The sequence below is a fragment of the Centrocercus urophasianus genome, unplaced genomic scaffold, assembly GCF_019232065.1.
Source record: "Centrocercus urophasianus isolate 14NV4802_14NV808 unplaced genomic scaffold, USGS_Curo_1.0 seq_30, whole genome shotgun sequence".
In the NCBI taxonomy this organism is placed as follows: Eukaryota; Metazoa; Chordata; class Aves; order Galliformes; family Phasianidae; genus Centrocercus; species Centrocercus urophasianus.
The window spans coordinates 12038518-12108653 of record NW_024884867.1 but is presented as its reverse complement, the minus strand read 5'-3'; the positions used below and the strand labels follow the sequence as shown (position 1 = coordinate 12108653).

The 70136-nt window shown below is 44.1% G+C and overlaps 2 protein-coding genes and 1 long non-coding RNA gene across 4 annotated transcripts in view; all 3 read left to right on the top strand.

Annotated features, from left to right (window-relative positions):
- Window positions 1-1863, top strand: part of LOC122165662 — a 6822-nt gene extending 4959 nt beyond the window's left edge. Inside the window, exon 3 of the long non-coding RNA XR_006170572.1 lies at window positions 592-1863. This is a non-coding gene — a long non-coding RNA (uncharacterized LOC122165662). The remainder of the gene's footprint in view (window positions 1-591) is intronic.
- A 28928-nt stretch (window positions 1864-30791) lies between these two features.
- Window positions 30792-44362, top strand: TOP3B (DNA topoisomerase III beta). The gene is made up of 17 exons (XM_042829124.1): window positions 30792-31010; window positions 31895-32026; window positions 32773-32879; window positions 33554-33628; window positions 34857-35053; window positions 35486-35642; window positions 36752-36865; window positions 37773-37863; window positions 38174-38328; window positions 38533-38638; window positions 39528-39674; window positions 40432-40605; window positions 41372-41500; window positions 41745-41894; window positions 42293-42393; window positions 42641-42842; window positions 43841-44362. Exons 1-17 carry the CDS (start codon window positions 30941-30943, stop codon window positions 44320-44322), a joined length of 2589 nt encoding a protein of 862 aa, XP_042685058.1. The 5' UTR covers window positions 30792-30940; the 3' UTR covers window positions 44323-44362.
- A 790-nt stretch (window positions 44363-45152) lies between these two features.
- On the top strand, window positions 45153-63950 carry PPM1F (protein phosphatase, Mg2+/Mn2+ dependent 1F). 2 transcript variants are annotated; one of them, XR_006170576.1, is made up of 8 exons: window positions 45153-45328; window positions 51612-51745; window positions 52861-53060; window positions 53683-53871; window positions 55000-55143; window positions 55427-55520; window positions 56089-56761; window positions 62858-63950. XR_006170576.1 is itself a non-coding variant. In XM_042828924.1 (7 exons), the coding sequence occupies exons 1-7, from the start codon at window positions 45153-45155 to the stop codon at window positions 56460-56462; spliced, it is 1311 nt and encodes a 436-aa protein (XP_042684858.1). In that variant the 3' UTR covers window positions 56463-63950. The 2 variants fall into 2 exon arrangements, 1 of the variants encoding a protein (XP_042684858.1); XM_042828924.1 differs by having other exon boundaries at window positions 56089-63950.
- Window positions 63951-70136: the final 6186 nt, after the last annotated feature.

Below are 70136 nucleotides of genomic sequence, written 5' to 3'. Positions count from 1 at the left end.
AACATTCAAATGCGTTTTCCCAAACGACCTCAAAGACCTTTTAAATCAATATTTGGATGATCAGGGAGCAAATGTTTGAATTGGGAAAGGAAGGGGCGAATGCAGCCCGCGCATGGCTGCTGCGTCAAGCAGCGGGGGGGAGAGGATGGGGGTGCAACGCTGCGCCGGGCTGCGCTGGGCTGGGCGGGCGCCCCGCGGCGGTTCGGGGCTGTCAGCTCCACTGCGGACGGACGATGTGGGGGGAATCACGGCGCCGTCCGGAAAGGGCTGAGTTTTGCCCGGTTACTAATGACGCGGAGATAGAGAATAGGGTGAGAGACTTCGGGGCAGCATCATTCACCAGTTCTTCCAGGTACTTCATCTGATGTTGGCAGTGAGGTGGAAGACTTGCAATTCGTGGCAGAAACCAGAGGGAGCTCATTTTTTGTCCTAAGCTTAGAAGGAAACTCCTTTGGTGCTGTAAGCACAACAGAAATCCTTTACGTGGTCAAAAAATTAAGAGAAAAATCACTCTCTTAAGACCTGATAGAGGAAGCTTCTGGCATCCTTATGTCTCAGCTCAGCTTTTCTCTTTCTCATTTAAAAATTCAGGAGAGGAGAGATGTATGCCTAGCAGTGATTAAGAAAAATTCAACAACCCCATTGAGAACACCTGGATGACGTTTGAAACAGACTATTAGGGTTTCTTCCAAGCGTGCACGTAAGCTTTGTCCAACAGGAGCTGACTCAGACGCAGTGCGGTTCCATCACTGCTCCCAGCTGGCTCTTGGCAGACCTCGTCTTGGTTTCAGCACAACTCTCAGAAGACACTGATAATGAAAATTACTACTGGAAAGAGATGGCCAGCTTTTTTGCACTGCTCACATAGAAGATGTGTGCTCTGGACTTCTCATCCGGACTCTTGAAATATTGTGTTAAAAGAAATCATCAAAAGAAATCCCTAAAACCTTCAAACTCATAACCTGATGGCGTGTGCTTTTGTTAAGGGTGTGTTGAACTATCCTGTTATTATTCAAGGAACAATCAAGATGGCATCTCTTTAAGCTACATTGATTCAAACTCTCACAGACTGACACAGACAGAGCAGAGAGTGCAAATTAATATGGTGAGGGATGGTGCACACTTAAACCACGCTTTGAAACAACACACTGCTCCAGAAGGCGGTCTGCTGAGAACACCCTCATCTCATTTAACTGAAATTAATTGAAATTAAACGAATTCTCAATACGTCAAAAGAGATTGTAAAAAGAACAATGTGCATTGCAAACCCCTCCACCTCAGCAGCCATTATGTTTAAAGGAAATCTGTGATCTGCAACCAATTAGGAGCAAAATGGTTGTAAAATATTTAATTTGCGAGTAGCATTTTAAATTCAGTAACAGCTCTAGCAAAATGGGTAAGTAAATGACATTAATCACTCTTGATACTAAATTATCCCTATTTTGCTTCCAAGACAGGAATCAGACTGGGCGATGTTTTCTATTAGTTAAATACATCCATAATCCAATGAAAGCCTAGGAGGCCATTTAACTAATAGGAATTTCAACATCCTTGCTGTTCCTTTATTTTGCGTGCTTTTTAAAGGTCGTATAACCGTTTTAAAGACTCACCCCTTGATGTTTCAGCAGAGGTAGTAAGCGTTGTTTTCCCGATAAGAGCGATTTCAGACAGGTAGAACAACGTTTCCTGCAGTGAAGACTAAACACCAAGCTCATTTGAAATGATTTTAACAACTCCATGGCCTAGAGGAAAATACTGCTCTCTGGCCTACAACACCAGCACTTCGGTTTGGTTTTGTTGTTGTTCTTGCTTTTGTTTCAAAGAGGAAGAATTTTTGGTGGGTTACATAAGGCAATAAAATGTAAGTGGTTACTTTCCACAGCTGAGCTTTGGTTTCTTGGTATCTTGTTTGTTTGAATAAATGCATAACAAGTGCAGAGTGGTGCAAGTGCTGCGCTGCTCCCCGAGGGGCTCGGCGCGGCCACAGCCTCACGCTCACCTGCTTCCCAGGCTTTTCTATACCCTCTGGCTGCGTGTTTCCATTTCTCATTCATGAACACTGAGGTTGTATTTTTAATACATTTTAAAAGAAAATAAACATATTTTTAAAGCCCATTTTAATTCACAAACGTCTGAGGTTAGATTCAGCTTCTCAAGATGAATTATTTCCTGCTTTCTTTCTTGTAAATATCTTCCACCACCAACCACCTTCTGCAGATAAAACTTTACCAATTAGTCATTTACAGACATAAACTCACAAGGCAAAAAACAGCCTTTGCAGCTCTAGGCCTCTTTGATGATGATGATGTTTACAAATGCTTTCAGTGCTGCTCTAGTAATGTGCACTTTGCCATTAGCTCTCTGAAACTGTTCAACACACAGAATGTGCCTTTCAGTAAGTCAGATGGCAAGAAAGATTGTTCCTTTCATTACATGCAGGACACTTATAAAATAAATAGTGGCCAGGGAGAATGTACCGCAGCCTGACTTCATCAGGCTGAAGAAAGATGTCTTTTTCACAGTGATTCCACTGAATGAACAGGTCACTTGTGTGAAAAGTGTCCCGGTGCGATTGCCACCATGCCCGTGTTGCCTACCAGTAGCAGGCTGTGGTGCCAGGTGATGGCTGTGCTCACTGCTTGTCAACCCCTGCATGAGAGACACAACCAAACCCTCTTCTTCTCTTCTGTGGTTTCTCCGGTTCTTTGACAATTGTGGTTATCTCCTTTTGGTGTCAGTTTCACCATCAGGACACACTGGTTCCTGGCAGTGCTATCACACATGGCAAAAAAAAGCTCCATGTTCGATGGAGATGCAGGAGGTTAAAAGGGTTAAATCAGTCAAGAGAGACATGAGTGATCTGCACTGCCTGAACAGAAGCAGAAGTTTAGTTCCTGAACTGTGCAGCCCACAGGAAGAGTAAGTGAGACAAATGTCAGAACCCAGGGAGTGAGAGCAAGCAGAGACGTTTATACTGTTTGAACATCACAGGTGTTAGAGCCCTTTTATTGCTGCAAGCACTCTCACATGAACAGCAAAGTGTCCATTTGGAGTCAGTCTGAAGAGAGCACGAGGTATCCCAGCTCAGCTCTTCTGTGCACTCTGGTTTTCCTCCATTTGTCTGCTGGGATGGACTTTTCCCTCTCCTGGAACTGCTTCACAGCTCAGTTTATCTCAGTACAACCAGGTTTTGCTTTACGAGTGACCTGGAAGGGGCCAGTACTTGGAGAACAGGCAGCATGTTCCATTTTCATCTGAGTACCGGACACTCTGAGGAATGCACAGGTGAGGAAGACGAATCACCTGCCCTGTGCATTTGCTTCCCCACGATGCTCTCCTGTAATCCACAGGATTACCTAAACGTCGGCTGAGTTTTGAGTTTGCTGAACGTCTACCAAAATATTTTAATAGATAATTTTGCTATTTCAAGAAAGAGAAAAGTAGCTAGAATAAACTGGACCAAATCCTTGTTTGGAAGGTGGAAGGTGGGCACGCCTCTAGTAGATTAAAAGAGCGATCCCAGGTTTGTTCCAGAGCAAGGCACTGACCTAATTTAATGTGTTCAGAAAACAGAGATGGGGGAACCCCTGTTAGTCTCTCTAGTCAAACTGCAGTTATCGGTGGCAGGACCTGTGCACTGAGAGACAGCGATCTCTGGTAAGGTGGGTGAAAAGCAAGAACTGCAGAAGTCAGGATCATTTCCCGTAGTCTTTACAGATGTGGGTCAGGTCCCTGGGAGCTGACCAGGTTTAGCATTAGAACTCCGTGTAAATGAGTCTCTCCCAGAGTGTTTTACTCTCCAGGTATCAGTTCAGTGCTTTCCTGCACAGTTTTATTTATGCACTGTGCTTAGGAGTGGCTGATTATTCGTGTTTTAGGATGACAGAGTATCACTCTTTTCAACTCTCTGAACACAGATGATGCCTCACATTCAGTTTTCAGATGATGGTATGTTTTGGGGGAATGAAGAATGACTGCACATGTGCAGGGTGCTGTCAAGTACAACACAGGGTACTGGCACCCAGCTGAAAGCCAGCAGGATTTTATTTTTGTTACGTGAACACTTGTTTTTGAGTGAAAGAATTCCAACGCCATCAGCACTTGTGAGCAGCGAAAGAAAATGTTCAGGTGACGATGTGCGCTCGGTAGAAAAGCTGCTCTTCCTACAGCGGTGGGTTAAAGTCTGTTTTACTGCAGGATTTCATTGGGGTTGACTGGAATTTGGCCTGAGTAAGGTGCTCAAGGTTTTTCTTCAAGTAACTTCACAGTTATTCAGCATGGAGAACTGGGAACCACGTGATGCTCCTGGCATCGTGTGATGTTCCCACTCCTGCTGCAGGAGCACACTTATCTGAAGATTAAGCAGAACTTGCCCTTACAGAAGTGCACACTCACGCCGAAGGCAGACAAAGACCTTGGAGCTTTTGTGTAATTGGAACTCAAGTTATTTATTCAACTGTCCACCGTGGCAGGAATTTTTCTGCTAGATATATAATTCCCTACTTTTTTTCCTCAAACAAGAGAACCAGAGGGTGAAAGGGTTGAAGATTAAAATGTAAACAGCAAAATTTATTATAATTACAAGAGTGTTTCAAATTATTTCCTTAAACTGCAACATAATTTACCTCTAGTCAAGGTCTCTATTGGTGGTGAAAGAGGAAACTGCTTGACCTTGGGGTGACCTCTGGCCCCCGGGGGTCAGCGCCCGAGGAATGCGCAGATGTCACGGTTCATAAGCAAGGACAGAAACTCTCAGGTTTCCCAGGCAGAGAGGCGCCAGTTAGGGGATGGGGCCAATATGTGCACCTCCCTTTGAACCAACCACTTGTACCTGAAATTGCGTGGAAAACAAGCGTGTGCTGGACTAGGGATGAGAAGAGAGCAGGGCAGGATGGAGGCTTGCTCCAGGAACAGGCGCAAGCAGCAAGGAGCTTGTAGGAAATGCAAAGGCTCAAACAAGAAGGGCCCATGTCTGCATTGCCTTGCTGTGTGTGTGGAATGCTGCGAATGTACATGGTTTGCAGTACAGGGCCATGTGCAGCACCTGGCAGATGCTTTGACTGCAACAAACCAATGCAGCCTGTCAGTACAGCAAAAGCAATGTCCTGCACCCATAGCAGTGTGAAGAGAGGAGAGTGAAACAGAAGGATTTATTGCCCATGCTATGTCAAGAAAAACTGGGCATGGTCTGAGTTAATGCGGTGCAAATTGCTGTTAGGACTTTTGGAACATCAGCAAAGATCCTCGAGGCAACCCAGATCTGCTGTTCAGCTTGCCTGCTCTCTGCCCCACAAGAAAGCAGTTTGCTTTGCCAAACAGTTTTCTTTTGACAAACGAAAAGAAGCATTTGAGACAAAAAAATCAAGGAGTGCTTTAAGAAAATTGTTCCTAATAAATGCCAATAAATAAAGTCTGAGCTGAAACAAATTGCGTGGTGAATATTAAGCTAAGGGAGAGAAAATTATACCCACAATAGTATTCAAATAAGTAATGAGATGAGGGCAAAGCACAGACACGAGGTTCATTTTAATATTGAAATCGTAACTTATGTATCAAAATAAAATTTATATTCAAGGAAATTGTGAACCCAAGGGTTCCTTTTAACTATTTTCAGTCTACAAACCACAAGTCGTGCTAAGCATGATCAAAGTGCTGCACAATTAGTTTGGTCTTAAATCACTATAATTGTCAGCCTAGGTTGTAATCAGAGAAACATTGTTCTGAGGCAGCAGCAAACTTGTCCTGGTTGTAATCTGGGGAAAATTCGAGAAAAATGCTGGGACGTGGTTGATCCCCAGGAGCACAGCATGAGTATGTGGGGACATTGTGCTCACCACGACTAGCACCAGAGAGACTGCACCAAATTTGAGACTGCCAGGCTGCCTCTCCACCAGGGCCAGGACCTCTTTACTGCTTCTGATCAGATCCATGCCTCAGTTTCCTTTGTGGGAATAGTGGGGATGATACCAGAGAGACTTTATGAAGAGTAACTCGTGAATGCTACAGAGCACGTGAGCTTCAGGTGGTGCTGCAAAGTGCCTGCATGTGCCAGTTGCAGGTTGATAGGAAGAGGAGGCTGGAAGCGCAGCACAGAGTGCTTGGATGGAGAATGCAGGAGTGCCAAGAATGACTGCAATGCAAGCAGGAGCCTGCTGGCACACTGCTCCTTTAATGATGCTGGCAGCACGTTATCTTGAAGCTGCAATGGTTTTCTGAATAGATTGCTTGGAAGTTTCAGGTTGGAGAGCTCTTCTAGGGGCTTTGCCAACAGCACAACAGAATAGGGGAAAAGAAAGATCAAATGCTTTCGTAATTATTAACAGTGGTTTTTTTTGTTTTTTTGTTTTTTTTCAATTACAGAGATCTTCCAGGAATACAGGAAATAAAGCTGGTCTTTGAAGGAATCGTGCTTTCTAGGCATTAAAAGAGAAGAGGTAGCTTTAATCTGGACTTTGCTATGGAGAAACTGAAGGGCATTTCCCCTCTGGAAGCCTTGAAAGGAGAACTTGCTCAGCAGTGCAAATGAAGAAAACAACAGGGCTTTGTGCTGGAGGATCTCAAAGCGTTTTCTGATCTGGACCAGGAAATGTAATACCTCCTGGGAGCTGCACTAAATTGGAAACAGGGACACTGAAAGCTCACTCAACTCTGCTCCGGCTGCGTGCAGCCACGTTTCCACCCATGCTGGTGGACCAAAAAAGCAATGTTTTGACAACTTGAGTCTTCAGCCTTGACTTCTCTATAGGGATGTGGGAGATCAGTGGGCAGTGTAGGGTTAGTGAAGAAGTGGTTAAGAGAAGGGAATTAACTTTGCCACCTTGCATCCAGCCAACCCTGAGGCTTTCCTTGGCCTTGGAAGAACGGCCACATTCTCACCTTGACTGTTTTTGACTAGTGAACATCTGTGCTCCCAAAAATGTGGATAACAGCATGGTGGCAATGGGGGGGGTAGGGGGACATTGGCTGAGCAGGGTTTACATTGCACAGCAAAGCTTCCCTCGCTCAGTTTCGGAAGGAACTGAAGGAAGCACAAACACCATTTACCCCTTCAGTCATCTTCTAGCCACGGAAATGTAGTGAAGAGTAGACAAGAGGACTGTGAATGTGGAGGGTGATGGTTAGTGTGAGAGGTGGAGTCAGGGGCTTGGTCTCTTCTCCCGTGCAACTATCGGTAGGATGAGAGGGAACGGCCACAAGTTGTGCCAGGGGAGATTCAAATTGGATATTAGGAAAAATTTCTTCACTGAAAGAGAGGTCAGGTGCTGGAATGGGCTGCCCAGGGAGGTGGTGTGTTGTCCATCCCTGTAAGTGTTGAAGAAACATTTAGATTTGGTACAAAGGACATGGTTTAGTGGGGCAGTACTTGTGGTAGGTGAACAGTTGGACTGGATGATCCTGAAGTTCTTTTCCAACTTCAGTGATTCTACGATACTAAGATTCTATGACTGAGTAAATCTTTTGGCTCCATTATCAATTTGTGTGTTTGGTGGTACATCACATCTCAGTTCTTCGTCACGAAAGCTTTATGAGTGTGGCCCTGTGTCTAGTCGGCACACTTTTGTGTATCTTAATGTGAAGCAATAGTCGGTTTTGCTCTTGTGCGGATTTGAGTATCCAATGCACTTGAGAACAAACAAATTCCAGCACTGTTGCACCAACATGTGTTTGATCCCAGCTTCTGATTGCATATGAGCTGGATGCGCCCTGGAAAGTCTGTCGTCACGTGAGTCAGCCCAGGCCAGGTAGCAGGATGCAGTCCATAAAGTTGGTGAGGGGGAGAGCAGTAATAAAGCAAAGGAGAAGAGGTGAACCAAGACTGCTTCTGGTATTTTTTTCCCCCATTTCATGAGGGGATGGAGGGACAGCTTCTGGGAGGTGGTGATGGGAGGGCTCCTCCTTTGAGTGCCTCCTCTCAGGAAACAAAACTCTTCCCCATGAGAAGCTGAGGAAAGCAGAGGAGACAGAGGGAAAGAAGTGAGATGGCGGTGCTGCACCCAGCCCTCTGGCAGCGCTGAAAGCTGGTGATGGAGGCTGTTTCCCAAGCAGACAAAACCTGGAGCTGCTTCTTCAGCTCTCCTTTGGCTAGTCTAAGTTTTTCATGCTGATGGGAATTGCTGAGGTGGGAATGGTGGGGAGCGGTTTTGTGTGATTCTTCCACTTGAGTGTAGAGAACAAGGAGCGGAAGGTGCAGACTTTCAAAGAGGTCACAGAAGTGGGAGGTCTGATTCTGTTTTCCAAGCCGTGTCTGTTAGACATGAGTGCAGGGGGGTCGCTGAGCTCTGCTGCCCGGCGGGGCTCAGGAGGCAGCGGGCGGGCAGCGGCACTGCGCGGCCAGCAGCTCCCGCGGCGCGGTGGGAGGGAGGAGGCCGGGTTTTGCTTTGCTCTGCTAATGGCATCTCGCCGCGGCCAGGCACTTGTGTTTAAAATCACACCGCTTGTTTGTGGTTGTGCAAAGGGTTACGCTGGAGGTGAGTACAGCCTACTGGTGCGCCTTTAAGCACAGCAGCCACTTTTTCAGTGATCACCTAACATGCTGTAATTTGCTGGATCTAAAAACTAGGCATTTTCCCACAGCAGAAAACCCATTCTAGACTGAATGGCAGGTATTAGCAGCTGCTCTCCTGGAGAAGGGCAGCCCTGCTGCAATCTGTTTCCTCCCCAGCCCTTCCCAATTCGCTGATACATTTTGGGGAGAGGGTACCAGGGTCTCCTCATGCAGGTTTTGATTCAAAGTAAGATTTATTTCTGAGGAAGAGGCAGATTTACCTGTTTAGGTGGTATTATCTTGACTCTATTGGCATCAATATCCTCTTGGACAAAAGGAAAAAAAAGGTCAGAAAGTCACCCTGTATGGACACTGCTTTGCCAATAATGGTACTACTCACTGATACTACTCACTAATATTAGGATTCTTGTTGCATCTGAACCAATCCATGGCATGTCTATAATAGGCCACAAGTAAAGACAAAAAGGGACAGATATGAAAGGGAAGATGCGATAGGGTCTCAGTTTAAGGCTGGCCATGGACTGTATATGACATTCTTGTAAGTAAACTGACAGTGTCCAGGTTTATAATAGCTAAACTCCTCAGTTTCCTTTATGTAAACATTTCACTCTAATGGAACATTATACCCAGGACTGTGCTTCAGCAGACACGCATGTATATGAATTGCATAAAGATAGACCAATAGATAAATAGATATCTGGATTTAATAAACACTCACATTCTAACACTAGTAGGCTGGTGAAATCTTACAGAGAGGGAGTGGGAGACTGAAGGAAAATACAAAATACTGCTGAGAGTTTACAGACTGGAACAACTGGAAGCACTCAGCATCAAAAGAATGAGGGGAGAGAAAGGCCAAGATGGAACAGGCAAATTCAACATTAATAACATTTTCCCATCTCGCTGCAACGGACGCCTGCTTTTTCTTCAGAGGCAAAATCACCATTCATTTCAGTTTCACTTATAAACTATGGAAGTAGAAGGATTCAGATGTGTTTTTGCCAAAGTCAGAGGATCTCTAGGGATGTATTTTCCTTGAAAGTCGGGTAGGTGCTTTTGAAGATTTTATCTTAGATGTTTCTCGGAAGCAAGAATGCTTTTCCACTGGGGATAGACTCTCTTCTGGATGATCATTTTCCTGTACACTTTTCTTGACGTTCTCCCTGCTGTCATTCATCTTAACATAAAGAATTATTAGTAGCTGACTAAAGTCCTCCATTCCCTATCACAAGCATTTATCTCCTCCAATACTTACTCTGCAAACCCAAATCCTCTAACACTTGTTGCTTTCTACTGAACTTGTTGAAACTGTGCCACTTGATAGAACGTGGTCCTGGCAGCTGGCAAGGAAGGCAGGAGGACTGCATGTCCAAAAAGCCTGTGTGGGAGGGCTCAGATAATCCCCTTCAATTATTTCACAGAATCACAGGCGTTGGAAGGGATCTCAAGAGATCATGGAGTCCAACCCCCCTGCTAAAGCAGGTTCCCCAGAATAGGTCATACACATCCAGCCAGATCTTGGATATCTCCATAGAAGGAGGTTCCACAGCCTCTCTGGGCAACCTGTTCAGTGCCCCATCACCCTTACCATAAAGAAGTACTTCTGTGTGTTAATATGGAACTTCCTATGTTCAAGTTTTAGGCCACTGCTCCTTGTTCTGTCGCTATGCATCACCGAGAAGAGCCTGGTCTCATCCACTTGCCTCCAACCTTGCTTCAGATATTTATAAACGTGAATCAGATTCCCCCTCAAGTCTTCTTTTCCCCAGGCTGAACAGTGCCACGTTACTCAGCCTTCCCTCACATGGGAGATGGTCCAGGCCCTCAACCATCTTTGTGGTCCTCCGCTGGACTCCTAGGAGATCCCATCTTTTTTGAAACAGGAAGCCCAGAACTGGACACAGTATTCTAAATGCAGCCTAACCAGGGCAGAGTAGAGGGGGAGGAACACTTCCATCGACCTGCTGGCCATGCTCCTCTTAGTGACCCTAAGATCCCATTGGCCTTCTAGGGTTCAAGGGCACACTGCTGGCTTATGACCAGCCTGTTGTCCACCAGGACACCTGGGCCTCTCTCCATGGAGCTCCTCTCCAGTAGCTCATCCCTTAACCTGTACTGATGTATGTGGGTTAGGGGATACTTCCTGTGGCTTCGGGCTTCAAAGCAGCCAGGTAAGAAGGAAGAGTATTTCCTGCCAGTAGACAAACAACAAACCAAAGCCCCAGATTGGACTTAAACTGGGGAAATTAATTTCTAAGCTCCAGCCTGCCCGCTCCAGTCTGCCTTTCAGTCTAGTGTCATCTACTACCCAAGTAAGGTGCCTCAGCCCAGGCCCCTTTTTTTTCTCTGTTTTTGTAGTCCCTGAGTTTATTTTTCTTCTCTTTATTTGACTCTATTTGACATCACATAAGCTAACGTTCATGCTGGTCGCATGGGGCAGGGAGTGTCCGTTCTTCGCTACATCCGCGGCGTGTGAGATGTCCATTGTGGCAGAGCCCACAGCGCCCAGAGGGCTCTGCCTGTGGACTGTCTGCCACCATAGGGATCCTTGGAATTTTGGAGAGCCCGAGACTTCAGAAGCAGGCTCACTCCTCAGCTGTCGGTTATTGCTGCTTTGTGCTGGTCTCAAGAAAGGAGTTCTCTCCTTTACGAAGAAAAAGCAGTAAGACAGAGGGGGCTGCAGCGCGGAGCTGGGAGCACGGTGCAGGAGCAGCCCCACACGCGCTGTGTTCGCTCCCACCAGGGATCTGGCAATCTTGCATGCATGAATTGCCTTGCAATGGCCACTCGGCTGTCATTCTGTCAGGCCCATTTACAAATCGCATAACAGGTTTGATTTTGAAATCTCTCTTCCCTTCCCCCCCCTCCCTTTATTTTTGCTGAAATGGATTTACAATGAAAGTATTTGAAAAGGAATAATTATCTATAAGAGCAACAGAGGCACAATGCCTGCAGAAGGGGGGTGGGGCAGCAGGAGAAACGAGTCCTGAAGCCTGAAATCTCCGTTTGTACATGCCTACGTATTTACAGAGCTGGGTGTTTGTAAATACCTATGAAATATCTGGTGGATGTGTGCATGATGTGATTTTAAATTGTCAGACACGTGAAACCCGATCCCAGCTCTTGTTTTGAGATAAATGCCACGTTTTCAAATAGTCTCCCACCTTACGACTGTGCACTTTATATCTGAAGTCACATTAACCAAGGGATTGGTTACCCAATCCTCAGAAATGCTTTCTGCAGCCTTTATGCTTTATATTTTAAAAAGGAGAGCAGCCCATTCCCTGCTTTATGCAGCAGTGAACGTGAAGCTTGGGCTTTTTCTATAGTCTCTGTCCATTTCTCTCTGTGAATTGAATCCAGTCAAAGGTCAAACTGGCCAGAGGCACTTTTATTGTCATGGTAACCATGACTTAATCAAACAATCCTGAGATTCCAGGTTTGTGGGAACAGGCAAAGATCTGAAGAGGCTGGAATTAATCAATCAAAGGGGGCAGGGAAGAAAATCCTAAGATATATGACTTATCCTGCCAAATCTATTACTCTGCCCTTAAACACACAAGAATTATGCCTTGGACAAAGCTTCTTTTCAGACCAAATACCTCTGAATTTTATTTTCCTGTCCTTTACACCAAATTTCCTAACATACCTCTGTCCTACAGCAAATGAACCTAAGCCTAGATTGAAGCCACAAAGAAAGAGGAAAACAATTTAGAAAAGATGAAGATTATTTGGTATAAAGCTGCTTAAAGGAAGAAAAAAAAAAAAAAAAAAAAAAGAAAAACAAGAGAAAATTCTATCAGTGAAATAACCACACTTGATTTGGAAACCTATTTAAACTTGTTAGTAGCTATCTAGTGCAGATCCACAGGCAGTAAGCGTATTTTTAAGGTGGCCTTGATTTAGGGACTTCATTCCATTTGTCGCTCATGCTGCATCTTCGTGGGAAGGCAAGGCTGGGGACTTGATGTTGTCCCAGGACATTCAACAGCGCTGAGTTCATCTGACTTCTGTTTGCTCTTGAGAGCACAGCTGCTCAAAGACTGTTCTGATGCATCTGGTGAGCACCAGGGGTTAATCTAGAACTCGGCTGGGGATACTCTTTTATTTTGTGCATCTTTGTTATTTTCTGCTTGTGCCTGACCTCTTGCAGGAAGGGATGGACCTGCAACTTCTGTTCTCCTCCTCTATTAATGTCTAGTGTTTTCCTGGGAGCTGCAAGCTGCACCCATGTGCCTCAACCAAGAAACGAATTATTGACTTGGCTTCTAATAAATGCGATGCACTGCTTTGTATTCTTTCTGACCATAGAGGTGACAAATAAAGCAGCAGAATTATGTTGGTATGGCAGGAGTAGGAGGGTTTGCTGAAATGCTGGTGGCAGTAGATTTGCCATGTGAGTGCAGGTTGGGTGGAGGCGTGCCTGTTGCTTTCTGGTTTCGCAGAAGAATTATCCAGAAACCTGAGATGTGTTTGCTCTTGGAGGCCTTGCAGAAATTGGTGTCTGGCAGGTGGGATTAGTTGCCCAGTGCATCTGTGCAGGCACTTGCTCTGCAGTACAGAGTCATGTGGAAGTTGAAAAGCTATTACCTGCTAGGCCATGCCGGGAGCTTGCTTTTGTGTCTGTGCATAGAGATCTTCATCTTTCCACCCTGCTCTCAAATGCAAGGCAGGCTGAGCTGCCTGTTTCCTGATGGCTACTTAGTCCCTGGGAGATTGCTGCTGAAATTTTGCTATATTCATGTTATATGAGGAATGCTGGTAACTTCTTGTAAACCCCAAGCCTAAATATTTTAATGGCAATCAAAGCACGAAAACAGATGATTGCTTCTTGTTCTAAGGGGTGAATTGGCCTGGAAAAAGAAAAACCTCTTTTTTCACTGCTAGATGATCTGGGACTCACCTGCAGAGGCAGGTGTTGGTAGTTAAAATACACATAGAAAATTGTGTTGTAGAGCATAGCAGATGGACAGAACTTAGTGGAGGAGCAGGGTACTGGCAGAATGGAAAACAAATGAATGAAGCTTGAGAATCTGATAGGGAAAGGGAGATTTGGTAGCACAGGAGGTCTGGAAGGAAGAAACACTGACTCACACCCAAGGAAGATGTGAAAAGTAAAGATCCCCTTTTGATTCAGCTGTAAGGAGGGGCACTGGTTCCTCTGACCAGAAGGATGACTTGGAATGGAGACAGTTGAAGCCGTGTGAGGAGAATGGAGGAGACACTTGGCGTGAAGAATGGTAGAGCTTAGAAAGTTAGAAAACAACAAGAAGGGTGAGGACGAAGCTGATCGTGCTAAGCAAAAGCCTGTCAAAGATCTGCAGACATGACTGCAAACAAAAGGAACACAAAATAAAAGTGGAGGTGGGATGAGAGAGGATAGAGATCAGGAATGAGAAGCAGGTGGCTGGTTGAGCAGCTGCGTGAGCAGAGAAACGGGACTGCTGATGTTCAAGGAGGCTTACTGAGGGCACAGTGAGAAAAATGCAAGGCGAAGACAAACTGTGCAGGGCCTGCTCTACGGATAGGAAGGGGCTGCAGCAGAGAACTTGGCATTATGAGAATTCAAGAGTATTCTGATGGGTTTTGATGAATAAATCTTCATTTCTTGTCCAGTGTGTCAACGCATCTTTAAATACCAGGGCAAAGAACAATGCTGATAGAGATGAATCGCCTCCTGCAGAAGTGCTGGGCACCCTCCCTGTCACAAGTGCTGGGAGCAGCGGGCACTCAGCACTGCTGAGAAAGAAGCTTTAAATCCTCTTTGCTCCTAAATCTGTTGATCCTCTCAGGTCAAGGCTGAGGAAATTGGTGAAATGAGGGACCATGGGCAGGTTATGCATGTGGCCATGCACACACCCACCACTGCACACGACCTGTGCTGAAGTGAAATGCAATTCTGGGAGGTAAAAAGCACTGCAAAACTCCACCCCCTTTGCAGAAATACACTCTGAGTTAGCTTTAGCACTGAGTACCATGGTTCCTGAGTGCTACGTTTAAAGGTTAGCTTTTAAACTATAGGAACAGCCAGGGGCAAAAAGAGGCCCATTTCTATTTTATATGTAGAGATCCTGCAGAGAGCCAGACTGGGGGGTCTCAGAGCTCTCTGTGCTTTCCTTCCCTCCTCAACCTGAGATGGCTTTGAGGCTCACATGGAGCTGTGTGCCAGTATCCTTTCTTTTTCTTCCTGCATTGCAGTAATCAGCCATTTCCAAAGGGCTCAAGCAGGGGAGCGTTCTCCATCCCTGGCTTGCATGCCACACAGGGATGCCCTGCAGGAGGGAACTAAAAGTGGAAAGACTTTGGTGCACAGAGAGAAGAGAGATGCCTCTGCTGGGAGTTCCCAGCTTTCTTTGCTGTCTGCTCATCTCTGCACATTTGCTCCAAGGCAAGGGGACCCATGGGACAGTCAGGGTGCCTGGGACAGCTGTTTGCTTCAGATGTGAGTATCTTTAGCTGGGACCTTGCTTTGTATGTACGGGTGAGCAGTACACCTGCCTTCCCTGTCCAGCAGCTCACTATGATGAGCAGCAGAATTTTCCAATTTCCCAGTCTTTATCTTGTCCCTGCTCTTGGAGCAGGCACAGGACTGACGCTTACTGCTGAGCAGAGTCAGCCCTGCTCCCGGCCAATGTATTAGGTGTTACTGCAATACAAATAGCAGAACTTTCCTGGTGTCCAATGAATGTTTAGCTTGCAGAGATATGAGAACACTCTGCGGACTTTACCCCACACTGTAATCAAAAGGGTTTATTCCAGACTAAGCCTTTCTGCAAGCTGCTGCTTTCTACTCTATTATCTGCTCCGATAGCAACAATATTAATAGCAGGAACCTTCCTTGCAAAGCACCAATTGCAGCTACAACATGGCTCCCATTGCACTCTTTGCTGGCAATGCTATCGCTCTGTGCACGAAAACACTTCCAGGTTTACTCTGGTGGTTACAGTTAATGGAGATCTCCATTCATTTATCCTACATCAGCATAAACAGTCCTATCTGTGGGTGGTGCCTGCTGTCAGCTTCCACCCTTTAAAACAATGCTGGAACTTCCCTGCGCTCAGAAGTATGAACCAAGGTCTCCAGCACTTTCTAGACAAGAGCAAGGCTGAATGTGACCCTTGAGGAACAGAAGTGCAAAATCTTTCTGCGACCCTCTGCCAGAGAGGGCTTCCTCCATTGTGCTTTTTCTCTTTTAAAGAGGTCTCTTTGAAAACCTTTAAAAATACCTGGGGGGATTTGCAAGTATTCACTTAAGGGATCAGGAAAGCCCAACCACTTGATAAAGGTCATTATTTTTATCTTCAGTGAAAGAATGTTAATACTGGGAAGCTGCCATCTGCTGTTGCAAGGTTGTCCTTATGAAGAGATGTCGTTTTAGAACAGCATCATTCTAGGAGGAAAGATTTATCTGGCCAGAGAAGCTTTCCAAGGATCTTTCCAAAGCTTAGTTTTTACAAGAACAGATAATGCTCTGAGAACCATTTCTGTTGCCATGATAGACTTCACCTCTTCTGTGACAGCTGCAGGACCAGTCCTCTTCTGGATACTTGAGCATCCCTGACTGTGAGAAGTCTGAATGACGTTGATTGCTGAATGCTTCAGAAGGTATTTTCTGGAATTCATTTTCAGGGGGGAAATGTTACTTACACCAAGCAAAACCTCTCTATTACTTACTTGAAAAAAAAGATGTGGAAAAGTACATGAAAGTGGCCGCTTGGAATCCCTACTGGATGAGTTTCACTGTGCTCTCTAACAGATACTCAGCACCCACTGTCCTCCCCTGTGCAGCCTGGGACTGTGGCTTTGCTGAAGAAAACTGAATTCCACTGGTGTCTGTTTCCATGTTCCTTGGTCACACAAGTCAGAACAAGATCATATCAAGAGATGCAAATTCCTTTGCCAAACTTAGCCTGACCTGTAGAATAGTTCCAAATAATCTCGAATTCTCATACAACGTATCAAAACCTCTTCAAACAGTTTCTACAAAGGTTTCCAGTAGACTTTTGAGGTGTGTTAAAGCATAGAAGCAACATGTGCAGATGACTGGGAAAATCCAGCATAGGGCCATTTGCTTCAATGATAGATGCTCAGAATATTCTTTTACCAATCATGAACTCCATGAGTGAGGGCCGAGAGGATGTGCCTGAGGAGTTTTGCTGGCAGATGGCAGATGCAGGAGGAAAACTCAAGGTTAGTTCCCGAGGTTGTGTTCAAAGGTTGCAGTAGAAAGTACTGGGTTTAGTTCAATCAGAGGGAGATGCCTAAAGCTAAATCACTTCATCTAAAAAGCAATGGCCACATCTATATGAATTTGTTTAGAGAATAAAGCTAGTTCTACCCCTCAATAAAATTAACAACAACAAAATTGGTAATGAAAAAAGAATTATACTGCTAAGTGAAGCTTGGAGTCTTATTCCAGGTTCGCTTCAAAACACATGAATATGAAGGATCTCGATAGAAGTCAGTGAGTTTACATCCCTTCGTGCCCACTGGTAGGGAATGCAAGTGTTGACCCCGAGCCTGGCGGTGTTGGGCAGGCAGGCAGGCAGGCAGGCAGGCAGGCAGGCACGAAGCCACATCACACTGCTTTGGAGGAAGTCACACTTCCCAGATAAGGATCGGTCAGCAGCAAACATTTTCCTCCCTGGGTGTGTGTACTCCTCCAATGTTTAGAATAAATGTGGTGCCATGAATAGAGAATACAGCTTTCACATATTTGATTACTTCAGCATTAAAGCAGCATGATAATATTAGTGGTACCCTTTAACGTGAACTTTGTGCCATAACTTACAACTTCCAGGCTTCAAAAACTAATGAGGAGTAAAACTGAAAAAAAAGAAGAAAAAAGGTCTTCAAACAAGGTGGTCTTCAGCACCTTTATAATAGATAACGGAACTGCCATCATCACGTATCACTGGGAATGCATTACGACAAGGAGTACAGAATAACACAGTGCACTGCCTGCTGAGGCTTGGTAACTGGCATAGACCAGTGAGTTACTCTTTAATTTGATTTAGGATTAATTGATTCCACTTATACAAGAATTCAGAAAGTTCTGTCTGAGAAACTTAAACCTAGAGTCTCTCAGCACTGATTTCCAGTGCAAGAAGAGCACCACATACTTTGTTACAGAAGTTGGAAAATGATCTCTTTGCTTCTATGAAACTTGGAAAGAACAGTGCAGAAAGTTCTGAGCTTTCAGTGCTCACAGGTAAGAACGAGTTTTGGGAGAGCTTGGGATCCAGGCAGGCCACGAGATGAGTCAGGTTCTTCTCGTGCTGAGCTCCGTTCCCAGAGCGCTGGTGTGCCTGGAGCGTCTCACCTTCATTTCCAGGCTCCAGATACGAATTCTGGGTGGATGTTCCTCAGACCCTTCACACTGCTGGCTCTGGTGTCTGCCTCATTCCCAGGTCTGCCTAGCAGGGAGCACTTCAGGGGTTCTGCAGACATCACCATTGTGTCCCCTCCCATACAGGAACAGAAGGTAAGGTGTAAATCTAAGAGAAGTACAAGTCAAATGCTTGAGTAAAAGTTTGGTCAGCAGAATGATATTATTGCATGTGATGTGCATGCTTCTCTGCAGCAGGCAGAACTATTTCTCTAACCAGCTATTGTCAAGATTATCCCCTCTACTCTGCTTCTCCCCTGGCTGTGAATGTCAGACCTGGGAACATATCTTTCTTCCTTGTCACTGTTTCACATTATAACTCAAGAAAGTACAGTGCATGTTTCCAAAACGTTCCTAAAATTACTCATATAAATATAAAATAAATATAAATAAAAGTACTCATTTAGCTCTTCCAGGCAGGTCAATGGACAGCTGGAACTGGGATGACCGAGAAGCACTGAGTCATTTGCTGACTACTTTTTTCCTTCCTTGCGCCTCCAATCATTGATTTGTTTTCTGCCTTCCTTTTGATTAGCTCTATAATATACTCAGATCGTAAAGTGAACTCGATTTTCTCTCTTATTTTATCTGTAGTGCCTCATTACCCTTGGTACCATTATAATCCTTCTTTGAATCATCATTTTTCTACAAAAGTTTGACATTTAGGCTGGTTGGTTTTTTTTTGTTTGTTTGTTTGTTTCCATTTCTGTTTCTTCCGGAAGGCAATGGAGTTATTTCTGCCATCTAATCAATATAAATCAATTAAGAACACCATCATTTTTAAACACCGGCATTGCTTCACGAATGTTTTCAGATTTAGAATAGGTGGCATCAGCCACCCTGAGCTCAGCCAACTGCCTGGCACAGGGCAGGAGCCACCTCATGGTTTGCAGTGCCGCTCCGCAAGAGCTGAGGTCTGCAGGGAGTGCAGATGCTGCAGTGTGGCCTTGAGCAGGCAGGACGTGCTTCCTACCTGGGCTGGAATAAGGACAGCGAGTGAATTCGGCCTCCCCGACCCTGACAAAAATGCCTAGAAGTTTTGTAGGGGCTGGCAGAGGGAAACTCTCCTTCCCTGCTCCTCTCACATCTGCCTGTGAATCCAGCTGCTCTGTGGGAGGGCCTTAGGTGGAGAAATATTACTTTGTTAATGTCTTGAAATAGTCAAAGCACGGTTGCTTCTGCAGCTTCCTACTTGAACAAGGCTGCAGTGTTGATCAGCATTGAGCTCAGCCTCTCTCCACATCTTGTTCAGTTTCTACTGGAGCCTTTTATTCATCCGTGGGTATGCAGCACATACAGCTCTTGAGAAAACATTGAATTTCTCTCAGAGCATTTCCCCTTCCTCCACTGGCTTTGCACTGACTTTCACGATCTTGTTTCACTAAATACGATCTGCATTTTTCTAATATTTTTCTTTTCTCAGCTTCCCATTCCATGTGGTCTCACTTGAGTCTTGGTTTAGCTATGATAAGTTCTTTTGTTTTCCTATTCATCTTATCTTCACAGCCATGTTTATTTTGCTAAAGGCAGGCAAAAATTTCTTACTGCTGCAGAGCTGATGCAGAAAGCTAGAAAATTCTTCTCAGCAGTCCCAAGTCAGCTGGCTTCCACACAAGTGGAGCTGTGTGCACACAGAGCACATGCTTTGCTGAGCTGGGGCTTTTTCTTGATGGGGTTCTGTAATGTTTTTGAACTGCAGCAATGGGATGCTGAGCTCTCAGTCTGTGACATCCTGAAAAACAATACAGTTATGAACTGTCTCATAAGACTACCATTCTTTTGTCTACAAGACCAGGAATGCCATATTCCCACAGTATCTCTGCTGGGCTTCAGTTTGGCAGAATTTTGCTCTGGCTAGTAAATATATCACCAGTATTTAGGGTTCAGGGGATTACCTGAGGGGAGAAGTGCTTGGTGAGGTCGCCCTGCCTGGGGCTGTCCTGCAGGTACACCTTGGCTTGTGGTGACACCAGAAGGCTCGCTTCCCGTGCACTTGTGGCTGGTGTATTTTCGCTTTTGAAGGGGCTGAGAATGTTTCCCTCTCTTGAGCAGTCACGCTGTTATGACGGAGAAGCTGAAAGGACCAATTACCCACCCCGTGATGTTGTCTGTAGAGCAATTAGAACTGACAGTGTGATTAAAACCAAGAAGTTATTACTTCTTGTTTTGGAGTGGGAAAAGTGGCTGTTTGCAGATGAACATGCACCAGATCTGCAATGGGAATAATTTCCTCACCCACTGCATAACCTCCACTACTTCATTACTGGCTGGATGTATGTAGGTGCATAGTGGTGGTTGGCTTTTTTTTGTTTTGTTTTTGTTTTTTCACATGAATTAATGCTTGTAGCTAATAGCTGTAAACTCACAAATGGACTATTACTTTTTACAGCCTTTTAGCAGACTCAGACTAATGGAGCAAAACCGTTAACAAATTAAGACACATTTGACAGGGCTTCAAGCAGGAATCATAACCCAGGAGTCACTGTTTGGAGCTGGGATGGAAAGATCTCTGCAGAACCTCCGTTTATCTCAGCACGAGGCTGGTGGCAACAGCAAAACAGTTAAGGCAACAGTTTCTTGGTCTCTCTGAGGTTTCCAGAGCAAGGAACTGACTTCCTTTAGTATTAGCAACAAGCTTGTCACATCTGGAGCGGCACCAGATACAAAACAGTAGTAACGATAGTTAAAGAACACATGGGGGGCCTTTAGGTGGACAAATAGGACCTTGCAGCAGTGTAAATATCTCAGGCGTTGTAAGAACCTGAGGCCACAGGAACATTTGATCCGCAAGCAGTCTTGAAGCCACGATAAAACGTATCATCAGAACAGGCACAGTGCTGTGGTGTTTGGGTGCCTGAGCAAGAAAGGAGCAGGCAGTAAGGATGGCTAAAAAACTGCCAGATGTGATGTGCTCAGGACGAGGTGCCTGCTCCAGCAGGAGCCCCGCAGCAGCCTGACACTGCGTGGGCCTTCTGGGGAAAGCACACGCCTTTGGCTGCTGGCTTTTTAGTGCTGAGGTGGAGGTGGAGGTGGCTCAGCCAGGGCTGGACGTGTGCTGGAGTTAACGTGGAGCAGCTGCGCGCCTCGGAGCTTTCTTCCTTTCCACCTCCGACTTTCAACCCTGTAATTCTGCTTCTCTGGGGGGATTTCTGTAGTGTTTAATCCCATCTACCTTCGTCTTAAAGCAAATCTTCCGGTCACCTCTAGCCTTTTGCTTGTTTTGGAGCTGGCTGACGAGGCACTTGTGTATGACACTGCTTTATTCTTCACTCAAGTTTTGTACAACTCAGCACTGTTTGTGGTAGTAAGACAGAGATGTGACATATGCCTTGAAACTCAGCATAAGCTGTAGACCCCAGGGGGGTTTCTCCTGTGCATTCTTATTATGGGAGCTTGTTGACTGTAAGTGGCGTCACATCAGGCACCCACATATGCTCCTGGCAGGGAGTTCAGCCTGTGGCAGCAGCTCTCCAGTTGCTGTGCTAATTACTAACTCACAAAGCCCAGGCAGTAATGTTCAGACTTACTTTTATTCTTTTTTTTTCTTTTTTTTTTCCTATTTCAAGCCTTCTCCTCCTCCCTAGGCTTGCTAAAACTTCCTTCAGTGTCACGCGAAGGCTTGTTCTCCTAATGCTTTGTGATATTCCACTAAGAACATTCAACGTTACAATTCCAGCATAATGATATTTTCCCCATCGGTGTAAAATGTGTCTACATCAATAGCTTATTAAAAGAGTGTAATAAAAATTATGACCCCACAATTTTGCTATTAATATAATGACACAGCGCCAAGAAAAATCCCTGATTCTTCTTCCGCATCTTCTGTAGCGTGATACAAGAGCAGAACATCTTAAGTCAGTTTAATCCCTTCTTTTCATCCCCTAGCAATATATGTTGGCCCATGAGAGTAACATGAACTAAAAGTTTAATTTATTAATATGCGATAGTGATAATGTCAAAAGAACAATATATAAAAACCCACACAGAAAAGGATTATGCCGTGCAGAGGGGAAAGCCTAGAGCTAATATTTAATACTGTAAAACAGAGCCAAAAATAACTTCTCATCCAAGGAGCAAAAGCGGGAGAAGTGTGCAAAGGATGGAGACGCAGAGCCCAGCGAGCAGCCCTGAGCCAGAGCCGCTCCTGTGGAGCCTGCGGAGATCAGAGGCTGGGGGTGGTGGCTGTTGGGCAGTGACCAAAGGCCCGGCTGTCAGCTTCTCAACCTCAGGCTCTCGCAGCTCCCAGAGAACTGCACAGCAGGCTCCAAGCAGCAGGCACAAGTGGCACACGTGGAAAGCAAGCCATGTCCAGCGCGCAGCGAGCGGGGAGCCTCGTGGCTCGGCATTTCAGTAGGTGAAGCGTGAAACCAGCTGTTCACTTCAGCTAAATTGTTCACTTAAGCTTGGATGATTAAACTTTCACCAGCAGCCAATATAACCTGCAGCCTTAGGAGGCATACAGACACATTAGCGTTTCATGAGCTTCGCCTTAAAGAGCAATTTGCCCTATAGTCTTAAACCAGTAACATTCTTGGAAGTGGAAAATGTTTCAGCCTCCAAGAGGCTGGCAGGTTTCAAACACTTTCTAGTTTGCTTTCCTGCCACTTCCCTAAAAGGAAGAACAGGGGAGGAGGGAACAGATGTGGAGGAATAAATCCCAGTACTTTCCCAGCATTGCTAAGCATGCAATGTGCAGCCCCTATCCGAAGGGCAGAACTTGCTCGAGGAAATCTGGGTCTGCAAGAGGAAGGCCTGCAGAGGGCTGTGCATGTGGGGCATGGGGCAGGTTCCAGAGTGGCTGTTGCTGGCCTTTGGCCTTGGTTCAGATTCCAACCAAAGTGTGAACTCCAGACCAAAATGACTTCTGGGATTCTTTCTGAAGGATGCTAATGGTAGAGCTGAAAATATATAAATCTTGGTAAGGATTGGACTCCTAGACTGTGGCAAAGCACTGGATCTTAGACCAGAGGAAGAATGGCACATCCTCAGAGGAGCTAGTGCTGGAGACTATGCAGAAAGCATCTGTGACATGAGTATCTATGGAGTGTTATTCCATAGCCTTGTGGGCCAAAGGGACGTGAGGCTGGAGGCAGATAAGTGAGTCTCACTAGTACAGAGTTTATCTAACTTTTACATCAGTGGGTCCTCAGCTGCCTTTTGCGGTTCTGGTAAGTGAGGGAAAATAAATCAAAGAAGAATCTGGCTTGCATGGGTGTTTCTATAATTCTGTGGTTTTAAATATCTCCTTGTATTACATCAGTCAGACACAGGACTACGAGAGGAAAGAGGAAAAAGAAAAGTGAAAGAAAATGAAGAAAAATGCCATCCTCTTCAGCACAAATGGTTCTTTCCTGGACTGAAGAGGGCAGAGGGAAAGAATTACAGAAAATTTTCATCACCAGTTGAAAGGCAAGCCTGAAAGGTGCTGAGAGGAAACTGGAGGGAGTGATTCTGTAGTAAAGGGGGAAGAAAAGATTAAGATCTGACCTAGATACAAAAATCGCTCCTATCCTGCCCCTCATTTGCTAGGTCAGGAGAGGTAACAAGAAGAGCAAGATGTTCCAAGCACTGCTACGGAATACCTTCTAGGATCTGAGCCCAGCTCCATGCTAACACCGAGATCCTGCTGCCTGCCTGTGTGCCTCTGGGAAGTGCTTTGTTCAACATGTCCCCAGTGCTCCGCAGCTCTCAGCACCAGGTAAAAGCCAAGAGGTGGAGGAGGATGCATGTGGAGCGACGGGTGAGGTTAGATTGGCCCACGAGTGACATGGTTTGGCTCGATGTTTGCCTTTGTGGCAGCACCTGAGCTCCCACCGTGTGCAGGAACTGATCTTCTTTGTGTATGCTTTTCCCCTGCCCTGGGAATGGTCAGGCTCTTGCTTTGTCCACCTCAAAATAAGTGCCTGAAGCTTGGCTGCACAATCTGCCAGCAGATGGAGGATCTGGAAATACAGAGGATGAGTTAGGAAAAATGGCAGAAGAACAGAGCTATGAGTAATCAAATGAAGTCAAAAACAGAAGAGACACCTGGAAAGTGTGCTGGAAGGTCTGCTACACTGAGGCATAGCCTTTTGGGATAAATGTGAGCCTTCCTGTGAAGCCATTCATAAATTATGTGATCTGTTTGCTTTTAAAGCTTCATAGTGGAGACAACAGCCAGCTCACCCATGAGCTCTCAGTACATCCAGGATCCTTTCTTGCCTGTTATGCCAGGACCCCTATGACAAGGCTTCCTTACACTGACAAGTTAAGTCTGTTTCCCCAGACGATCTGTGCCAGCAAGGCTTGCTTTCTGTGGAGCTCATTCACCAGAAATTTGACACAGATATTTCTTGCTCGAAATGCAAGCTCTCTTACATGAACATTGATGCTGTGTGTATGTATATATGTATTCTGGGCTTGAATTAAATTTTAAAAAAGTGATTGCCAAAAGTGATGCCCAAAGTGATTGCCAAAATCTAGTTTAATTTTCAGAAGTGACCTGGGCATCTCAGCCTATGTGAATATGGGTCCATTTAAATTCTGGGCAAGGTCTGGGTCACACATTCCTCCAGCCAGGCTTGGCTCCCTGCTGGTAACTGGATCCAGAGCTTTGTGGTGAAGCTCTCCAGTGTGAGCTGAGAAGGAAGAACACCCACGTGGACTCTGCCGATAAAAACCTTTGGGTCCTTGAGTGAGATAATTAAGTAACGTGAGAAAGATTTGTGGAAAAGCATATTTGACATTTGTTTTTTATGGACCAAGAACACATAAATGATGCATGTAACATGAAAATCAAAGTTTTACCTGCTGGCTTTCCTAAGCAAGGCACACAACATTTTTTCTACTCCACAGTTTGAGAAAACATTGATTTGATCCACTGAAGTGATGAATGACCACAGAATAAAACTTTTTTTTTTTTTTTCTGGATGACCTCGCGCAGATTAGAGCAGCGAGGTAAGAAATCCAGCAAGTATTTATCAAAGGATTCTAAGACAGTGCAAACTCTATGGAGTTCAAAAGCAAGAGACTTTTCGTCTTCGTACAACTGACAGGGTTATAACGTTTCAAGAATGCCAGGAATCCATGTGGCTGTTCCATTAAACACCTCTGATTAGTGAATGTGCTGATAAACTTTGAGAGTCAGAGGTCAGAGCTGTGGAGCCGAAGGTACCCCAGGTATCTGAAAATGTCTCCAGGATTCCTGGTCCCCTTTCCCAGTTAACCCCTTCTGTCACTTCACCCACAGAGGCCTAAAGTGGAGCGTCTCTGATGCAGTACCTCCCTGATAGCTCTGCAGAGATGCTAAGAGTTATTTTGAAAACTGTAGAAAAATGACCTCAGGAGCTTCCCGTGGAAATGTTCTTGACAGCTGGCTGCTCTTTGATTTCAGCCCCAGTTCCTCGTTCATATATGTGCAGAATGCCGTGTTGCCACTGGATCATCCAGCCCCTCTCTCATCAGCTTCAGGTGATACAACGATGGCAGCAGGCTGTGCATTAAAATACCTCTGAAGCTATCAAATTGCAAAGAGGAATGCAATTTCAGAATGCTCAGACAGGAGCAGTCGCAGCGCCCTGTCACCGCGTAGAGCTCTCCGCTTTGTTCACATTTCATCCTGCAGCTACAGCTCTACTCCCACTGAGCGCCTGCAAACAGCAATTGGGAAATCCAGCAAACAGGACTCTGTGCCCGACTGCTGCTTTATCAGGAGGATCCCAGGAAGCTGAGTTACCCCAGCAGTGTCCCAGACCATTTTTCTGGCCTTTGCCCTAACATTCAAGCCCATCCCGATGCAGCATGGGTGCTGTTTTGTCTCTGTCTCCCAGATGGCAGCTCAGGGCTCCAAGTTTATCCACTCCTGCAATATACGGCTTTTCATCCCACACTCTGGTTATGAGCTGTTGGAGGTACTGAGGATTTGTCAGTGTGACCCCATCAGCTTCTTTGAAAATCAATAGGAAAATGCCGAGGAATGCAAAGGAAGCAGGGACAGTCAAAGTACAGACAAGTGATGTCCTGTAATGGCCATAATGATTCTGAAACACGCAAGGTCACAGATAATTAGGAACCTAATTCTCCTTTGAAAGAATCTGTCAAGTTACTTCCCTACCTCAAAAACAATTGCTGATTGATGTTATTTCTGGGCTAACAAACTCATTGAAGGTAGTCTGAATGGGGGATGTATGGCCCTTGCTGTCCAGGTGGGGTTAGGTAGTCACAGCTGGAGAGTAAAACTTGAGTGAAAGAGATTTTCATTGCCACAGTAATGGTCTTAATTGGGCCTGATTCACAGAGGTGCCAGCTCCTTCTTCTCTACAACGTTTCTACTCACTTGGGTTCTTTTTGATTTTATTTTATTTTTACTTCTAATTGTAAAGAGTGAGGCATATGCTGGTCTCCTGTCAGAGAGAGGGAAGGGGTTTTCTAACACCCACAGGGACTGAGCCGGCTCCTTCCCTGCCGCTGTGCCCCCCACTGCAGGGCTGCTGGAGCTCATGGCAAGGGAGCTGTGGCACGGGTCCAGAGCCGCAGCAGCATCCAAACAGTGGAGGTAAAATGTGGACTTCAGCACAAGCATGGATGTTAACTAGAAATGTATAACACTACTGACTCACAGCTCAAAGGCCAGGGCCACAAGCAGTGAAACAGCAACCCCACAGCTCCAAAGCAAAAATTTGTTATTAGAGCAGATGACAGACACAGGCAGAGCAAGGAAGAGGCTTTAAGAGCCTCTCATATAAAAAAAATGCAGTACTGATGAACCGTGTTCTGAGAGCTTTCTGTTTACAAGATGTCTTCATTTTTTTCTAAGGCTGGTTCTCCAGCTTTTTCACAGCTACTGCAACCTGGAGAAGGACTGCATGTGAGGGGAGATCGCTGATTTCTCCTGAACAAAGAGCAGTGCATCTATGGTTCTTTGGGTCATTTTAACTTCAGAGGTGTGGGGCAGAGAAAGGATGTAAGAAAGGCTAGAACATAAAAATGCAGTTATGTTTTCTGCCCCAGCTTGGATGGAGAGGGATGTAGAACTCAGGCAAAAATGAACTTCTGGTTTGCTCCAAATGAGGTCAGCAGACAGAGCTCTTGGTACTGAGGGTTCAACCCAACTCAAAGCAGAAATCCCAATTTCCAAACCCAATTATAAACAAAAACCAAAACCAAACAAACAGCTGAAGTTTCTGCAAAGTGACAGCAAAGAATTTACCTCACCCCTAATTTACACAGCTCAGACACTTGGAAAGCAGAGATGTGAGTAATTAGGTATACAGCAGACTTTACAAGACTGTCTGAACCTGCCTGTATGGTTCTGAATTATAAAACACATATTTGCTCACATCCAAATGTTGGTTCTGTCAAGGTATATTGGTATCTAAGATTGATTTGTTTGAAAAAGGTCTTTAAAATTGCAAATATATTTGACTGTAGCCAGAGCACATGTAAGTCTGTTCTGCCAGACCAGCGTTAGGTTGTTAGCAGGGCGACCTGCATGTCTCCATGCTAAGTGTTACAGCTGGGAACACAGGGAGCATATAGATGCAGGTCATGGAGCAGAGATGTGACTGCAAGCAACCTAGGGCATTTATCAGCCTGGAACTGGAGCCAGGGTATGAGAGCGTGGGCAGCCGTAGTGGGTCCTCAGGGTGGGGAAGGAGGAGCTGGTCACAGTGCAGGACAGACTGTGCAGGAGTTTGGAAGGTAGATCAGCTCTTGGAGAGCTTGCACGTCAGTGCCCTGTGACAGTGACTTCCCTGATGTGACACGCAGACAACGTTACCTCCTCTGGGGGGATAGGCTCTCCAGGGATGGGAAGCACGCTGAGCCTGCTGATGGGAGGTGATCTCAGAGCATGTCTGCACAATGCGGTAAGAGTGCAACTTGTGCAGATCTTTCTGCTCAGATAGGCTCCCACATGAACTGCACTTCCCTGATCTCAGCTCCTGGCTTGGAGATGGGGCCTTTGCGGCAACGTGGCTGTGCTGCATCAATTTGCAAATAACAGCATGAAAGCAGCTGAGGTCTGTGCTGAGGTCTGCATCTCCTACAGCTGTACCCTCAGGTCTGCAGCGCAGTTGCCCACACGCAGGGAACGTGGGGATATGGATTTCAGATGGTCACCACCATGTTGCTTTTGTTTCTTTTTGCTTTGTTTCTGTTATTGTTTTGTTTTCTTATCACAGACTGCATTTGGAGAGGGATTATCCAACCTGAACTGTGGTTTATTGTCAGTGCCCAAACTGGGCTGGAACACAGAGGCCGGTGCAAGACCAAACCTGAACACAATATGTGTATTTAGTTTCTCCTGTTTCATCCTTGTGGATCCATTCCCATTCACACAGATCCTTTCCATCAATTTCAAGAAAGCCTTAAATGAGAAGTAATGCTTCAGAAGATAAATGGGCACTTTTAGCTCTGCAGTCTCTTTAATGTGACGTGTTCCCCCACCATGTCAGTAGGTGAGCCTTTCTGCCTTGCCAGTACTGCACAAACTGGCAAACACACGTGGATACATACGGGATTGAAGTCTGAGTATTTTCTAACACAGAGCTTTGGTTATCTGTGGGCTTTTCCATTTCTCTTTGAATAAGAGACTACTACCAAAGGGGAAAATTGGGTCAAGATCCTACGAGATGTTGTGTGTGTGAGTGTGTGAGTCCAGGAAGTAAGAATATCCTATTGCAGCCAGCATCCACCTTCTTCCTTCTCCTCTTCCTTCTATTATAATTTTTTAAATTTCTTATAAGGAACAAGTAATTTTTGCTTCAACCCAAAGTACTTTGAGAACTGTTATTTCTCTGTATGCAGTTGACTCCTGCTTCCCATCTCCGAAGTATCTGGAGACCAGACCTGTGCTCGGGATTTCAGGCACATTTTTGTGGCCTCATAGTTCTTTATTAGTTCCAAAAAAGAAGAAAAACTGTTTTTTCATCGCCTGCATTTCCATCATTTCTGATGTCTATGGCATCCTCCCAGATGTGTTTCTGCCAGCCTGATCCTCTTGTCGATACTTATTAATATCATGACCATCTCTTCGAGTGTGTTTGGAAACAAATAGGGCAAAGTTACCCTAAGGTCAGGAATGAGTGAAAATAGGAGTGACCATGCTCTCCACAACAGTTGGTGCTTCTGCAGCTTTTCCTATCTTGCCCTTAAAATAAACTTTGCAATCAGATCTGTTGAACACCCCCGAATTGAGGGGAGCCACTGCCCAAGCCCGGGAGCTCCAGGCACCGAGGCGTTACGATCGAAGTCGTTCAGAGATGCGGAGCCCAAGGCTCAGGCACGGCGCAAGCTCTGCCGATGCGGAACGGATGCCAAGACGAGGGCTTTCGCCGCTGAAATAACCATCCGCCGAAACAACCCAGGAATAAACGGCGCCGAAAAACACGGGGCTGTACAGGCGGCAGCGAGGGCAGGGCACTCCCGGCCCGCAGATGTTTTCCAGGCCGCGTCCCGGCTGAGGTGGGCGCCGGCTCCGAGCGCCCCCCGGCCCGGCCCACGCCGAGCAGCCCGATCCCGCGCCGCCACCGCTCCCTGGCGGGGAAGCGCTCCGCAGCGCGCCGGCTGCAGCACGGCAGGCCGAGTCCTTCAGCGCCGTCCTTCTGCGCTCCGAACCTTTCCTGCCTGCTGGCCCGGCGTGCCGTCAGCCGCGCAACACGGGCAGCGCTTCGCGACGGTCGTGAGGAACCCGTTCAGTCTGCGCCCACCGCCCGTGGTCCTGGCACGCCGGATGTTGCTGAAGAGAACCTGCGTGTATGGACATGCAGAGGGTGGCCGGGCTGCCGGAGGATTTTTTGGCGGCGGTAAACCTTCACCTGGACCTGAGCGGCCAAAAGCAGCAGTGGGGCAGCTGCCGCCCGATCTCCGGCCGTGGTGGTGGCTGCGGAGATGGAGCGATGCAGCGGGGCGGAGGAAATGGGAACGTAGGGCAGTGCTGCACACCCTATCACTGTTCTGATCTGGGAATTGACCCTTAATCAGCAACAGTTTGTTAATGGGCGTGCAGGCCGGCTGCATCCTGCTCTGCATCTTCGGGAAGAGGCAGACCTGCACCTCGCTGAGCTGCCTGGGAAGCGCCGTTTGCTGTAACGTTCTGCGGCCAACGCCACTCGGAGACTGGGCGGCGCTCTGTGTCCCCGTGAGCGCAGCGCGGGCGAGAGAAGCCTTCAGAACGGGGACAGAGTAACTGCTGGGTGCTGAAAAAGGAAGAGATGGTGGGTTTTGTAGCAGGCTTATTGTAGAGGAAATTGAAAATATGCCTGTGACATCTCTGAAGGCTTTGTGTTAACTTGCATACTGATTGTTCCAGATGTTCCCCAGATGTCAAAGAGAACCAGGCACTGAAGAACACATTTGTTTTAGCAACTCACAGATTTGCTTTTGCCAAGAATAAAGATCCCTGGCATTGTTTCCTTCCCTAGTAACCTGTATATCTAATAATGCCACTAATCTAAGCGAAGATGAATCCGTTCCGTTCATTCCGTACGCGTGGTGCTGCCGCCCGTTCTGCTCCGCTCTGCGCGGTGACCGCCAGTCCACAGGAGCGCGCGCGGGGCAGGGCAGAGCCGCGCCGACCCTCCCATGGCGGCACGTGAGGAGCGGAGCCGCGGCTCGCCGTCACTCCTCCACACCGGCAGGGGACGCCGGCGCAGCGGACGGGACGGAAGGTGCCGCAGCGCTCCCCGACTTCCGGCGCCGTGCCCCGGAAGTGCGAGCGGGCGCTATGGCCGCTCGCTGAGGTGCGGGGCTGGGAGGTGTTTCAGCTCGGCGGGGAGCTCCGGCGGGGCTCTTCTCGGGGCCCGTCCGACCCCGGGCTCGAGCTGTTCCTCGGGGCGCCTGCTGGAGCCGTTTTCCGCCGTGAAGCTGCGGGCTGCCCCGCGGAGCGGCGGGTTCTGGCTGCGTGCTCGTGCGATGCGTGGCTGCTCGTCGCTGGGGCTGCGCAGCGCGCTCCCGCGTTCCCTCTCTCTCCAGGCTGAGAACGGGCTCTCGTCCGTGAGCTGAGTGCCGTGGGCTCCGGGAAACCGAACCGCTGCGCCGCCTGTCAGTTCGTGTCTCGGCAGCCCACGATGAGGACTGTGCTGATGGTGGCGGAGAAGCCTTCCCTGGCGCAGTCCATCGCCAAGATCCTCTCGAGGGGTAGGAATGGAAGCGGCTCGGTTTCGTCCTTTTTTGGCAGTGGCAGAATGGAGGCACTGCCCTGCTGAGGAAATGGACGTGGTCTGCACAGAGCCTCGCTGCGTGAGGCAGTGCTTGAGATCTCTGCGGGAGAAGTGAGGTCAAGAGATAGCCAGGTGGCAGACTTGATTGTCTTTGGGGTAGCAGGCACTGGAACAGTGGCTTAGAGCAGCTGCCCGTTCATGAAATTACTGAGTGGTGCTTCGTTTTGTTCATTCTGCGTATTTTGATGTGCCATTGTTTCTTCAACTTGAGAATCGTGAAATCTGTTTTTGTTACCTCTGGGCAGCCTGATCAGTGCCTGCTTTAGTGGTTGGCACCTCTGTCTGTGGCAGGGGCATTGGAACAAGATAATCTTTGAGGTCCTTTCCAACCCAACCTGTTCTGTGATTCTCTTTTGTATGTCTGTAGTGTGTGTTAGTGCATACAGATTCTGGAAAACGCCAGTCAAGTAGTAAGCTGGTGTCTGGGAATTTCTGAAGCAATGGTAAATATTCTGTAAATGATGTGGATGGCAGAAAACCAGCTGTATTTGCTTAAGGATCTCTTGGAGCTCGATGATCCCTGAGGTTCCTTGCAACGCAAGCCATTCTGTGGTTCTGGTGGGGAAAGACAAAGGAGATTCTGGATATTTCAACCGAAAATGAATTATGACAGAAAAAGTTTAAAACAATAGTTGGAGCAGAACCTTGATCAAAGAGTTAGAATTTTATGAGCAGGAAGATCCTAGTTGTCTGGCCTAGAGAAAAGGGGGTGTAATTATGAAAGAACAATGTTTCAGTAGTTGTTTTTTTTATTACTTCTTAGTTTGTATTTTGTTGTTAATTGTGTTCTTATTCCCACAGGAAGCATGTCCTCTCGCAAGGGGCTGAATGGTGCATGCTCTGTGCATGAGTACTCGGGGTCGTTTATAGGGCAGAGTGCCCGTTTCAAGATGACATCTGTGTGTGGTCATGTCATGACTTTGGATTTCATAGGTATTTGTTCGTTGAGTGCTTTAACTGATATGGCTTGTGAAATTTTCAAGGACTGGATTATTTCCGTGTATGATGTTTTCTTCAGGAAAAGCATTAAAGAGAACAAGAGCGGAAGGGAGTATGATAATATCCCTTGTGGTCTCCAGTTTTTAACTTTTGTTTCTAGCCCCCTGGCTGACTTGTGTGACTGTGCAACACATCTTCAATACCTGAATTATATTATGAGTCTTAATTTGCCAACTATTAAATTCTGAATTACAGTGCTTTGAAGGAGTACAGTGTCATATAATTGTTAAACAATTTTGTGAACAGTTATTTTTGACAAAGGGAAATGAACAAATGCTCTGATATGAGAAGATGGTGGTACTGGATGCTTCACAGCATAATAGGGCTGTGACATAGCTGGCCATGAGTAATGGTAAAAGAGTGCAGTGTGCACCTCTTGTGTGCACTGTGAAGACCAGGAAAAATTGCTCCCTGGCCTGATAACTGATTGCAGGAACAGGAGTTTTTTAATAGCTCATATTAACGTTTCTGAAAGATGTGTAGTATGTCTCTAAATTCTGTCTGCCGTGTCTCAGAATTACAGCTGCAGTTCACACAGAGTTAAGAGGTCACTTGAGATCCAGTAAAGCAAGATGCATTAGGATGGAAGCTTTCCAAGACAAAGTTTGACAGCCAAACTATTGTTCTGGGGTTTTTAATGTTTATTTACAGCTCTACTTTAATGCACTTCTGCTTTTCAGGAAAATATAACAGCTGGGACAAGGTGGATCCAGCAGAACTTTTTAGCAAAGCTCCCACAGAAAAGAAAGAAGCGAATCCCAAACTGACCATGGTGAAGTTTTTACAGGTATTCCTCTTATGAAATGTTTTTGAGATTCGTGTCAAAACAAACGATCCCTCTGTGTATTGGATACGTGTGTGGCTTCTAACAGCACATGGAAGGTCTAGCCTGCAAATGGCTCCTTCAAAATATCTCTGTTAGCCTCTTCTCACATGCACTTCTGTGGGAAGAAAGTGATAGTTTGGATCCTTTTTCAAAATTATACTCTTTCTGGAAAGAAGGTGTTTGGTGTAAGATTGATATCTGTTGGATAAGTTTAGATTTCCTGGCATCTTTATGAGCTAGAAAAGTCGTTCTTGATTTTTTTGTTGTTGTTATTGTTTGTTTGATTTAATGATGTGAGAATTCAGACAGAGGAAGGGGAAGGGACTGGGCCCAAGATCATGCATATAGTGTGGGGCAGGAGTTCAGAAGCCTTCTGCTACTGCAGAGCCATCCATGCTGATATATGTATTTTTTCAGGCAGACTTTCGGTTCTGTGAAGCACATCTTTCTTTTCTCTTAAACCATTCTATAATTACATGCTGTTTTCTTGTTCCTTTTGCTTTCTTCTCCCAATTCTTTTTGCACCAAATAAATTGTGTCAATCTTTAGAGCTTTAAAACAGAAACAAAAGCTGTACAGTTACTGAAGAGATTTTTTGTTTGAGTTGCTGGTTACTGTGCTAATTTCTTTTACAGGTGGAGGGAAGAGGCTGTGATTGCATTGTCTTGTGGTTGGATTGCGATAAGGAGGGAGAAAACATCTGTTTTGAAGTAAGATTTCTAATACCATATTGTATTAATTTGTAGCATGAGGTACTATCAGTATGTTGTTCTTTGGATACATGGTAATATTCAAACTAAGTTAAATAAAAATTTAAAAGCATGGGGAACCTTGGTGGAAAAGCTCGTGTTTTTGAATTCGTAAGATGTCAGTCAAAGAGTGTAATTGATTTCGTTGATGTTGCAGATCAGAGAGGAATAATAAGATCTCTTAAATGTTGGAATGTAGCAGTGCTTTCTGTCAGAGTCAGTGTTTCACAGCTGGTTTAGTTATTTTTGCCATCCTTACAAAATTAATTTCCATTATCCTAGCTTAGTTGAGACACTTCTGAGCATAGAGGCTGTTTGTAAATGTTGGCTTACAGCAGGAGTTTGGACTCTGCACCGTAAAGATGTAGAACTAAAACTTTGTGGTGTACAGAGACTCTTCAAAAAAATCCCGTTCCCTGAAGTCTCCATTGTATGGGAGCTGCTGGGTCACAGCCTGAGCCTCTGATTGATCACCTGAGGGAGCACTGAGCCAGGGGAGCACAGGTGAAGGCAATGCAGCTGTGCTGCCAGAAGGGGTGGAGCCAGGCTGCACCCCTCCTAGACCTATTTAAGAGCTGGCTGCCAGTGGGGAGGGATCTCTGCTGGAGATCTGCTCTGCTGGAGTTTTGTAAGTGAGCCCAGGGGTAAGCTTTCTATCTATTCTCTTCTTGTTATCGTAATCTGCTTTGCCAAACTCTCTTGTTTATTTTGTAATTATAACATCTTAATATTCATTGATTATACACTCCATGAAAACTATTTTTTTTCTCTTGTTTAAAAAACACATTTTATGAAGTATTTAAGTTCTTTAAATACCACTGTTTCATTACTGTGCCTTGGCAACCTAGGTAGAAACTGATGCACGTTCATCAGATATTCGCAGTACAACAGCTGCAGTGGTGAGACTCTTTGCTCTGAGCTAGGAATAGTGTTTCACTTCCAGCAGTTGCTGTTTGATGTACAGACCTTTCATTTTTTTGTAGTTCTTAATATGCTTTTTAGTGTACAGACAAATACTGTTCTTATCAGTTTATGTACTGACACGATATCTTACTGAATGAGGAAAACAGTTACTCATCAGCAGGTGTTTTGTGGGGAGGTTTTGGTTTGTTTTTTGCTCCTGAGAGAAAAACTGACTTAAGCCCTGAGCTTTCAGTTACTTATAAAATCTGCTTTTGATCCTCATTAGGTTCTTGATGCTGTTCTTCCTGTTATGAACAAACCTCCTAGCACTGAAAGGACAGTTTATAGAGCTAAATTCAGTTCTATTACTGACACAGACATCTGCAATGCCATGAATCATTTGGGAGAGCCCAATCGCAATGAAGCTCTTTCAGTGGATGCCCGCCAGGAGCTGGATCTCAGAATTGGCTGTGCATTTACAAGGTGAGAGCATAGATGGGATGTAGTTTTATGAAAGGTTCAGGAGCACTGTTCTGTCAGCAAAATACGCCTTAGAGCTGTAGTGGCTAATTCTACTGAGTACCAAAGCAAACAGTTCTGTGCTGTAAAGTGAAAAAATGTGTTATAGCTTTAACTAGGTTAGAGAAAATAATGTCAGCAGATAATAGATATCTTATTTAGTCTTCTCACACTTCCTTGGGAGTAAGCAGAATTCTAGGAAGCAAAGTAATTCTAACTTCTTTAGCTTTAAGACTTGTTGTTTCTGAAAATAGTTTTTTTTTTTTAATATATATATACACCTGAGTGACTTAGCAAATTATTCATACATATCTGGAAAAGTTCCTGAAAGTTGCTTCTTTGCATGGGAATGAGGATATTGATGTATTTATTGCTATATATTATCTTCCCCTTAAGATTTCAGACCAAGTATTTTCAGGGGAAATATGGAAATTTAGACAGCTCCCTCATCTCCTTCGGGCCATGTCAAACACCAACACTTGGATTCTGCGTTGAAAGGCACGACAAAATCCAGTCATTCAAGCCTGAGACTTACTGGGTGCTGCAGGCTAAAGTAAGCTTTGTGTTACTTGTTTGATTAAAACATGTTTTCCTTCTTATGTACAAAGAAATGCACTTAATATTTTCATTTTGTCCATTCATAAATTTGTAGCTGCTGACAAGGATTCACAATGCCTCCAATTTACTTGTTATTTTCTTTCAGTTTACGTGTGTGTGTGTGTCACCACTCTCTCTAGAGCAGATTTGATGATGTCAGTTCTGTGTTCAAGTGGTAATTGTATGCTGGCCATAAGAATTCCTCAGTGCTAACCATCTAAGCTTAGACTCAGCCAGAAAGACTACTTGAAATGGCTTGCTATTGTTCCCTGGGGTCCTTGGACCAACTGTGGTGTTAATTTGAATCCAAGAATAAATTTGTCTGCCAGCAAGCATTGGCATTGCTGAGTATTGGAATTCTAAAGTAAATAAAATGTTCATTGTGTTGATGCTGAGTCCTCTGAATGCTTTGGCTGCTTATGGCAGTTTTATAGCCTTGCTGCTGTCCAAGCTTGGAGAGCAAACCAACATGGTTTTACTGTTTGTGATGACATGGATTGTGTAAATAAGTAGAAGATAGATGGTAAGAAGTTGCCATTTTTAGATTTTAAAATTTAAAAAGAAAAAAAAAGGTGAAATCCAGTGTCTACTCTCATCTGTTTTTTGATACATCTCATTTATTTGTGTCGTGCTAGGAAGTATTTGGTGCCGTTTTCAGGGAGTTGCATGCACACACACTGATGAGTTCATATTTATTTTTGTAGGTGGGACTTGGAATGGGGCCTATGTACGCTTTTGTTTTTAATGCAAAGAATTAATTTTGCAAGTCAAAATGATAAACGTTGAATTTTTGCCCTTTTTGCCTTTGTTATTCCAAATATTAAAAATAAAGATAGAATTTCAGTTAACTGCAAGAGTAATTCCAGTCATTCTCCTGAACTCAAATTACGCTGTTTCTCAAAAGCCACTGGAACGTGAGTACAGCTGCGTGCTTGGAGCTCTTGAAGAACATCTGTTACTAGGGTTTACTTTCTGGATTATTGTTGGAAAAGTGCATTCTGCACTTTTAATAATAGTGTTGGTGGGAGTTTAGTTGTTGTTGTTGTTTGTTTTTTGATCAACCAGGTGAACCCTGAGAAAGAAAGTTCTCTCACTTTGGATTGGGATAGAGTGCGGGTATTTGATCGTGAGATTGCTCAGATGTTCCTGAATGTAACAAAGACGGCAAGAGAAGCAAAGGTAGGAGTGTTTACTAGGTGTTGCTAGAGCATATTTCACATAAAGGAGATGCTACTTAATATTTCATCTACTGTATATTGTTTTGTTTTCTGTTCTTTTGGTGAAGAAAGTTATGAAATATGATCTGTTTTTTTTAAATTCAATTCAACTTTGTATAAACAAGAAGCAAAAAGGTTCGTGATTGTAGTTTGTGTCGTTTGAGTCGCACTGGTATGGTCGTCTCAACAGAAGCCCATTCTGGACTTTGGAAATGGTCATCATTCATGACAGGAATTAGCAGTTTTCATTGCTGAACTTGCTGAGAAACGCAGTTCAGAACTCTGAGCAGACCTCTTGTTTCCCAAAGGACACTGTACAGATCAGAATTTGCTTACTTATGTAACAGCACTCCTGCGGTTAAATTTTTAATTGTGTATGGTGCAGTCTCTATAGCCAACTAACTTGTAATTCTGTTCTGTTCAATACTTGTTTGTCAGTGTGTTGGGATTTAAATGTTTACAGCTATCAACATTCAGAGGCTGTGTGAAGTCTTCAAAAATCTAGATCCCTATCTTTAGGGACCACTACTTGGATTGAGCACTACACCCTTGCAGCACTGACAAATGTGCTGCTGAGCTAAATGGGAAGTGAAGATAGCAATAAGCTACTTTTCTGCGTATCCAGTGGTAGGTCTGATCTAGTCCATGGTGTGAAGGGACCCTTGGGCTGTACCTTCAGCATTTGGTAAAGCTGTTTCCAGTCAGATTTCCACCAGATTTGGTGGTTACTGTTCTAAGGAAAAAAATCAAAACAGATATGACAAAAGCAGGTAATGTAGTTATACAACGTGGTTTTAATCATAATGGAAATTATGCATTTATTAATTACCAAGCTTCAAAACTTTTACTGGAAAAATGCTATTTTCTAGGTAGAATCTGTGAGTAAAAAAGAGAAGGTGAAGCAGAGACCACTGGCTCTGAACACGGTAGAAATGCTACGAGTGGCCAGTGCTGCTTTAGGTACGTGTAAAAGTTTAGATTTTCACACTGATTTAGAGCAAAATACTTTGGATTCTCAGCTGAAAAAATCAAGCCCATATAAAATATGTTTTGATGAGTCTCCTCTCCCTACAGTGTATCACTTTTGGGAAACACGTTTAGAAAGCATGTCAGAAATGCTGGGTCAGATCAAGGTGGCAAAAGCCTTACAGAAAGGACAAGCAGTAATTTATAACTAATGGAAATGTTTTGATAAGGTATGCTTTAAGACTCGGCAACCAGACCATCTACAGATTGCTGTATGATTTTCTCCTCTCCTGTGCCATCCCAGGAATGGGTCCGCAGCACGCCATGCAGATAGCAGAGCGTCTGTATACGCAGGGTTATATCAGCTACCCTCGAACAGAAACTACCCATTATCCAGAAAACTTTGACTTGAAGGGATGCTTGAGACAGCAAGCTAATAATCCTTACTGGGCAGAAACGGTGAGTACATAAAGCAACACCTCTGCTGTTCTACAGATGGTTCTCTGGTCCGTGTTGTAACACATCTCACCTGTACGCTTTGATCTGTAATTGCTTTTACATACAGATATTGTAGTTACGGGTTTGATCTCAAAAAAACTTTTAACCTGATAGTGGAGACCTGCTACCCACTTCAGCCTGTTTTCTCTCTTTTCCTTCACCCAGGTAAAAGCATTGCTATCAGAAGGCATCAATCGTCCAAGGAAAGGCCATGATGCAGGGGACCATCCTCCCATCACTCCAATGAAAGCTGCAACAGAAGCAGAATTAGGTATAGACAAATTGAATAGTGTTAGAACGCTCTGAGGAAATCTGCTCCTGAAGGTTTGGGAGCTATGTTAAAAGACTCTAGGTTTTAATGTAAAATCTGAATTGGAAGAGCTGGACAGAAGAGCAGACTTTACCTTAAGTTTCTAATAACAGCAAAGATCAGAACTCTCAGAGAGATTTGCCCTGTAATGGCTTCAAAGTGCTGAAACTTTATTAAATATTTCTGCTTGAAATTCAGACTTCAGCTGAATTTAATTTTTTTCCTGTGTTCTGTGTTCATTATGTTAAAATGTAAGATTTGACTCTATGCTGTGACCTGTGAAAGAGAGATTTAAAAATTATAAGGAAGTATAGTGAGTGTGATGTGTTTATTAGGAATAACTAAGATTGTTGTAGAAAACTGGTAAATCCTGATTTTCAGTCATCAGTGAAATCAGCTCTGATAGAGAAGTAAATTGAGTAACCATGTAGCTTACTGAATGGCTATGTAAAACTTCTTTATACACGGTAGGATGAAATCTGCAAAGCACAAGACTGATACTTAGAAGCTTAGTTTTCTGTTTATAACAGTGTAACCTCCACTATTTGATCTCCTAGCTATATATTGTGATTAAGGAAACTGCATGCAGCTCTTGTCTGTGCTGTGCTAGTTTGTCAGGCAATCTGGTTGATAACATTTAAAAAAAAACCAAAACAATGTAACAGAGGATTCTAACGTGATTTTATGGGTAGGCAATTTTAAAGGGGAAGTTGGATGGACTTCTGAATCTCATTTTCTCTTAGGTACCAGTTTTCCCTGTGGTTTCTGTGGAAATTTGATATCTTCTAGTGCAGATTTTATATGGTGCTGCAAGACTTATTTGTGGGAGTAAGATATTGTTTATCCCCAGGTGGAGATGGATGGCGACTGTATGAGTACATAACTAGGCATTTCATTGCCACTGTGAGCGCTGACTGCAAGTACCTACAAACCAACATTTCTTTCAGTATTGGCCCTGAACGTTTTAGCTGCGTCGGAAAAGTGGTAACTTCACCAGGTAAGACTAACCAGGGAGTAAGTAGTTAGCTACAATTTGAATGACCAATGCATGAATTACCAATTCATGCATTAAATAGGTATAAAAGTGAGCAAGTCGAATTTAAGACTTTTTTTCCTGGAGCTTATTAAGATCACAAGGACTGAATCTTTGTCTTTTCATTTCTGTTACCCTAGGAAAGGATGTACTTCCCACGTAGTAGTCTCAAAGTTTTTAGTGCCACACTTACCAGTGTAAAGACCGGTTGTTGTTTTTCAGACTGCAAATGCTTTTTGTGATTTATATTATACAAGGATTGATTTTTTTTTTTTTTTTTTTTTTTTTTTTTTCTTTACATTTTTTTCCTTGAGCCTCAGGAAAAAGACTGTAGTACCCTCAGTGAAATGTTCACAGCAAGTCATCTGTTACATTAATACAACTTAGTATTTGCATTTTCTTTTTAAGAGGCTCTTCCCATCCATTTGGTAAGACTTCTGGCACTATGCTTTCCTTTGAGGAAAGCCTTGGTTGGTTTTCTCTTTTTCTGCAGTTTCCTTTTTCTCTCAATATATCAGCTGGACCCAATTTTCCACAGAACAGCTTTGATGCAGTGGGAGATCCCATTTCTTGATGTAGTATTTCAAATATTGTCTGCAGGGAGGGCAAACAGCCTCTCAACTTTGATATGCATTGTGTAGCCCACGTTAAAATCAGAAATAGGAGTCTTGGCCTTTTGTAAGCTGTGAAGATAAGCTCTCATTATTTTGTTTACCTCCAGGGTTCACAGAAATTATGCCTTGGCACAGCATTCCATTAGAAGAGAGCCTTCCCTGCTGTGAGAAAGGAGATCTCTTTCCAGTTGGGGAAATAAAATTGCTGGAAATGCAAACCAGTCCTCCTGACTACCTGACAGAAGCAGAACTCATCACACTGATGGAAAAGCATGGCATTGGTAGGTACTTGCTTAACACACATTTATCCTGTAATACATCTGCTAAGAGGGCAAAGGGTCTGAATCACCCCTCTGAACTTTCCCTGTTGGTAATGACCTTTCAGTATTCATTTGAATAAGTCCAGACATGATCTCTTTCCCATCAAACCACAATGCCTGTATCACCTCTTAGTGGATGGTAGATTCTGCTTTCCCCGCGTTTCGTTCATTTTATCCTTATGCCCAGTTTCTGACCAAAGCAAAAACTGTTCTTAATCTCTCCTTGGCACTTCTGTGTCATAGAGAGCTATTGCATGGAAGAATGTGCCTCCAGTTGTTAGCAATGGTTTTCTGTCTGTACAGTTTGCCTCAGTTTTGCTGGCTCCAATAATCTTTAAGTATTTTATTATATAATTTATTACAGTGTTATTTTTCTTTCTCAATCTGACTTGCTTCCTTCAGTACATTTTCATAAACATGTCCAGTCCATACAAATACAGTATCTTTTTTCCACTTTATTTTTCCAGAATAAGTGATTGTGAGAATAGCTTCCTTCCCATCACTAATTCCTTGGAAGAGATGAAAGGATTAAGGTTAAAACATGTTTCAGCCTTCTGAGAACTGCAAAGGAACATATATGTCAACAGATAGAGATATTGTCCACTGGAAACTGGGTATTAGCAAAAAGCAGTCTCAGAAGTGCTGTAATATGACACAAAACCAGAGAAGTCAGAAGCTAGTAGTTCAGTGAAAACTTTGGATTATTTTATCTTCCTTTGTGTGGCAGGAACTGATGCAAGTATTCCAGTTCACATCAACAACATTTGCCAGCGGAACTATGTCACAGTGGAGAGCGGTCGGAGACTAAAGCCTACAAACCTTGGAATTGTTCTGGTTCATGGTTATTACAAAATAGGTCAGTTGAATGCTCTCCTCCAAATTCATCCTCTTACCTTTTGTCCCCTTCAGTAAGTCAGGGGCTTTTGTCATTGTATAAATAATCTTTGTCTGAAGAGATACCTCTAGGAAAGTATTACTAATTCTAAACTCTGTAAAAACTCAAATTTATTTTGATACTGTTTTATATATAGGCAGTTTCTTCTGTTTTTGGTCTACTGTTGCTGCTTCTCTGTTGCTACCGTCTTTGTTTTTTCTGGTAGATGCAGAATTAGTTCTTCCCACGATCCGCAGTGCTGTGGAGAAGCAACTCAACTTGATAGCTCTGGGTAAAGCAAATTACCACCAGGTCCTGGAGCATACCCTTGACATCTTCAAAAGAAAATTTCACTATTTTGTGGATTCTATTGCAGGTAAAACTTGTAGGGAATTTCACATGTACAACAACTACTTAATTGTTGTACTTTCAAATGAGGTTGCTTTTAGGGTTTTAGGCTCACTGAAAGTTGTGCCAGGACTGTTGCTTTACAAAGGAGATTCTATCTTGTCTCCAAAATTCCACTTAAAACTGGTTTTGTGACTGCGTAGTGGTGAAAAGCTTCAAACAAGCTGAAGTACTTATTCTGCTGTGTTTGTGGATGCTTATTGCAAAATAATAATTAAAGAAAAAAAGTTATCCTGAACAAGGAAGTGTAATGTGAGTAAACTACTTTAATTCCCACTACGTCTTCGCTGGTCCTGTAAATAGTACTGTGCAAAGTTTCCTCTTGGGGGAAGAATTCTAACACAGATGGAATTCCTTTTTCTCCAGGTATGGATGAGCTGATGGAAGTATCATTTTCACCCTTAGCTGCCACAGGTAAACCTCTTTCCCGCTGTGGCAAATGCCATCGTTTTATGAAATATATTCAGGTAAGTTCACATTGTGTTTGGATTTTAAATTTCACTTGCTGGGGAGCAGTGATTAGAAACCCCCTTGCCATTGTTCAGTGTGGATTCAAATGTCGTTGTCAAGAAAGCACTTCATGGGGAGGAGGGAAAAGGGTGAAGCCTGATGCAGTTTTTCTATGCAGTGCAAATCAGAGTGGTCACTGCTGGATTTCCTGCAAGTTTTGAACTGGCCATTCAGATGTTCTGAAGAGTTGCATTCTCTTTCCAGGCCAAACCAAGTCGTCTGCACTGCTCTCACTGTGATGATACCTACAGTCTTCCACAGAACGGTACAATTAAGCTCTACAAAGAGTTGCGTTGCCCCCTTGATGACTTTGAGCTGGTGTTGTGGTCGTCTGGATCCAGAGGAAAGAGCTACCCACTCTGTCCATACTGTTACAACCATCCTCCCTTCAGGGACATGAAAAAAGGTAAAATAAATAAAATGCAGGGGGTTTAGCTCAAATGTTAGTTATCTTTGTGGAAGTTCCCTGTGTATTTTCTTGAATATGAGAGGCTGCTGTTACTGCTTTTGCTACAAGACAGAAGAGAGAGGCTGGTGTGCTTTCAACTATTGTTCTTACTTCAGTGTTCCTGGAGTTTAGTGAAAGCTGCTTTTGTCGAAATAGCAGCATTTTGGGCATGAATTCAGATGTTAGGAGATTAGCCATTTTTTGAATCCATCTTTTTCTAAAAGGACGTGGAGCATCTGGAGAAACACTTTAGAGTTGGTCATGCAGCCATGTCTTACAGTTTTTAGGAAAACTCTTACTCAGAATGTTGAATAAACAACAACAGATTTTATGAAGAAAATACAATATTAACTGATCTACATGCACAGTAGGTGACCTTTCTAACGTTTGTTATATGGATGAGACTATAGATTAAGGATAGAGGGGGAGAACTGTATTTTGATACAGGGATATAGATGGTACGTTAGAAATTATTGAAGGATATAAGAAGGGGCAAAAATAGCATAGCAGTTAGTATGGTAACTGAGATCAAAAGCTATTTAAGTTAATGCTTGGAGGCTTTGAATGAGTGGCAGGAGCTTTCTGACGTCTTTTTTTTTTTTTTTTTTATTACAGTCTTGTGATTAAAAGTGTCTTATGCTATTAGCATACAGTGTAACTGTAAAGAGCAATTAGGAGTCATACATTTAATTGAAAATGTTTTTTCAACACTTCATATATCCAAACTGTGTGCTGTACAGCAGCGTTGTCTAGGAGTCGTACGATTGGGAGCAAGGGGTTATTCTGAAGAAGTGAAAAGACAGGTCTCCTTTTGGAGTTCTGTTCTGTTGTGCAGTGGTTTAGAAAACCGGTAGCGTACTAAGCTGTCTTTCAATTCTGTGTCTCACTTTCTGCAAACTGAGCAGCAGTAATATAGAGGATTCCACAGTGGTATAGTTTCACTCTTCTTCCACCAGGAATGGGCTGTAATGAATGCACCCACCCCACATGCCAGCATTCTCTTAGCATGCTTGGAATTGGGCAGTGTGTTGAATGTGAGAATGGAGTTCTGGTGCTAGACTCAACGTCAGGTCCCAAGTGGAAGATGGCCTGCAACAAATGCAATGTGATTGTGCATTTCTTTGAGAATGCCCACAAAGTCCGAGTGTCACCAGAGACCTGTGAGTTGTGTGATGCCGCTCTTGTGGACGTAGATTTCAACAAAGCCAAATCTCCTCTACCTGGTGATGAGACCCAGCATTCAGGCTGTGTATTCTGTGACCCTGTGTTTCAAGACCTGGTGGAGCTGAAACACGCAGCCATGAGGCACCCCATGCACCGTGGCGGACAAGGGAAAAGGCAAGGTCGAGGAAGGGGAAAAGGGCGGAGGCCTGGGGGAAGACCTAACCCAAAGAAACCCAAGGACAAAATGGCAGCTCTGGCTGCTTACTTTGTATAATGGTCACACAATGCAAAATAAATAAACTTCTTATAAAAAATTTGTTTCTGTTGCTGTCATTGTTTCCTGTGCTAAGGCAAGTACTGTATTGGTATGTGTTGTGTTTCTGGTTCTAAGTGGAAAAAGAAAAGTAGCAGTTCTCTGCGGGAAGTTGGTGCCGGGTGGACGTAGAGAGCATCAAAATGCGGATTTTAGATTTGATGGTTATGTCGAAAGAAGAAAAAGACATCTGCTAGGACTCGTGTCTGTCTGGGGCTGGTGATGCTCAGGTGTGACCTTGCCTTTTAACTACAGCTGCGTATCTACTTTTAACTGCATTCAACTTTTAACTACAAAGTTTAAAAGCATTGACCGCTTATTCTTTCTTTTCAGAGCTCTGCGGTGATTGAATAAGCGGGAGGCGGGCGATGTGAGCTGGCTTTGGCGATAGGGGGTGGGGGGAGCGACGGCAGCTGTCAGCGCACCGAACCGCAGCCGGTGCTTCTGCTTTGTTCCTTGCTGGAAACGTTCCGTTCTAACCGGGTACCGCCAGAAGCCTTTTCTGTGAGGGAGAGGGACCCTACGGCTGCGTCTGAAGTGAAAAGCTGCTGCAGGTTGTGCGTGCTGAAGCTCCCTCCGTTGGGTGGACGCGCCGTTACCCGCGCTGCGGAGCCGCCGGCCGGGCTCCCGTCCGCCCCGCGGGAGGAGCGCCCGCCCCGTCCGGCCACGTGCCGCCCGGCCCCGCCCCGCCCCGCTTAAAGGCGCCGTCCGGGCCCCGCCGTCCACTCCCTTCCCTTCCCCTCCCCTCCCCGCAGCCCCTCGGCGCTCGCGGCCGTCAGCGCGGCGCCGCCATGGCGCTGGAAGCGGAGGCTGCCGGGGCTCCCCTCGGCTCCTTCCTCAGGGACTTCCCGTCCGCTCTGGGCCCGGGGGAGCCGCTGCCGTGGAGCTCGGCGTGGAGCGGCGCCCTGAGCGAGGCCGAGGCGCCGGGCGCGCTGGCCGAGTTGGCGGGGAACCTCCTGGGCGGCAGGTGAGCGCCGGGCGGGGCGGGGCGGGGCGGGCGGTGCCTCTCCTCAAAAGCCCTGAGGGAGCGCAGCCGCCTCCGGGCCTCGGCCGGACCCCGCGGGGCGCTGCGGCGCCGGGACTCGGCCGGGCGAGGCCTCGCGGTGCGGTTCCCGGCCCTGGAGGGGCGGCGCGGCGCGGCGCGGCCTGACCGCGTCCGGCTCGGCGGGGCCGGGAGGGGAGGGGACGGGAGGCCGGCTCCGTTCTCTGTGCCTCGGTTCGGCCGCGCCGGCTGTGAGTGCTGGGCGTCCTGTCGCGGCCGGAGGCGGCGGGCGGTTCGCCGTGGCAGCTGTGCGCCGTGGTGCCGCTCCGCTGAGTGGCCCGCTTAAACCCGAGGGCGACAAACGCGTCCAAACTGAACTTTTTGTTTGAACGTTTTCATTTGTTTGGGAGGAGAACGGTCGGTGTTCCTCGGCTGTGCCGTGACCGAATCGCTCCACACGAAGCAGGACCGGCACTCGGTGCGCCGAGCCGTGCGGGGCTGCCGGCCCTCAGCGCCTCGCGGAGCCGCCTGCCCGCCGCGAGCAGAACGGGGCTGCGGAGATGCAGGCTGCGTTCTTCAAACCGCAGCGGCGGTTGCAGTGGTGTTTCTGAGTTACTCACCTGCGTTAAGAAGCGAGAACAGGGAGAGCGCTGCTCTTGCGATACTTTCACCTCACCTGTCGCTGTTCTGTTTACAGGGCGCAGCCTGCCCTGTCAGAGCTGCATTGCTCGCATACCTGCCCTGCAGCGCCGAGCAGGCAGCCTGCTTAGTGGGGCTCCTGAAGCTGGCAGGGAAAGTGTAAGCAAAGGGGGAGGTGGCTAAAGAAAGCGAAACAGAATGAAAATGTAAAGATCGACTTACTTATGCTCCTTCTCACAAAAGGGACTTGGAAAACAGAAATACCAAAGGGTAGCGTTCTTACGCAACTCTGACCATAACGTCGCAGTTACTGACTGAGCTGAAGGCTCGAATTTTCAGTCGAGCCAGAGAAGAAGACCACCCTTCCCATGCAGCACGATGGCTCCAGGCCCTGCAGCAGTTGGAAGACTGTAGAGTACATTGCTGGTCTTGGCTGGACTGTCCTACCACACCGGTATCCCTAAGGCTGCACACTTGGCTTGCATGGAAGAGCCGGGTGTCTGGAGCTGACCCTCTTGCTTGTCTTTGCTAATCTAAAATGAATTATTCTAACTATCTTCTGCAAATGTAGCTGGCACTGTGAGACAGGCAACGCTTTTGCTTCCTGACCAGGTTTAATGTCTTATCTACTGAATCTTTGCAGATACTTCTACTTCGGATAATTTAAATCAAGGAAGTGCCTGCCTCATACAGAGTTAAATACTTACATAGAACTCTTAGGAACTGGGCAAAGCAATCCTCTTGTTTTGCAGAATTTTTATTAATACTCTTCTGGCTAAGAGCATGCCTTACCACAACCTGTGAAAATGGATCGATGTGAATGAGAATTTAATTATTTCCAAACATTTAGAAATTAACCTAAAATTTTACTGTCCTGTACTGAAACAGAACACGAGATGTAATCTTAGCAGGAATACAGAAATGTTTCCTTTGCCTTGGTGGAAGCTGAAGACCATCCCATGACACAGCGAAAGAACAATGTGGGTTTCCAGCAGGCTTCCTGTTTGAGCAGAGTTCACTGCAATAACAGCTGTGAGCTGCAGCTTTCCGCTGTGGCCCTTCCTGAAGCATTTGCCGTGTTTCGTCTCTTAGCTGCCTCAGCATCCTGTTCTCTGTCTTTGTGCTTTGCACTGTAATGCTTACACCTGAGGCATAGCCCTGGTGTATTTGTTTTCAGCAGTTCTCTGCTTTTAGAACTCTTAATTTTGCAATTCTGATATTTTAACGTTTTTATGTGATGTTCACGTGAAGCTGGGGCAGGGATTTGTCTTGTGTCTGATTTACTCAATCTCTCCTAAGAGCAACCTTTATTATCCTCCTCTCTGAGCACTGTTACTGACCCAGCATTTAATGAATCACCCCACGCTTACTTTCTCACTCTTGGTTTTGGACAGCGTATGTTACTGTGATGCTCAGAGTACTGCTCTTTGCTAGGAACGTGTTCATGATCTCAGTGATCCATTTGCTTTGTGTGAACACCTACCAACAAACTTTCCGCTTTTCATGGGACCAGTTGTGCTCAGCTGTGAAAGCAAGTGTGGATTATCAGGATTGCCTGTTTTCAGGAACCACCGGTGTGCGCATTTGTTCATGGTTCATAGTGTTATGGTTGGAAACCTTGATGAGATCAATGCACAAGAGGCATGTAGTGCTTTTGCTGCTTACTAGTTGATTTTGTAAATTATTAACAAATAGAGTCTAGGAATTTTGGGTGATGGTCAAAACCAGCTTGTTCTGTGTTGCAACTGAGGCCTCCAAAATAGCAGACAGGGAGCTGTTGGAGAGGGTCCAGAGGAGGGCTGCAACAATGATGAGAGTTTGGAGCACCTCCACTATGAATGCAGGCTGAGGGAGCTGGGCTTATTCAGCCTGGAGAAAACAAGGCTGTGAGGAGTTCTCACGGCAGCCTTTAAAAGGCAATTATAAAAAAGGAAAGGAATGAACTTTTTTCTTCAGGTAGATAGCAACAGGACAAGGGAGAGTGGTTTTAAGCTTAAGGAGGGAAGATTTAGATTGGATGTCAGGGGGAAGCTCTTCAGAGAAAGTGGTGAGGTACTGGAACAGGCTGCATGGAGATGTTGTGGGTGCTCTGTCCCTGCAGGTGTTCAAGACCAGCTTGGATGGGGTCCTGGACAGCCTGAGCTAGTGCCAGATCTGGAGGGTGGTGGCCCTGCATGCCACAGGGGGGTTGGAGCTTGATGATCCTTGAGGTCCCTTCAAGCCCAAGCCATTCTATTATTCTGTATCTGGAGGAAAGAAATTAAAGTCACAGACTGGGGAGAAAATACTGAATACAAGCAACTATTGTTTATCGGGAGATCTTATGACCTGATGTTATTTCAGCAGCATCAGAGACCTGCTAGAGAGCTGCTGGCATTTGCAGATCTGCATTAAAAATGCTTTGCTGATGCAGTTGTAATGTGCTATAAACACACCGAGTCTGCAGTGCCAAACTTTTGCTTCAGTGGCAGAGCTGTACTGTATGTGCTCTTCTGGTGTTACAGCTACCAATAGGAGCAAAAATAGGTCTTCCCTACTGCTGCTGCCTGAAGCTAGAAGCGTTTGATGGCAGATTTAACATCTCTTCGTCACACAGCCTACACCTACCTCTCTCTATAGCTTTTGTGTGTGTATATATATCTGATTATATAGATACACTGAAAGGAGGATTGTGCAGTGGCAGCCCTTTAATATTTCATCTGTAACTCTTTTTTTTCTGTGAAAAGTGGCAAGTGGTCTTCAGACATAGCCACTGCAGTTAGCGAGCTCTTGTTCTTGTTCTCATAAAGAGACTCCTGATGTGGCTGTGGAATAGAGTGGAATAGAGCATGTTGGGGAATGTGAATTATTTTCCTTCCAAGAAAAGGGGAAAACATTCCGCAGGCTTTGTGTAAGCCTTGGGTGCTCGGTCTGTCCCTATGAGGCTCGTAGCACCCTGCACTGGATCATGCAGAGCTTGCTGCTCTGCTCCAAGAGCAGCTGTTTGGAGCCTGCCATCTGTTGCAGAATGCTGCTTTCTCAAAACTGCCACAAGCTGCAGGCACAGAGCATGACAGAAGGCCTGTGTGTGTTTGCAGGCCTCTGAAAGAAACGTAGTCGGAGCTGAGGCTTTACTCTTAATGCTTTTGTCTATTCTCAAGTCTTTAAAATGAGGCTCATATTTTACCGTGGAGTAGCTGGAGGATATGAACTCTGTGCCACAGCCACTGGTGTTCTGATTTCAGCTGGCATTGAAGCTACAGTGCTTCATCTCCACTGTTACAACATGCATTAATTTTCGTCTAAATTTTTACTGTGGTCAAAACACACCCTTTTTGTCGGCAAAGAAATAGCCTGTAGCAGAGGAATTCTCAGGCTGTTTACCACCAGCCCGTGTGGGCTGAGGCTACGTAATTAGAGTTGCGTGTGTCACAGAAATGGTGTTGTCGTATTTCTCCTAAGGCTTTTAAGAGGATGTTGCTTCCTTCCATGAAACATACCCCACTGACTTCCCTCTTCCTCCCAACATGGTCACTTAGGAAGCAACTACAGTAGTTCTTCTGATTCATGAAAACTGAACTGTGCTTGGTTCAGCCTGTCAGCAGGGTGTCCTGGACTGCTTTGAAAGGATTTTGACAAGAAGTGACAGTCTTTGCTTACAGAAAAAGCACTGAGATTTCTTATTGTAACTGCAGTGGGCTTCTGCTTCTGCAGTGGTTGCCATAGGTACTGCCTCTGCTCCCAGCCATTCTCCTGCCAAGTGAGACCTTGGGCTCTACACCGAAGAAGCAGTTCTTACTCATCTTTGATTATGTATTTTGTTAGCTCTTGAAGCTCAGCTTTAGGGGCTGAGTTTAAAACTAGTAAACATCTAAGCTGAATGGAAAACAGCATTGCCCTGGAGCCCCATTTACCCGAGCTTTATTAAAAAGCAGGATTACACTGGTAGCACTAACACTGAGAGCTTACAAAATAATCAGGGGATGTGTTCTGTCCAGAGCTGAGGTTTGACTAGATGGGCAGGATCATGATTTTTTTTAACCGTTGTCTTCTGCTGGTCCATGCGAACCAGCTGCATTGGTTCTGTAGAGCAAACAGATTCTCAGTAAGCAGCCTTTTTCTTTTTTAGATTTGCAAAACTGTGGAGATGGACAAAGAGAAAATATGTAGGAAGTAAAGCTCAATGAGATGTATCAGTATTGAGGAATCTCTGAATTTCCTTCTAATAAACTGGGTGGCATCTGGACAAAGTTGAAGGATGTGACATAATAACTTGTAAACCTTTTCTTTGTTGCAGGCTTCCTGTACAAAGAGTTTTTACGGGGCTTGTGAATTATGGCATTAAGTACGTTGCCTTTTGGTTAAGGGTCTTCTTTGGGACCCAGTACAGCAGGCCAGGGCTTTGTAGGAAAGAAAGTGTCTCTTCAAAACGTATTAGTCTTTTTTTCTTTTTTAATAGACCAAATTTCTGGCTTCCCACGATGTGGGATGACTGCAGGTAGTGCTGCAACAACTGCAAACTTGTTGCCATCTATCTGAAGTACTGAAATGACTCATTAAAGTAGGCCATCATTGCACAGCATAAAAAATGCTTCTGTTAGCAACCTGCTGACTAGCACAGTGCTTTCTGTTTGCTGCCATGGGAGGTGCTCATATGTGGCTGTGAGAATATGACAGAGCCTGTCTTTCAGAAACAATGGCAAAATACGTTTCGGATTGTTGTCACAGGGATCTGAAAGCTCACAGTCTTCCCCCAGCTCTTCTGCCTCTTGTCTGCGTTGAACCTCTGCAGAGCCAGTTGCTCCCACCAGTTCTTATTCCCCAGCTGGCCAATGTTTTCTGGCAGAACAACATCTTGTCCTTGATTTGCTGCAGATACCTTAAGGTGTTATTTGCTTTGTTTGCATAATTTGTTGCTTTGTGGGCATCAAACACCCCATGAACAAAAGATAAAGTTCTTAATATGAATGTCTGCTTATTTTTCATTGTGCCCATAAAAAATGTCTGGAATGGATGTCATGTGCTGTAACTGTTAGCATCAGCCACAGGAGTAGAGTGAATATAGGAGTCATTTTCCAGTATCGCCCTTTGCACCTTTTTCCTTGGAGAAGGGTTTCTTTGGAGACCTTCCAGTCAGAACAAACTGAGTGTGAAGAGTTTTTTAGGTTAGTACTGAGCGTGGCTTTCCTCTTGGAGGGAAGGGAATTGGAGTCCAAAGTAACCTTTTTGGGAACCTCCTGCTCCTGCCTGCGGTGAGGCAGTTAGCTGCAAACAGGAACTGTTGCATAGTGAGTCCCAACAGCAGGTTTGTGCTCAGAGCCCAGAGCTGAAGGTAGCCATTCCCATCTGAGGGCTCAAGAGTATGGGATACCATCTGCGGCTGAAGCATGAGGCAGCGGTTTGAGAACGTGATTCATGTGCTTCCTCCTCTTTGCCTTCTTGAGAAGGTGTTTGTCTAACTGAAGATCTTTCTAAGCATTTATACGAATAAATATCAAACATGATTTGTTCTGCTCGTTTACTAATAAAGTTGAAATTGTTGATTGAGTACATGCTCTTAATTCTGAGTTGAGGTCAACAGTCATAAACAGTGAGGCTGTAGTTCAGTCTAAACTAATACTGTTCTTCTTTCCCTTCCTTTTGTTACCAGCAGAGGTGTTTCGCCACTCCTTGCAGCATCAGTGATCCACACTGCAGTTGATGAAGTTCTCCGAACAGACTTGACTAAATTTAAGAGGGAAAGTGTGGAAAGACAAGGAGAAGGCGAGGAGGAAAGATTCACCTGTAAGTATACTTTCTCCTTCTGTGGTTTTCTCAGAGGCTGTCTGTTGGAATACTTCAGTGTTTTGAAACATTTCCCAGAATATCTGGTTAGACTGTCTGGTGAGCAGCACTGAACAGAACTTTATTTGCCCCTGCCAGGTATTTGTGGGAAGAAAGGTAGTGACGCTGGTTTTGTGGGCAAGATACAAATGTGCTGTCTGGAGCCCTGGACTCGTTGCAAGAGTTGGTTTTCTGGAAAGGGAAGAGAGTTTGTCTTTCCAAAAATAATTAACAAGTGAACGTGTCTGCAGTGCTTCCTGAATTAGTTAGTTGAGAACTTCTCACACAATGCCAAAAATCAAATCATTCAGTCTGATGAACAGTAAATTTGGATAAATTGATCTTTGGGACCAATCCAGAAATGGATTTGAGTGTCTGTCTGGAGCTTTTTGCACTATGCTCAGTGGGTCTTTACATTTTCTGCTCTGTCATGACAAAGCAGGAAAGTTGCAGGTTCTTTTCTGTCCCTTCAGCTTTTACAGCCCCATGTGTTTAAAAAGATAAAAACAGCAGCTTAAAATTTGAATCTGCTCTGCTTGGCTATGAGTTGAGCTATTGACCTCAACAAAGCTTACTCTTACACTTTCTTGTTGTTGTAGTGGAAGTGGTTCAGTAGGACATAACCCGATGTCTGGCTAATGGTATTTCAGTGCTTGTATCCAAGAGAACAATCTGTTATCCAGTTGGTTGGATTTTCTGCCTACTTGATCTGTTTTTTATTTTTCTTTTTGAATAGGAATGCACTTCTACCACCAAACGTGGTGTGTTTCACTTACCATTTGTGTCTCGTTTGACAGACAGATTTTTTTGGATCCTGTTGGGATTACTTTTTAATGTAGTCACTTCTGTGATAAACCCATTTTTGAATGAGAGCCATGAAGTACCCGAACCTTTCCTTATCCTGAACGTTACACTGTTTTCCAGTATTGTCGCCTTTCATGTGATTCTCTGGAGCCTTGCAGAGCTTGTAGGGGCAGAGTGCTGAGTGCGTGCATGTAGCTCTAAGGAAAGACACTTGAAGGAAAGACAGGGTAAATGATGGGGCACGACTTTCTGTTTTGTCTTTGTGCTGTCAGTGCTGGACGGAGAGTCGCTGCAGCGCTGCTTCTTTAACAGACTTCGGGATGTCTGCTTTGAATGCCAGAAGCAGTCGCCACCGCTGAGACCACTGAAGCGTTTCCTGCTTGTTTCCACCCATGCCATCCGTAACACTCGACGGAAAATGGAGGACCGCCATGTTATCCTCATGGAGTTCAATCAGCTGTTTGGCTTAGCAGTAAGTCTGGACAGCGCTGGGGAGAGCAGTTTATTAGTTTTTCAATGTTGCAATAAGCACAGTGGTCTAGTGATATGTGACATGTGAAATGGTGAGGATTTGCTGCCATAAGGTATTTATCATGTCTGTGCTGGAGCAAGTACCTACTTTGTCTGCTAGGGGCTGATTAACCTAACTAATGCCCTGATAAAGAAGGACCTAGTGACTGTCGTAAGCGTTGTGGAAATATTGAAAGTTATCTGTCACTACGTTGCTGGAGGTGTGGTGTTTTTCTGACTGAGGTAAATTATGTGTTTTAATTAAAAAAAAAAAAAGAGGAGTTAAACAAGAACAAATGCCAATAAAGAAAGCTGGAGTAGAACTACATAATTAACTCTGTACTGTTTCAATTCTAGAATTTTAGGATGTTAAATTACTGAGATCTACTAAAGAAAAGTAATTCCCCTGCGGAGTACCCACTTCATCCATTTTGCACGTGGCTTAACTGGCTTAAATTGTCCTTACCTATGCAACATCATATGGAAGAAAGCCCAGAACAGAACATTGCTTGCTGTTACTGCTGTAGGAGCTATTTTATTTTTGAACATTTATATTTCTTCCTTTTTCTTCCTCCCCGGAAAAGGATGACATCGATCGTGCTTACTTTGCGATATTTGATGGCCATGGTGGAGTGGATGCTGCCAATTATTCAGCAACACATTTACATGTAAATGTGGGGCTGCACCAGGAGATTGTTAAGAATCCAGCTGAGGCCTTGAAATGCTCTTTCCAGAAGACAGATGAAATGTTTCTTTTCAAAGCTAAAAGAGAGGTGAGTGGGTAGAGGTTAATTCCCTTGTATTCAAATAACAGTAAGAACTGTTGGACAACATGGTATTATCCAGAAAATTCTGTCACTATAGTATCTTTGAATTATTTATTAAATAATGCTGCATGAAACTGTTTGATCAAATTATTTCTCTTTTGAGGAAAAGCGAAATGGCAGTGCTTGCATGTGGGTGATCAAAAATAAGCAATAAGTGTTCTAAACAACCAGTTATTTGAGAGAACATTGCTCTCTGCTTGAATTAGGCAGTCTCTAGGTTCCATTGTCCTACTCCTTACCTCAAAAGAGATTTCATCTTCTTCCTCATTTTTCCTACCTTTAACGTAACAGGTGACAGTAAGATAAAAGTGTATTCTGTAATTGTAAGAATGACCTAGAACAGGCTCTTCAAGTATTGATCTGCATTGAATCGAGTTGGTATGATGAATATTTTTTTTTGTCAAATCTACAGAAAGGAAGGATGGTTTATTATAATAGTGCTGGTAGTGAGAACTCTTGTTACAGCAGTAACTGATCAGTTTTGGAACTAATAGCAGAGAGGGAAGATAATGAAAAAGGCAGTATGAACTATCTGCATACTGGAATAAATAGTTTATTTCACGGGTATCTGTGTAGATCTTTATGCATCTGATATATATGTAGTACCTTTTAAAATGTACTTGAATTATGATCACAGGTCTACTGCACTGCATTTAAGTTTTATTAAATATAAGTTTGTAGTTTTGCTGTGTGTATGGGAACTGCTGAGTCACGGCCTGAACCTCTGATTGATCACCTGAGGCGAGCCATGAGTCAGGCAGAGGAGCACAGGTGAAGGCAATTCAATTCACCTGTGCTGCCGGAAGGGGTGGAGCCAGGCTGCACCTCTCCTAGACCTATTGAAGAGCTGGCTGCCAGTGGGGAAGGATCTCTTCTGGAGATCCCTCCTTCTGGTGTTTTGTGGTGAGCCCACCATAAGGGTAAGCCTTCCATTTATTCTCTTTTGTTATCATAATCTACTTTGCCTAACTCTCTTGTGTATTTTGTGATTGCAACATCTTAATATCCATTGATTATACAGCTATGTAACCTATTTGTTGGATATTCACCTAACACATCTTTTTCCTTCTGTAGAGGCTGCGGAGTGGCACAACAGGTGTATCTGCATTGATTGTAGGGAACAAGCTACACATAGCATGGCTAGGGGACTCGCAGGTAATGCTTGTGCAGCAAGGAAATGCTGTGACATTAATGGAACCTCACAAACCAGAGAGAGAAGTAAGTCTGAATCTTTGATTTGTTTTTCCTTTTGCGTGTGCTGTCAGAATCTCTCTGAAACCTTTTGGAGCCAAGCGTTGAGTTTCATGATCCGCATACTTTCTGTAGTGCAGTAGGTTTTTGAGAATGATGATTCCATCCACTCCTGTGTTACAAAAAGGCAATCTCTGCTCCATGACGCCTTGAAAGTGCTGATGGTACTGGTAGTCTTAACTGAAGTTCCTATGCAGACTATTTTTCCAAAAGACACTTGGTATAAAATGTGTATTTTGCTGTTTTTCAGGATGAGAGAGCACGTATTGAGGCTCTGGGTGGATGTGTAACCTACATGGACTGCTGGCGGGTTAATGGCACTTTGGCTGTTTCCAGAGCAATTGGTAAGCCTCAGCACAGTTCAGATCAAGCTTTATTAGAATGTACCACCTGAGACTGTATAACTAAGTGACATTTTGCTCAGTGTTGTTCAAATAGTGAACCACTTTGCCATGAGGTTAGACTATGTCTATGTAACTTTTAAAATAGTTTATATCTATCTAGTCTTACTGCTTTTACCATGAGCATGGTATGCTGTTCTGTTTTACATACTGGACATGACATTCCAAAGTATTTAAACCCTTGGCTTCTTGAAGGTTTCTGACACTGTTCTCCATTGTTCTACAACAAACTTAAGGGTATTTCTTGTGTTCAAGTGGAAGAAGTAAAAAATGTTTATCCAGGCTTCTTTGTGTTTAAATATCTGTTGTATTTTTTATTCACTCTTGGGTACAACTTTTAAATCAGATTGCTGTGTTCTACCTTGAATTCACTATTTTTCACTGTTCCAGTCCAGTATCAGATATGTCTGGAGTATGATCTGTCTGTCCTCTGGGGCACTAAAAGCAATTATGGGTGAAGAACTGTTCGTATTTGAAGTAACGAAGCCTTTGTTTTGATCATTTGTCTTAGGTGATGTGTGTCAAAAGCCTTACATCTCTGGTGATGCAGATGGAGATTCGTTTGACCTGACTGGTTCTGAAGATTACTTGCTTCTAGCCTGTGATGGATTCTTTGATGCTGTCAAGCCACATGAGGTTGTAGACTTAGTCCTAGATCATTTAATGCAAACCAAAGGAGTGGGTCTCAAAGCAGCAGAAAGACTGGTGGCTGCTGCGAAGGAAAATGGATCCAATGACAACATTACTGTTCTAGTGGTGTTCTTGAGGGATCCACAGGACATCTTGGCAGACTGTCTCAGAGACGCTAAGAGCCTTGAGACTGGGGATGATGCTCGGAGCTCACCCTTTAATTTCCTCAGCTGTGAGGCAGCAGCCACACAGTGACAAAATCTGCTTAATCCAGAAGGTTTAAAAGTTTGCTTAAGGAACTGCTTTCCACTGAAGTAAGCCTCTAATACAATAGGCAAAATGCGTCAGGGAAAATGACAAATGGACAAACATTTAACAAAAAGGAAAGTCTCCTTTTACCGAGTTCCCATTTGTCTTTTCTTTCTCTTTCCCTCCATTTGAAAAACTCTGGAGAGCCATGGAGATTCGTACAGCTCTCTTGTCTGTGGGAGTGGAATTCTAAAACATGTCCCAGGACTGCTGCCATATCCTTCTGCCCTGGGGTGGCAAAAAGTGTATGTATAAGCTAGTGGGTGAGATCCACCATTTGTGAATTCTAAGTGAAAATTTGAAGTAATGCTTCAAAAGAGTGCTCTGTGTTCCATTTGTGATATTGCTTTGGGAACTGGGAGTAGAGAAGCTATCATGAAAGAAAAGGTTGTTACTTGGCATAGTTTGTAGGAACAGGCTTGATAGCACACCATTATGCTATGTAGGTTACTTTTGTTTTGTACCAAAGATGATGTTAAGAGAACGATATTGCCTCTTTCTTCAGGCAGAAACATTTAATTTTGTGCGTATGGAGATGGGAAAATGGAGCTGAATGCTCCAGTGGCAGAGCAAAAAAGCAACATCCCAAGCTACTTCCTGGGATGCTACGGTTAATAAACTGGAATCCAGTATTTAACTGCACTGGATTATTTCTAACAAAAATGTTTATTGGCTGTCTGGCAGCCTGGAAAGAAAGGAACCGTATTGCTGTATTTGAGAGATCTTTACGAAGTTTGTGTGCTTGTTAAATATGTTCTGTTTCTACCATTTTTCTGTGTTCTGTAACAAATGCGATTTTTATTTTAGCTTCTGAAACTTAGAGTGGAAGATTTTTTTTTTTTTTTCTTTGCAGTGTTACTTTATTTTGTTATGTTTTATTTAAATTAGAATTTTAAAATGGCATCTTTATTACCTGGTTTTAAAAACTGACTGTCCTCAAGTGCCTTAAATATTTCACACAAGGATTGCTGGCTTCTCATCATGCTCTGATGAGCCAGTTTATAGTGTTTTTAAAATGTGACTTTATTTCATTAATATTAATGTGTGATGCACTTAACTCTTTCACTTTTATTAATGATTTTAGTGGGAACAGGGTTTCAAGAAAACGTCTCGTTTGTTGTTGCCAAATTGCATAACACATGACATAAGCTTCACAGTACTTACTGTGACTTACCCCTGCCCCATGCATAAAGCTCTGGCTAGGTAATCGTGAAGTAATAATCTGATCTCATTTAATTTCATTTCATTTAAAAAGAAATACAACTTTCAGAAAAAAATTTGGTAACATAAACTAGAAACGTTTCAGTGATCGTTTTTTGTTACTAGATGATTGATTTTGCCATATTTCTTGGACTTTGGGAATCTAAATAACTTTTTAAGGAGATGTGAAGCTAAGGTAATGATGAAAGAGTCCTTAATGAATGTGTGTTTTGTTTTGCAACTGCTAGATCCATTACACACTAGAGCCCCTGGCCGTGTTTGCTCCTGCTTTGCTAGCCTGACTGGCAGAACTCAACAAGATCTGAAGGCTCAATGGCAAATGTGTTAGTAATTTCTATACCTAAACAAGAAGTGCTTTACATCTGGCAGCAAGATTGTATGCCTAACTTAGAAGCACATGATGTTGCAGTATGTCAGTGCTGTGGATCAAAATGTGTTGAAAAGTAATGTCTCTATGGGAGGAAATTTTAGCTAGAAGAGTTGAGATGGCTGAACAAAGAACAGTAGAGCTGTTTCTGTCTGTGCTGTCTCTGCACCATCAGCTGGTGTGGGCAGTGCGGTCCTCGAGTGACTGCAGCCTTTGTTGGGTTATTAGGGACGATGGTAGCGTTTAACACAGTAACTCTTCTGTGAGCTGCCATCCCTGTAGCAGCTCGGCCTTTGTTGTTTTGCTGTGCAACAACAGTAGCTTTTCCAACAAGGTTGTAACCACTTCCCCATCCTACATTTTACTGACCTAAAATACGTGACTTTTTTCTGTGAGGGTAACCCAGTAGGGTAGGTGTTAATTTTTCTATGAGCCTGCTTTAGTTCAGGAAGCCTTCTGTCTTGCATAACATAGTCACTTTGGATTTGCCATCTCCCATCGCTATGATTTCTGACCTAGATATTCAGAGTCATGCTAAATTCTGATGACCGCTGTGCCTCTTGGTGTCTTGGAAACAAAGTTCTTATTAGTATAGAAAGAATAATACAGAATTGTTTGATTTCATAGCTGTCAGGTGAAGAGGAAGCTGTTCCATTCATGAAGGGAGGTGTGACATTTTGCTAAGTTCGTGATATGGTTCACTCTGAAATTGGTCAAGTTTCCCAAAACATGGGGGATGGGGGGCTGAACAAGTCAAACTCTCAGAAATGATCCTTTCATTTCAATCTCTTGGTGAAGATTTACCATACTGTAGAAACAAAGTATTCCAATGTGTACTTACAGCTGTGTGAGAATATCCAGTCGAATTTGGAGCTGGTTTGTCTGTCTGTTTTATTGGAGGCTAAGTAAAATGCACCTCTTAGAAAGCTGTCTGCAGTAATCAGAAACCGAATTCTCAAGCTGTGCTTTAGGAGAGAAATTATGCATTCTTTCACTTGTGATGTTAATATCACCTCTAGAAGCCAGCAGCTGTAATGCACAGCACTGTTACAAGGAGTGCCAGCAGTGGAGCGGTGCTCTAGCAGAAGATAGTCCACGCTATGGGCAAAATACAGAGGGTGCTACGTTTGGTATTTTAGGGTTGTGTGTTTTTGTTTGCTTGTTTTTTAATTCACAGTGCTACGCCTGCAGCTTCTCGTATCATCCCTCTCAAAAATCCCTGGATTTCAGGCGGTGGGTTTGATTTGCTTTCTTATTTAATTTTTGTTCACTCTCTTGGTTTCAACACATAAAAATGTTATGTAATTCGAGTGAGGAAATGATCTCAGCTCTCTAGGCCTTACCAGTGTACTCAATGATACAACAGTATATTAATGCTTGTCCACCAGTTGACAGTTTGCCTCCTGGTTTGCTGATGAACGTGCATCAAAACCAATACTTGAGTCTTGCCAACATCTCTGAAGCTGTAGAAATTAGCTGAAGCATTCAAGACAAATGTTCAATGAAAAATTGTTTTCATATTTTACTAGATTTCAGCTGGCTGTGTGCTGCATTTTTAGCACGCAGTCCTAGAAAGCTGCCCCTGAGAGGAGCCAGAATCTTTGAAACGCAGCGTGCTTATATTCTCACATTGTGCTTGGTTGAAAACTGGCTTTAGCCATCCTGCTTAGTGGGTATACAATGTCTCTTTTGATTATGGGTAATTCACACTTCCACCTTTCTTTCCTTTCCTACCCGGCCCTCTCTGGCAAAGAAATGTACCTGGAATAATGAAGTCTTGGTCTGACACAGATGAGATTACAGTTTTAAAGATTACTTTTTTTTTCTTTGTTTTTCTTCCTAATACAGAAGATAGAAAGGCAGGAAGATTTTTTTGAACTGAGAGAGATTAAGTAAAATCCACCCTGTAAGTGATGGAGGGGTGAAAAATAGAGAGGAATGCATTTAAGTATTATTAATGCCTATTTTAAAAAGGAAGTGGGCTGGAATATAAAGCCGCACACGTCAGTTCTTTGGCGTGAAGTACTAGTGCTTGAAAGGATTGGAAACACAGGCATTAAAAAGGCAAAACTGAGACGTGGTAGCTCTGGCTTCAAACAGTCAAGGAAGGGATCACAGTGAAAGCATCCTGAGTGAGTTACTCTGACCCCTCAGTGCTGTCTTGGAAGTTAATGCCACCAAATTCAGTTTTAAGATGTCTTCGCATGTAAAGTACTGCTAAGAGGGGGCATTGGGTGCGTTCAGTCACTGCAGCTGCTGCCATGAGTAAGGATGTGAAGCGTGCTAACGAAGTGGTGCTGCTGGTGAGCTCTCCCAGGATGAGTAATTGGGCAGAGCTGGCGATTGAATCATGTTAATCACAGTGATGACTTTAATGGTGTTTAATAGACACTTATCTCAATTCAAAGTCAGAAGAGATATTGCTGTTTTTAAAAGCATTTCCAGTGCTATTAGCTTTTTGTCATGAAAAGCCAATGGAATGTCCTTTTTGGTTGTTGTTGAGTATTTGTAAAAGTGCTTCTCTTGCTTTCCGAATTCTGGAGAGAAGTTAGCTGTCTGCTATGGAAAACCTGCTCTCTGTTGATAGCTTAAAGCAGCTGTCTGGGGGTGAAACTTCTGTCCCAGCAATCTTTAAAAACAAACAAAATGTGCTTCCAAAACAAGTGGCTGAGGAACATATGCATTTCTAAACAGTGCTGCATGAGAGACCATGTCTTTAAGGAACCAGCAAATACCTTCCATTCATAGAGAGTCAGCTAGTTGAGCTGCTTGAAGCCTGAAGTAAGATTGCAGCTCTGCTCTTTGTTTGTGCTCGTTATTTAGCTTACTGGGATTCTTGTGGATGCAGATACGTAACACACGGCACCAGATATGGTATAAGTCTGTTCTCATAGTACTGAAGTATCAAGCAAACTCTTAAAGGAGAAGGTGGGGCAAATATTAGCCACAACTGAGCAGATTGCAGAGACTTCATGTGCTGTCTGTTGTGCAATTGGGCCTGTGCTGTCAGACAAAATCCCACTGGGACGTTTCCCTTTTTTGAGGAGCAGACAATTCCTGAAAACCAGAATGCGGTTCAGGAAGGGCTGAAGAGGGAGAAAAGCTTTGTAATGAGCGCTAAACTTCCTCATCTACAGCATTTGTGTATTCTTTCTAAACAAGTTTATGGCATGTTTGCAGTTGTGCTGAAAAATGATTAATTTTTCTGCCAACCTAAACTGACAGCACCTAAACCATGAGGCTGATCCTCCCTGCTTCCCTGAATCTAGCCACCAGAACAGCCAGCCCTTCTGTGGGACTGCTTCATAGCACTGGCAGCTCTAAGAGCGAAGCCCACCGCTTTGTGCTCAAGATGTGCTTGTTTCTAATAAGTTCATTGGATCTTATTGTAGGTACTTATTTCTGTTGATTTCAGCCACATCAGCTGAAAAGTAATCAAATGGAAACAGCTGAACACGTATCTGTCGTAGACACTTCTCAAAATACCTTAAAATAAGCTGGTAGACTCTTGTCGTAACCTTCTATTTCCAAATAAAACAAGAAGCCAAAACCGCACAGAGAACTGCTTACGTCTTTGTTGTGTGACCCACTAGGCTGGAGCCCGAGCAGGACGAGCCCTCCCCTGGGTGTCTCGGTGTTGGTGCTTCAGTGTGTTTTCCAAGCAGAGCACACTGCTGCTGGTAGACACAAAGATAAAGAAAAGACAGCTGTGTTGGCAGCATAGAAGGTGCAGCTTTTGTCAAATAGAAGAGGAGAAAATCAATAGGGAAATAAATGTTTTCAAGCTTCTTGGAATGCAAACAGTGCAGTAACAACCCAGGAGAGTTTGCTGTGGACTGTCAGCTTAAAACCTCAGCAGACGAATTTGGCTGCTTTGTAGTATTTTGCTTTATTTTGTTAACAAACTCCTCTCAGTCAGGGTTTCGTGTCTTACGTGCTTTTTAGTCTGAAGAGAGAAAAAATATTCAGCTGCTTAGAAAGTTACATTTATCTGGGGTTTGTGACCACTCTACTGGAGAGAATATTCAGTGATTGTATTCTAAACGATTAGCCTGATTCCCATGAGATATTAATATATCGAGTAATGAACACAGCAGAGATGAAATGTTTCTGGGTATCCATGCACAAAAACCATGATCTAGTGGATCACTTCCTGATTTATTATCATCTATGTGGCAGTGCCTTCGGCACATGGAGGGTTTGTCGCTTTAGCAGATGGACCTTGAAGGTGTGATCGTTGCTCCCAGTAGGAAGTGTTTATCCGTTTATGTAAGGGATGATTGTTTCTTTTGGATGTGTAAAGGCAAAGAGAAACTAGAGAGACCTTAAGGGGACGTTTTCAGGAAATGAGATGCAGCAGCTCCTCTTCCTCATGTTGCTCTTTCTAGTGTTAAAAGACATTCTACTAAACACTGGATGATGAATCCTGCTGTCTTGTATTTCTTTTTTTCCTCACCTTCAGTGTTTTTGCAGGACATCCTGTTTAGTAATAGACAGATGTTTATTTTGTTGTGGGTTAAAACTTTACATTGACAAAAAAGGATATTGCATTTCTTACTTCCTCTTCTGAAAGCCAGTCCTGCTATCTTCCTTCCCAGTTTTCCTTTTCTTCTACCTCTTACAGCCTCTTCCAGTGTCAGTCCTCCACTGCCTTGTCCCCCTCCCAGAAAACCACTGCTTAATCAAAAAACAATATTGGCTGTTAAATCAATTTGATTGCCTTTTTATAATTTTAATTTCATCTGTGTTATAGTGAATGTGGTCTGATCTTTGGAGGCCTGCAACACCAAGAGTATAGAAGGTACCATGTCAGCTAGGAAGGTATGAGACTAGAACAACTCGTACTTTTGGCATTGCCCAGTACTGGCTGGTTAAGAAGAAAATCCTGCTATTTGCGTGCTATTTCCTAGGAATAATTGAGCTTTTTTTCAGGTAAGAGTAGCTCTTGTCCCAGATGCAGGGCTTGAGAGACTTTCTAGTCTCTGGTTTCTGCTCTTGCAGGCTGTTGCAGGCTGCACCCTTTGCACTGTGTTTAAAGGAGGCTTCTGAGTTTCTCCACTGCTTCAGTGCTCTCTGTTTCCTGCCCTAGTTGGTTTAGCACACAGGCTGGTAACTGCAGCATGGCACATGGTTAACCAACCTCTCTGTCAGAGTACCTCCTCAACATCTGCCCTATTATAGCTTCAATCCTTCGCTTATTTAGAAATTGAACTTCTAAGTAAGTACTCCTGCTGACACACAAACATGTCCTTATCAGTATTAAAATAGTCCACAAGCAGAACTGTTGCTTTAGGCACATTTCTTGCCACTGTGTTGGCTAATGAACCTTGAATGAAAGTGAAATGGCCAGTGAATTTGAAGTAGGAGCTGTTAAGCAAGTGTTGTAGAGCTGTAGTCTTTATTTATTTTGTATATTAATCTGCACTTGTGACACAGAGCAGAAAAGCTGCAGCACAGCAGATTCTATAAGCTGTGACTTAACCAGTTTCTAGTATCTTAAAACTTTATTTAAACTGAGTGGTTCTGCACACAGGTCAGAAACCTGTTGTCATTGATCATTACGTGCTGTGCGTATCGTGTGTTTGTTTATACAAACTGTTCTAACAGCGCTTGTGTGTATTATGCTACATTACCATGTTTTATATATATTTGTATGTATGTATGGCGTGAGGTTTAATTGTTGGGGTTTTTTTGTATTGTCACTTTTGTATTCACACAGTGCCTCATGTATCTACTTGCATATGTCAAGAAATCGCTTCAAAGCAGTGACTGGAAACAAGCGAGGAGAAGAACTCTGCTGTGGGATTTGATGTTTCTGAAGTGTTAATAAAGCATACTGATTTCAAGTGTCGTTTGTTTCTTTTCTTCAGTGTATTTTTTTCATTTTTATCCTTCAAGTAGCTCGATGCACAGTGGTCATATTGCATTATCTTTGAAGGATCTTTCTGTCATACTGATGATCATCACCAAGTCCTTTCTTCCATGGGGTCTTTACAGGAGGAGAGACTAGCAGAAGTACTAGAAGGAAATAAGCCTGAGGATCACAGAGGATGCTTACTTGAAAACATGATGCTACTAAAGCCATCGTAGAAATCACCTGTGTACCTTAATTTGTTGGTCCCTTTTCTTTTGTTTTTCTTTTGTTTTTCTTAGCAGCTAACAACAGTAGTAGTGCGAGGTAAGTTTGGCCTACTACCTAATGTCCTACAGTCATGGGATAAGGATCAGAAAACCCCTGTTTCAGAAGAGAAAGTAACAGTTTGTTGCTTACTTGTCTACTTGTTAAAGAAATGATCTGAAAGCATGTAGGATTAACTTACTACAGTACCGAGATAACTTCCAAAGTATAAGAACAGCTTGGAGCTCTATAATCTGTTATGGTTTCTGAAGTGCTGGTTTTCATTTCCTCAGGAAAGGAAGATGTAAGGACAGCAGGACAGTGATAACACTTGCTAATCTGAAACAACTCATGGGAATCTGAAGTATGCAGCCTTTTAGGCAGTTTGCCTAAATGCAATTGTATTTGTGTTAGTAAAGAAGGAAAATGAAGTCTAGTAAGAGACCAGGATGCTGTATCAGAGCAAAGCAGCAGATAAGGTACTTCTTGAAATACAAAAGTAAGTATTGAGTAGATTCTGTTTGAAGTGCTGTGGGCATGCTTGACAATACTTCAGATCAGACCTTAGATCTCCTGAAAACGCCTTCCATTTCGTGGTTCTGAATGTTGGGTTTTCTATTTTTTTAAAGTATTTTCTTAGTAAGAATGCCTGTGAAAATGCACCTTGTAATAGTCTCAGAGAAGTAGTATCTCCAATAGATCATGTGTTCAAAATGGAGCTCATAGCCAACCCTCTGCTCTGGAATACCATTGTCCACAGTACTCCACTGCTGGTGGATTTTAATACAAAACAACCAATGAGCCCATGAAAATGAATGTAAAACTGATTTAAAGCTATATTAAGTTAATCTTGGATGTCAATTGAGATTCAATGCATCTACATATACATCTCATGACACAGAAGCATTATCCCCACCAGTTGTTTGACCAAGCAATAATGATTATGTCCCTTTTAACCATTCCCATTTAATGAATGTTTCTCTGCAGTCAATTGCAGAAAAACCTCCTGCAGCTCGTTTTCCAGGCTGTAGGAAGTACTGAAGAAACGGTGTTGATGGGGCAGATGTTACCATACCAGCCTGTATTAGAGCCCAGTTGTTACAAATGAGAGCTACTCACTCTTTGCAGAGCAGATCAGCTGACCTTCACTAGTACTGACTGTCATCTCGGCTCTTTAGGAAACGTTACTGGGATTTGCTAAGCAGAAATCAATTCTTCAGCTCTACCAGATCAGTCTGGAATTGCCTGTTCCCTACCCCTGGGAAGCAGAATGAGCAACAGTGTTTCATCACAGCCTAGAAGAACTTGAAGAGATGCGGGATTTCCTGAAGGAAGGCAGGAGATTCTACATTTCTATTCACAGTCAAGCACCAGACAAAAATTTCCCTGCATCTGGATCAAGATGCAGGCGGAGATCTTATCACTCTACAACTACCTGAAGGGAGGTTGTGGTGAGGTGGGGGCTGGCCTCTTCTCCCACGTAACTAGTGATAAGATGAGAGGGAATGGCCTCCAGTTGTGCCAGGGGAGATTCAGGCTGGACGTTGGAAGAACTTCTCCAGAAGAGAGGTCAGGTGCTGCAATGAGCTGCGCAGGGAGTGTGGAGTCACCATCCCTGGAGGTGTTCAAGAAACGTTTAGATGTTGTACTGAGGAATGTGGGTTAGTGGGGAATATTGGTGGGAGGTGGACAGGTTGGACAGGGCCTTAGCTCCTAAGGTCTTGGCAGATGCCTTTTAATACTTTTTAACTCCAGCTTAAAAGTTCTGTAGTTTGTGTTTGCCACATTCTCCCGTTACTATGTTGAGCTGTTTGGAAAGAATCTTAAGTTCTCATTAGAATAAGAAAATATTTAAATCTGCAGCTGTTATCAGGCACTCAGAAGTGGCTCTTTGAAAGAAATATTTTGAACATGCCTTGACAAATGCAAACCTGCTTGCTGTATGTATGAAAGAGTTCATTGTGTGCTCGAGGCATATAATAAGGCAAAAACAAGTATTTTGTGTAGCCTAGAAGAAAAATCCTAACTATGCTGTGGTGGGCCAGCCTGGCTACAGTACTTGAATTTTCAGTTTGGTGGATGTCCTGTATACTCTGAAAAAGATTGCACAAACAGTAAGGAAAAGAACAACCTTGACTTTCCGCGCATTCTGGGCTGTAGAGTAAGCACTTCCAGGAAATAGCTTGTAATCTTCTCCTGTCCAGCCTGGCTTTTCTGCACAAATCGGTGGTTTCGGAGTCCTCGTGAGTGACGTAGACCCGTCTGGTGACCTGCTGGTATCTGAGCGCTCTTCCAGGGCTTTGTGTTTCTGCCTCTAGAGGGCTCACTCTTTCCTTTGGCCATTGCGAAACAAGGGGCATAGAAGATACGTGACGCTGCTCTGCACCGGGAGCTGCGCGAGGGAGCCCGCGGCGCGCCGTGTCATTCCCATCGTATTGCAGATAGCGCTGCAAAGCTGAGCCAGAAAAAAATTCTTTGCACTGTAACGCCTTCTTTCCAACTGCACGTCTTTTCAGAAGTTGCAGTGATTCTGACACCAATTCTCTGTTTTGTTTCCTTGCTGGCTAAAATTCAAGTAGTTGGTTCAGGCTGGGATGCAGCCTGTCCTGCACCATGGCCAACAGCAGTAATCTGGGGAGAGTGCAAAAAGCCAGGAGAGAAGTAATTCGCACAGGGGGTGGGGTGAAACAACAGTGTGTTAGAATAATGTTCTTCTTTGCATCTCTTAGATGAGATTTAAAAAAAAAAAGTCATTGTGTTTCTCCTTATATGAAATATAAAAGATATCTGTGTGTGTGTGCTTATCAGTCTATCTAAGAGACCTTTCTTTTAGTTGAATACAAAAGCAAGTTCTGGTGTCAGCATAGCGAAAGAAAAACAACAGCGCAACAATGGAACAGAAGACACTTCAAGCTTTCTGTATAATTAATTACAGTAATTTAAAAATCTTGTGCAAAGTCTGTGCTTGAAGAAGTTCTAAGTTGCAATTAAGCCAAGCTGCTAATGATGGATCTAATTGTTGGGTTACATACAGGCACAGGTGACACAAGTCGGGCCGCTGACATCAGAGGTTTCACCTAATTGCTTTCTGTTGATGCTTCTGATTCCACACAGCTGTTCCAGCAGCTGGAATGACCGGCAGGAGGTGAAGCCTGGATGACCATCAAGAGTTTGCCCTGGCAAACTAAACTGTCCAAATGCCGTGGGGCTTTAAAGGTACCATGTCCTTACTCTGGCTCTCCAAAGCTTCTGGGGGACGCTGCCTCTTTTGCACCACCCCCGTTGAGCCCCCAGTACCAAGGGACTTGAGACGGGAGAAAGAATTAGATGCTGAGGTGGCTCTGCAAAGTATTCCTTTCTGTAATGGCAGCCAGGTGAAATCTCACTTTTCTGAAGAAATGAAATGCAGTTGAGGCAAAGGTCGCATTCAGCAGTGTCCTCAGGCTTTGTTGTGGTATTGGTGAGCCTGTTTTTAAAAATAAAAGTGGATCCTTTCTTCTTCTCTCTGTTCCGTCTTTCAGAGGACTTTCTTCTCCAAAATATTAGAAATGTTGCATCATACATGGAAGGACCTTTCTTTTACTGCAATCTAAGACTGAATGCCTTGACTGATAAAAAGATACCAAGATAAACATCCAATCTTGGACATTTACTACTAAGGTTACATTTAAAGTCTGAATACAGAGTGTGTGGAAGTTTGCAGCCTTCCTGCTGCACAGGGCAGTGTGTAAATACCAGGGGATCTTGAGGAGAGCATTAATGTTCTTATTTTTGGATTGACATTAAAAGCTTTGAAGAATAATTTCATCTAAATTTATTTTTGCACTATTTTCTTTCTCATTTTAGCACTGAAAAGGTTGTTTCTGTCTTAATTGTAGCATCTCCGCTTTGTATTCTAGTTTTGTCTGCTTTCTGAAGTGTAGGAATTAGGGATCTGTACTCTTGGTCTTAAACCTCTTTGTAACTTCTAGCTGTTATTTGTTCATTTATGTATTTGGTAGTGCTAGATAGAGATGAGAAAGTGGCTAGCTTTTGCGGAGTAAGAAAGAGAGGATCCAGCAATTTTGCATCTTTTAAGTAGTTTAAGGAAAGGCTGATGGATAAATCCCGGCAGAAATACTTACGAAAGCTGTTCATTTCTTCCCTCCTCACTTCTTGTAATGACATTTTGCAAAGGCTCGCCTTTCCCCTCAGAAAACTGTCTTTCTAGTATTTTCTTGTTAATGAAATTTTAAGTCAATGAGCTGGTTCCCAAATAGTAATAAACCAAACCAGGATGTGCATTAGCAGGCTAATGGCAGCCACCCTCCCTTGCTGAAGGCAGTGTGTCTCATGGCAGTCCTCTAGGAGTTGGCTGCATCCCTCGGAGCACTTAAAGTTGGCTCTGCTAAAGCACTTCTTGTCCTCCCATCATCTCCTTTGGGAAACTTCTCTGTTGACTAATAGATCCCACTTGTCAGGAAGCCTTTCCTGTTCTTCAGTCTTACTGACCTCAGTTCCAATACATCTAACTGTAATTTCTTTGACTACTCTTTAATGAAATATTAATAAAGAGAGGCAAAAAGCCATCACATTTATATTCATATAAAAAATGGAAACTAATCTGTAATTTGGTCTTCACTGTAAGACTTGCAGAACTAACTGTTCAACAGTAGTAGTTAAGCTGCCTGCATACGTTTCAGGCTGATAGTGGCAGGACCTGAAGTTGGCTTGCATAAATCCAGCTATAAGTAAAACTACTGGGACTTGGGATCTGTCAGGACCGGTGAGTGTGTGCGCCTGCGACGCGCAAAAGCTGGCAGCTGCTGAAAGCAAAGCTGACCTTCCGGGGGCTCCTGGGACGTTTGCGAGGTTGCGCAGTGCGCTGGTTGAGATGCCGTGGGCAAACCAGAGCCCTGGGGTGGGAGGGGAACCACCGGGGCTGCGTTTAGTGAGGAGGATGGTGTCGGTGTGGCCGGCCGCAGCCTGCATAGCTCCATCCGGTGCAGTGGAAGCTGCTTGCAGCCGTCATTGCCACCAAGAGAGGCTGGTGTGCAGGAAGCAGCTGGGAGAGGTTTGCACAAGGACTTGTTGTTTGGTTGCTCACATTATATCAGTGTTTGGGCTATTGAAAGGGATTTGGCCTTTGGGTCTCGCTTGCATCTCTATTTATTTTTGCCCATTCTCAGTTCTCTTTGTGAATGCCAATTTTCTGAGTCACTCAGAATGATTCCTGCCTTCATTAGGGATTCCTTCCAGCTTCCCTTTAACTGCCTGTAGGCTGCTGCCTGCCCCTGCCTCCCTCTGTGCACTTGGCGGTATGGATTTAGCTCTCAGTATTCTGTAACTCATCTCCTGCAGCTGAATACCTTCATCCACGTGAAACTGTACTGTACCTTTGGCTCTGCACAATTTGCATTCTTCACCTGCCCTATTCTGTGCCATCCCTTCAGCTTCTGGCATTTAAGGTGTGGTATGAGGCTGTAGTTTATTTCAGGCCTACAGTAGCTGTGCTTGAGGCTATTCAAATGAAATGGTTAAACCAGGAAACTGAGCATCCGGGAACCTTTAATCTCTTTCTGTTACACTGTGTCCTTCTGTGTCATCCTGGATAAACCCATTTTACCTACCGGTGTCCTTATTTCTGTGACATTTGTTAGAGTTTAAATTGCCTGTGATATCTACACCACACAAACAGGACTGCTTTTTTAGAAGCCTAAATTAAAAGATGCAATGTAAATAAGAGTTAATTGTATGCTCTTTAATGGGTGCTCTTACATGACTTGCTGACCTCTGTGGTACTCAAAAACTTGTCTACACGAAATCAAAAAATCAATAAGGAAAATAACCTGGGATGGAGGATGGGGCTCTAATTGCAGCACTGAGTGTCAATAGAGTAGATGTCTTAATGCTGGTTAATGACTGTCCATAATGC

What these genes read in the sequence shown, in the direction of transcription:
- TOP3B (XM_042829124.1), top strand. Translation starts at nt 30,941, where the DNA reads ATGAGGACTGTGCTGATGGTGGCGGAGAAGCCTTCCCTGGCGCAGTCC. An exon ending in ACTGGGTGCTGCAGGCTAAA is followed by an intron (nt 35,643 to 36,751) that starts GTAAGCTTTGTG and finishes TTGATCAACCAG; the next exon opens with GTGAACCCTGAGAAAGAAAG. An exon ending in ATCCTTACTGGGCAGAAACG is followed by an intron (nt 38,329 to 38,532) that starts GTGAGTACATAA and finishes TCCTTCACCCAG; the next exon opens with GTAAAAGCATTGCTATCAGA.
- PPM1F (XM_042828924.1), top strand. Translation starts at nt 45,153, where the DNA reads ATGGCGCTGGAAGCGGAGGCTGCCGGGGCTCCCCTCGGCTCCTTCCTC. An exon ending in ATCAGCTGTTTGGCTTAGCA is followed by an intron (nt 53,061 to 53,682) that starts GTAAGTCTGGAC and finishes TCCCCGGAAAAG; the next exon opens with GATGACATCGATCGTGCTTA. An exon ending in CTCACAAACCAGAGAGAGAA is followed by an intron (nt 55,144 to 55,426) that starts GTAAGTCTGAAT and finishes GCTGTTTTTCAG; the next exon opens with GATGAGAGAGCACGTATTGA.